At 47.4% G+C, this 69,868-nt stretch overlaps 7 protein-coding genes across 10 annotated transcripts; 4 read left to right on the top strand and 3 right to left on the bottom strand.

Moving 5' to 3' along the window:
• Nucleotides 1-32,677: 32,677 nt before the first annotated feature.
• LOC141043028 (probable L-type lectin-domain containing receptor kinase S.5) lies at nt 32,678-33,409 on the bottom strand. Its single transcript, XM_073511945.1, has one exon. It carries the CDS (start codon nt 33,407-33,409, stop codon nt 32,678-32,680), a length of 732 nt encoding a protein of 243 aa, XP_073368046.1.
• Nucleotides 33,410-33,433: 24 nt separating this feature from the next.
• LOC123497644 (uncharacterized) lies at nt 33,434-34,494 on the bottom strand. The gene is made up of 3 exons (XM_045234279.1): nt 34,470-34,494; nt 34,068-34,154; nt 33,434-33,696 (listed from the first exon to the last, which is right to left on the bottom strand). Exons 1-3 carry the CDS (start codon nt 34,492-34,494, stop codon nt 33,434-33,436), a joined length of 375 nt encoding a protein of 124 aa, XP_045090214.1.
• Nucleotides 34,495-39,955: 5,461 nt separating this feature from the next.
• On the top strand, nt 39,956-42,139 carry LOC109780308 (uncharacterized). Its single transcript, XM_020338899.4, has 2 exons — nt 39,956-40,854; nt 40,935-42,139. The coding sequence occupies exons 1-2, from the start codon at nt 40,206-40,208 to the stop codon at nt 42,017-42,019; spliced, it is 1,734 nt and encodes a 577-aa protein (XP_020194488.1). The 5' UTR covers nt 39,956-40,205; the 3' UTR covers nt 42,020-42,139.
• A 2,891-nt stretch (nt 42,140-45,030) lies between these two features.
• Nucleotides 45,031-47,032, bottom strand: LOC109780309 (GDSL esterase/lipase At2g40250). The gene is made up of 3 exons (XM_020338900.3): nt 46,327-47,032; nt 45,498-45,765; nt 45,031-45,360 (listed from the first exon to the last, which is right to left on the bottom strand). Exons 1-3 carry the CDS (start codon nt 46,972-46,974, stop codon nt 45,167-45,169), a joined length of 1,110 nt encoding a protein of 369 aa, XP_020194489.1. The 5' UTR covers nt 46,975-47,032; the 3' UTR covers nt 45,031-45,166.
• A 5,405-nt stretch (nt 47,033-52,437) lies between these two features.
• Nucleotides 52,438-56,124, top strand: LOC109780318 (probable phytol kinase 2, chloroplastic). The gene is made up of 6 exons (XM_020338911.4): nt 52,438-52,830; nt 54,923-54,990; nt 55,063-55,194; nt 55,341-55,456; nt 55,645-55,759; nt 55,848-56,124. The coding sequence occupies exons 1-6, from the start codon at nt 52,513-52,515 to the stop codon at nt 56,023-56,025; spliced, it is 927 nt and encodes a 308-aa protein (XP_020194500.1). The 5' UTR covers nt 52,438-52,512; the 3' UTR covers nt 56,026-56,124.
• Nucleotides 56,125-56,397: 273 nt separating this feature from the next.
• LOC109780312 (probable phytol kinase 2, chloroplastic) lies at nt 56,398-59,762 on the top strand. Of its 4 annotated transcripts, none has more exons than XM_073510855.1 (6): nt 56,398-57,261; nt 58,688-58,755; nt 58,834-58,995; nt 59,071-59,186; nt 59,299-59,413; nt 59,485-59,762. In XM_073510855.1, exons 1-6 carry the CDS (start codon nt 56,950-56,952, stop codon nt 59,660-59,662), a joined length of 951 nt encoding a protein of 316 aa, XP_073366956.1. In that variant the 5' UTR covers nt 56,398-56,949; the 3' UTR covers nt 59,663-59,762. The 4 variants fall into 4 exon arrangements, with proteins under 4 accessions (XP_073366956.1, XP_073366957.1, XP_073366959.1 ...); XM_073510856.1 differs by having other exon boundaries at nt 59,064-59,186; XM_073510858.1 differs by lacking the exon at nt 58,834-58,995 and having other exon boundaries at nt 59,064-59,186.
• Nucleotides 59,763-66,472: 6,710 nt separating this feature from the next.
• On the top strand, nt 66,473-67,413 carry LOC141043027 (uncharacterized). The gene is made up of 2 exons (XM_073511944.1): nt 66,473-67,130; nt 67,379-67,413. Exons 1-2 carry the CDS (start codon nt 66,473-66,475, stop codon nt 67,411-67,413), a joined length of 693 nt encoding a protein of 230 aa, XP_073368045.1.
• Nucleotides 67,414-69,868: the final 2,455 nt, after the last annotated feature.

The raw sequence follows: 69,868 nt of genomic DNA, 5'->3' as shown, positions 1-69,868 counted from the left end.
CTGGGTTACTATCGGTTGGGGTTGGGGTTAGATTGGGTGAAGCTGGTTCTCTGTCCATCGCAGTAGGAGTACAATCTGCGAGAGTTTGGGTTATGTGTGGTAGGGCTGGTTCTTGTGCATGTACAACCGGGGTGCTATCTCCACCAAGAGGTAGCACTGTTTTATTTGAAGACCGTGTTTTTAGTCCGCTAGATACTGGCATCACCCGCTCCAATTCAAATGGCTGATAAACAGGAAACATAGTTGAATGTACAGACATTGTATGAGAGACAGATGCAATAGATAGTGTGGAAAAAAGAGGGCATGAAATAGTTGACATGTATATTGTTTAACTAAAACGGATAGCATGACATAATTTTACATATATGATGTCTATCTAAACTGGATAGCATAGCATAACATAATTCAAAGATATGATGAATAACTAAACAGGATCGCATGACATAATTCACCTACATGTTATCTAAGTAATCAGGATCGCATCATTTAATTCACATATGTGATTTATATGCTAAACAGAGGGCATTCAATATGATGTCTGAACTAAGAACATGGTGTTGAATATTGTGTATATGATGTCTAAACTATACAATGCAAGACACCGTATGCATGATATGAGCATTATAACCGTGCCAAGTTAGAGCATACACCTCAGTGGGGGAATAGGACTGGTCATCTGTCTCTGAATCCATCTCTGAGGAGCTATCGGGACCCAATAAGAGATCTGCTTTGACAGGTAGCACTGTCTGCTCTGAAGGCCTTGTTTTCACTCCAGATTTTTCCATCTCCCACCCAAATGGCTGATTCACAGGAAGAGTAATTTAATGTACAAACATTGTCGACAAATGGAAATGTAATGAAGAAAAGGATGGGCAAGATATCATTCAAATATATGATGCCTGGTTAAACAGGATGGCATTGCACATTTCACATATATTATGGCTGGCTAAAAGACATGAGACTGCATAATTCCCATATATGATATAGAAACTAAACAGGTGGCATTACAGAACATGTCTAAACTAAGCAGATGACATATATGATGTCCAAAGTAGGCACTGCAAGGCAACATATGCATGATATGACTAACATCATCATGCCAAGGTAGAGCAAACACCTTGGGGGGTAAATAGGAGTGGTCAGCGGCGTCTGAATCCGCCTCAGAACAGATATCTTCCTCTGGATTACAATCTGGAGAGGGGTGGGGAGGGTTTGCCATTGAACCCACCATGGAGCGATGTCTGCATGACATTGTATTGCCGCGCAAAACTCTTCTCTTTTTCTCTACATGTTCAGCATGACTGTGTACAATATCTGACTTGCATACGAAAAAAATATGGTGAGATTATGTAAGGAGAGCATGCAGAAATTTAGAGTGATGGTAACAACCAGTGGATCGACATTTTTTCGTTGAACCAAAATAGCCCTAATGGATCGACGTGAATGTATAGTAATAAGTGATGCAACAAGTGTACAACCTCTTTGCCGTAGCCGTGTCGACCTCAGCATCATTGGGTTGGTCGCTGAAGCAGTTGAGGCAGAGGTGGCTGTCGGAGGTGTGGAGGAAGATCTGAGGAATCTGTAGACGGCGTCCAGGGCACTGCTCTGTTGTGATGGATCGTTCTGTCGTTGGAGCAGCTCCGGTGAGCCGTAAGACGTCAAGGCTGAAGCAGCACAAGACAGACATCGTCAATCTCAAGTGGGATTCTAATAGCATCTCCAATAGATGATGTAAAATGGATGTAAAAGTAACATCACCAAAAACCACCTGACTACAACAAATGAGGTAAAAACTATTGACTCTGAACTTAACTGTCGAAACTGAAATTTACTGTGGAATCTGAATGCTACTATCGAAACTGAACGCAATGGTAGCAGAGAGGCACTTGACATGTAGTTTAGGGAGGGCCTACAGTTCATCTTCAACCTGCACCCCCCTGAGCCGCCAGCCACCACCGGCCGAACCGCCGGCCCCAGCACCGCCTCGCCGCCCCGAAACAACTCGCCACCGTCGCCCCGGCCAGCCCTCTAGGCCCCCCGCCCCCCACCCTGAACCCTAAGATAGATAGTGGGGTACCTCTCCGGCGAGCCCCCGTCCCCGCTGTGGGTGGTTCTTCCTTAACTCCGGCGAGCCCCCCAACCCCTGAAAATCGACTGACCCAAAAGTCGATTCAGTCGACTGAAGTGTGGCTTAATCAGAGCAGAGCAGCAACACGAGCGAGGGGGAGAGCAGCAGCAGCAGCTGGGCGAGCGAGCGATCGAGCGAGAGCCGGAGCAGCAGCAGCAGCGCGAGCGAGCGAGCGAGAGCCGGAGCAGCAGCAGCAGATCCGGCTGGTATGGACGCCGCCGCCGAAGGGGCCTCGCACTGGGGGAGAGCCGCCGTGGAGATGTCGCCCGTGGCGCCGGCTTCAAGGTAGCCGCTCCATGGGGGTGCGGGATGGAGCACCGTCGGCGTCGAGAGGTCGAGTTAAGGAGAAGGTGCGATGCGATGAGTGTACAACCTCTTTGGTGGCGCCGAGTAGGCCTCGGCTTCGTCCGAGGAGTCGGTGAGGATGCTGCGGTTCCGGTGGAGCAGGTTAAGGCGGCGTTGTGGGGATGGAGCAGCCGCGATAGACGAGGCGATCGTCGGAGCAGCTCCTTGGAGGTGGAGGATGGGGCGGCTGAACCGGCGGGACGGCGAGATGGACGACGAATCCTCATCCGGGCAGGTGGACGAGGGACGTCGAGCTATTGCGGTGGACGACGTCGTCGGGGAAGAGGCTCCGGCTGGGCAGCGGTGACGTGGCGGACGGAGGAGGGTGGGGTTTCGCGGCTGGAGCGGAGAGGTTATGGCGGCCTGGGATTTTGAATGGCAAAAAGGGGGCGATGGGAGGGGGTGAAGCATGACTTAGGGACGCGCTTGTCCAAAATGTAGGGTGTGTTACAAAAGTACCCCCCACCGATTTGAACTAGCGGCCCTTTCGGCTCAGGGTTAGAAGGGGGATTTTGCGTGTCGGGATTTGGCAGCTGGAGGGAGTTTTCGCGCGCGTTGTAATTTCGGGATAGCAAGGCACGGGTTGTGAAGGTGCCAGTTTTGGGAGCACGATATCTGAATTTTCGGGATATAACAAGACGCGGGTTGAATTTTAGGGACAAGCCTAACATGTAGTAATATTGTACTTGTACGTACCAAATCAATTCGCACTTCCCTCAACCAAAAAGAAAACAAAAAAAATAAAACTATTCACACCACACAAAGAGAGAGTCTTGCCCCGTTTTACTATACAAATGCTATTCAAAGCTACTCCCTCCTTCCATCTATATAGGGCCTAATGCGTTTTTTGATGCTAACTTTGACCAAATATTAGAGCAATGATATATGACATGCAACTTACAGAAAGCACACCGTTAAATTCGTCTGTGAAAGGTTCTTTCAATGATATAATTTTCACATTGTGCATGTCATGTACTATTAATCTTGTCAATAGTCAAAGGCGGTCTTAAAAATCTCATTACGCCCTATATAGATGGAAGGAGGGAGTATGAATCCATGTTATGTCCGATTAAATTTTTTCGCTTGCTGTATAATGCATGTAACCTACTCATACCAACATTTTAGTGCATTCCAAATGTCTATACTACCGCTGCAATTCGAACTAAATTTGAATTCGTTTCTCTATTTCAATAAGAATCTACAATCATGATTGTTGCCAACTTCAACCATCATAGTTTCCTTGCTATCCGCCAGATATAAATCGGACGGCCTATAATGCAGGATGGCAGGCACACCATCATCAACAACTCCGTTTTTTTTATAAGAGTAGAGATAAAATAGATTAAATGTAGTATAACATGTTCATAACCACACCATGTGTATCACCGTTATATATATTCACACATGCGTCGGTTTGAAACACTATGATAAATTCTTCAAATATCCGAATTCGCTTTTTATAATGAAGTATATATGATCTCTATTCGTCTTTTACACCCACACAACCCTCTTATCTTTGTAGCTAGCGCTAACTTTCTCTTGTGCATGCACACGCCCGCATCCCTCTCACCCTCCCTCAGCATTCTCTACCTCCATCGCGCAAATTCGTCTTTTCACTTTAGGTCGTTCACCCACGGTGTGTGTAGGCCCCCAGCTCCTTCTTTACGGCACACATCGATCGATATGCCTCTCTAGCCAGGTGTGCCTAGCACAAACACAAGCTTCCCCTCTTCTCTTGTCACCGTCCATGCCTCACTCCCACCACTCTTTTCATCGTTCTCGTACTCGCACACTCCTCCCCCCTCGATATAGTATGCCTCTCGTACCACCTCCTACATGCATCCCTCTCTCTCTCTATCCTTCTCCTCGTGCCTCATTTGCTTCTAACACACACATGCATGTATACCGATCGATCTCCCAACATATACCTAGATAGACTTTAACTACCCCCCCATCGATCGACGTACCTCACAAGTTATGTCTCTCCTTTCTCTAACAAAGGGTGATTGATCTTCCTATGTAGTTACATCTGCTTACCACAGCCACATCGTCCCCCCTCATCATTCGTGCATGCCTCCTGACCCGTCTCTCACACGCACGTGCACAGACAACAAGCAGCCATCTCCTCTCTTATTGATATTGCTGGCGTGCCCTCCGTTTGTCTAGCAAGCCTATCCCACCATTTGTTAGAAGCAACTCCACTACCACCCCCTCCAACACTCTAGCTCTGTCTCTCTCCCAACCTTATTCCTCTCCTGCACGTATGCATGGATGCCGATCGATCTCCCTTAATACATGAGGCAGATCGATCTCCTTAATACATGAGGTAGGCCTCTCTCCTCCTCCACACATATACCAGCCATTGTACCTGTATAGTTAATTGGGCCTCCCTCTTCCCCCACCACACACCGATAGTCGAGCACTGCAGGTAGGTATCCATGCCACAGAGACAAACTGCACATGTCCCATCTCACGTTCCAGTAGGCCAGCCACTCTATATCTTTGACGTGGGCACACACAAATTCGACGGCACTCTTTATCGATCGCGCGCGCACACACACACACATCATCCCTCTCTTCGATTCTATGGACACCTCAAGCCGATGATACCTCCACTCTCTTCTCGTGGATCGCCCCCTCTATATATATGTTATATCCAAGACTCTATTTCACACACATTGCATATGTTACATTTTTTGATTGACCCCCCCCCCCCAAAACTCTCAAGAACCCACACACTATATCTCTCTAGGTTTGTATCTCTCTCACACAACCCCACGTAGGTGGTGTACATATACAAGAAGAGAATAGGTGCACCGTGCACGTACTCACGCTTCGTGCCCAGCCACACCCGCGCGGGTACACGGTGGAGCTCATTTCTTTACGAAATGGCAGCCCACGTGTTAATTTGAACGCCTGTAGCGGTTGTTTACCTAGGGAGGTCATGTACCACGCGTGCACGAAACAAAGTTCGACTTGACGCGTTGTCGCGTTATTTTTAAATAAAGTTATAGCGCTCAATGGCACGTACACAGAATATAAAATGATTTTTATGGAGAAAAAGGTAGTCCGCTCACTATATACAATGGAGCCTGCCTGCCTGGTTTGTCGCTCTTTAGAGTATCTCACACAAGGCTGCGGTGGCCTCTCTCTCTCTCACCGTTGGTCACTGATCCGGCCGCATCCCGTCCGCGGGGGGAAAGGGAGTGCGGTGGCCTCTCTCTCACACACCGTTGGTCACTGATCCGGCCGCATCCCGTCCGTCGGGGGAAAGGGAGGAAGTGCATCGTTTCTCCGTTTGACGGCGCCGAGGCAGCACGTCCCGATCTGCGGTACATGCCGTTCTCTCTGACCAAGCTCCGGCGCGGCAGGGCCTATGCCACCTGCTCGCAGATTCCGCCTGCCGCCGCTCACCTAGTTACATCCCGACAACCTCCAGGTATCCCCTCCGGCCTTGCTCCACTGCCCGTCTTCCCACGTCGCTGCATGTGGATCTTCCATAGTTCTTTGCCCAAAACGTAGCTCGTCCGGCGTACTTTCCATATTGCATTCTCGTCCTCACACCGTTTTAGACAAACACAACCGTGTTGTTTTCTTCCCTTAGGACAAGGAATATGCTTATTTTTTGTCGCCGCATGTGTCATCAACCGTTATTGGCCAGTAATTGTTTCCTTTCTACTCGTTGCTATTGCGACCTTTTGGTGAACTGCACAAATCACTTTTTCTTAAGAGTGTTTTGTGCAGTTGTACTAAAATGTCACACGGGCAACGTCTCTACATTTCAGTGCGACTGCACAAAGGGAGATTGGTTTTGCTCTATCCTCCTCATCCAACTCCGAGCCTAATCTTCTCCAACTAGTTAGTCTTAAGAGAGACTACAAAGGTGACCGGCTTCTATTTGTGTGTTTATTGTTTCATCAGCAGTCCTCTATTATCGTAATCACGCTTAATATCTTTGGAACAGGGATGCTCAGCTCTATTTTAGTGGAACTGGACAAAATGATTGGAATGTTGCATGCTCCAGACAGCTACTTTTTTTCCCAACATGCCTTGTTGATTTAGACAGAGCTGGGGGGACGTTGCTGCCAATGAAAGCATGGATCAGTTTTAATTTAACACCTTCTCACAACTCTGTCTTCAGTTGTGATGTAATTATTAGCTCTGATCTGCTAATAATTGACATGCATTAGCAAGGAAGTTAGTTTTTTATTGTTTCCGAAAGAGCATCGATGGCAAGACACGCGAAACAAAAGCTGAAAGCTCACACCATTGTACAATTTCATGTCGCTGGAAAATTATTTGTATAGTACGTCAATTATGTAAACAAATGATGGAAGCTTGATAGCATTGCCAGAAGCCTCTTCATCATCCGGGTCCATGTGCCATGCACAAAGTTATACCCCTTCGTTCCTAAATATTTGTCTTTTTACAAATTTCAAACGGGCATATTTTAGAGTGTAGATTCACTCATTTTGCTTCGTATGTGTACTCCCTCCGTTCCTAAATATTATATTCGTCTTTCTAGAGATTTCAACAAGTGACTACATATGGAGCAAAATGAGTGAATCTACACTCTAAAATATGTCTATATACATCTGTATGTGCCAGTCCATTTGAAATATCTAAAAAGACAAATATTTGAGTAGTCACTCGTTGAAATCTCTAGAAAGACAAATACTCCGGAGTATATTTAAGAACCGAGGGGGTAGTGCACAACCGCATGGGAGACTCAGCCCGGTCGTTGCGCCGCATTAATAGTGAGTAATGAGCAGTCAAATCATAAGCCCCACCTTTCCCACTGTAAGTTGCTCTGAAGAAGCAACCATCAATACGCTCTTCTTTGAATCCGCTCATACTACTCCATCTGTCACTGTTTATACAGCGCGCTTCAGAAAAAAGAAAAAAATATGTGGGACCAAGGCGACTAGCGGTCGGCCTGAAAAATAGCATTGGTAGTTATAGCACGGCGTCTATTACTAGAGGGAATAATGCGTACACACATGCATGCAGTGCTTCCACCCAGGGTACACACATGCATGCACTTACTCCACTCCGTAGTAGTACAGTACATGGAGAGAAAATTGTGGACTTGATTGCGGTTACCACGCCCTAATTAATCGAGCATTAAACCAAACGCGTCTAAAGTCTCTCTGGTGGTGGAAATGCATTGAGAGAAATGCATCATAATGAAGCGCGCCCTGTAAACTGTGACGGAGGGAGGAGTAGTATGAAGGTGCAAAACCAAGTACATGTATGGCCAGTCGGTCAACGCACCTCCTCTTGGCATATCACTGACATGTGGGGCAGGAGTGTGAGCAAACCGATCTCAATTGACGGCAAAGAGCCCACCCGCCGTTCCTTGAGAGAGACGAGGAGCGAGAACACACAGACGGGCTCGCACGGAGGCCAAGATATATTCGAGCATGGTTGGTTGATCAATATCATTCATTACATGTTGGGCTGCCGTTTTCCGCCCTTCTCCGGAATAAACGTGTACTTTATCAGAGATAAAAAAATAAGAGTACAGACGCTCCACCATGCGGTTCTAGTAGTAGTAGTACTACTCGTACTACTGCGCTTGGCTCTTCGCCTCTTCGTGAAGTCGAACAATGATGGTACTCCGCATGTTGGGTACTATAGTGTATGCCTCTGACAATCTGACACCGAATGGACTGATGCATGTCCACCAAGGGTAGGTTGCATTAGTCAAAAGGCATAAGCGAGCTTCACCTTGTCCTGCAAGCTTCTCCTCGTTCTGCGAGTTGACGGGACACACCAAAAAGTAGTGCTAGTCCATACTCCCTCCTTTCCGGTTAATATGGCTTAATCTTTTTGCGGGTAAATGAGAGAGCTTTATTCATATATAAGCATTCTTAGGACAATCAGCCAAGACACTGGTCACTAGGAAGCGAGGTACCCCGCAAAAGAAGAAGTAGGAAGCGAGGTGTTTCATCAAGCCAGCTCTCGGCCACATTCAAAGTGCAGCAAGCACGGTTCGCACGAAGATGCGCCGCAAGGTTTGCTGACCTGTTGCTGAATAACAAAAAAAGAGGAAATATTACCGAGCGCTACTATGTGTAACAGGATATGAGCCAGAATTAAGCGAGAATTGTGGCGAGTGTTCCATGCAATCAACTTCCATTATCACATGCAAGAACCCTCGAAGAGAACCAAATGTGTTGAAGATTTCTTTATCACATTTTAAAATTATAATAAGAGTGCGGACGCTCCTCCATCCGGTTCCTAGTACTAGTATAGTACGTACCTTTATAGACTATAGTAGTAGTACTAGTAAACTTTGCGCTTGGCTGTTCGCCTATTCGGGAAGTCGAACAATAATAGCACTAGTAGTATAGTGTATGCTTCTGGCAATCTGACACCGAATTAACTGTTGAACGTCCACCGCCTGAGCAAGGGAGAGCTTGCATTAGTCAAAAGTTTCTCCTTGTCCTGCGAGCCACCGCGCGCAAGTTCTCCCGTCCTGCAACCTTCTCCTCGTTTGGCAAGTTGACGGGACACAGCAAAGTAATGCTAGTCCATACTGCCTCCTCTCCGGTTAATATGGCTTAATTTCAAACGAGATAAATACACTGTCTATCACTGTATATTTGTAAAAATACGGTCAGTGGACTTCATAATACGCTCATTGCGCTCAATATATATATTTTCCAGTGTTTATACGGTCACTAGCTCACCCTGACTGAGTATGTGTGTGCATGCACGTGTAGGCTGAGCACTTGAGCGTGACCGTGTGTGTTCCGTCGTGTGCTCGGACATGCATGCATTAGGGCGTCGCGCGCATTTTTGCGTCCATGTGTACGTGTGACTGTTGCATACACGTAGGGGGAGTACGTGTAGGGGCCACTAAGGAGCAGTCAAATCACACAGTAAGTTAGTCGGAAGAAGCAACCATCATTTCACTCTTGAATGACACGTACGCAATATAAAATGGTTGATATGGAGAGAAAAAGAAAACAACTATATATACACTAGCAGGAGCCTAAGCTACAAGCCTGCTTGCTTACGTTGCTCTCTTCACAAGCATAGAACGACGGGCCTGATCCCGCAGCTGGGGAAGGGAACAATGTTCTGCGTAGACGCGGTCGACATCGGCGAGGGAGAAAACCCACAGTCGGTGCGTCCCAATCGGGGGTCACCGCGGTATGGGCCGATGCCGCGTCCCAACCGCCCTTCTAGCTACAGCCCGACGTCCCAGGTAGTCCATCTTCCTTTTGGAGCCGGCTTGCTCCACTGCCGTAGCTCCATCTCCATGTCGATCTTTCTCTACTTCTACTGGCTTCTACTTGTGATGAGTTTATGTCTCATGAACTAGTGCCAGTACTATTATTCTAATCACACTTCTTCAATATCTTTGCCATAAGGGATGCTCGGGTTGATTTTAGTGGAACTGCACAAAAGCATCATATGATCTGAGGGTGCCAGCCGTCTTTCCTACAACAGGTTCTACCTGGCTAGGAAACTAAATCATGTTTAGGGTTTAGGGTTTAAGTCGTAGTGACCCCATCAGTAGTTTTTCTTTCGTACACGCTCTCACAACTTTTTTCTTTAGTTGTGAAGTAGATATTGGCTATGATCTGTGAATCATTGAGATGCATCAGCATGCGTGTTAGTTTTCCTTTGTATTTGATGGAATGTTGTAACGGGGCAACCTTGGAATAGGAATGAAAATGGAGTGGAAAGTTTCCGTTTTTCCATAGAAAAAATGGAAACGGAGAGAAACCAACGTTTCGTTTCGTTGGATCGCGCCATCGAGCAAAACCAACGTTTAAATCACGTCTGTCGTGTTCGTGTCTCACCCTCCTCCACGGCTCGACCCCACACGGTCGCTCGGCATGCCACTCACCGCAAACCGAGTATACGATAACTTTCCCGCCTGCTTGTCGATGGATCGCGCCATGGAGTACTAGCACTACTGGAAGCGATTGACGAGTTGGGGGAGGACAGCTAGCTATAGCACGGACTCCCAAGAAATTTTTACATGCACGTTGTAGCCGGCTATTGCGACCTTTGAACGCGGAGCAGGCGCATGCACCCAGAAGCGGCGCGCGCGACGCTCTCTCGGCCGGCGTGCCGCTTCAATGTCGGCGCCAGTGAGAGGTCGCATCCGCTCTGGCCGGGCATGAATGCGGCACTGACCGTTTCGGGCGGGAAGCACGCGCGGGTGATGAAGAGGGTTCGGGTTGGTCAGGACCGGCCGTGGCAGCGGTCCGGACGTGCGCAAACAAGAGATGTTGTACGTTAATATTGCTGCGTATATAATTAACAACGTAAATAATGTGCCAGTTGGACAAATATGATTGGAGATGGAGATGGAAATGAAATTTTACGTAAACACGGATATGCATGTCTATGTCTATGTGTGTGTGCGCGACGACTCTCGCGACCTGGAAGCGGGGGCGTGTTTTTGATCGAGTTTTCTTTCTTGGTACGTTAGAAAATCAGTTTGTCTAATTCACATCTAGATGTTATTTAAGGATATCACATCTAAGCTCACACAAGTATATAATGTAGCAACAAGAAACAAAAAACTAGGAAAAAAATAGACCACAAACAGAGTGGACATCAACTTAGATGTGACATAACTATGTCACATCTAGATGTGTCCTAGACAGACCCTTAAAAAATTGTCCGCCAGTTTTCGTTTCTTTTTTCCGGGAACGCACGTATTCTATTTAAAACCACTGCTATGGAGAGATTTTTTTACTCCATTATAGCCTCTTGTTTGATAGAGTTTCTCGCATCTCGCTCTCTCACCCTCTCCATATATGTTACACGCTGGAGGCTCAGCGTTCATTTGCTAGGGTTTGCTATATTCACAGTCTCTCACCCTCTCTTCACCAAATCTAAACAAGACTGCGTTGGCCTCTTGTCTCTCTCTCCCCCCTCACAGCTGGTGAAGGAGGCGTCCGTATCCCATCGCACCGGGAAGGGGAGCAGGTGCAGCGTTCACTCTATCGCCTTCGGCGAGGGAGGCAATCCACTGCCGGCTGCGCTGTTCTCCTTCACCCAGCGCCTGTGCGGGAGGGCCACCGACCCCTTCTTCCTCGCTTCCGTACGTAGTGTGGGCAGATCCGGCCTCCCGCCGCACGCCTTGCCACATCCCGACGACCCTAAGGTATAAGTTTCTTTGAAACCGTCGTTGCTCTATCTGCATGTGGATCTTTTTCGATCTGTAGTCGAATCTAGGTCTTGGTTCAAAGGGGAAAGAAGGGTGTGGTGGGCTGGAGCAAGAATCTAGGATGTGGTTCAATGAGGAAAGGAGGGGCGGAAAGTAGTATAGACTGGCTATCCAGCCGCTTTGTAGGTCGAAAAGGGACAAAGGGGGTAACCCAGTACACACATCTGTAAGGAACCGATCTCTTTGTTGAAAAGGGAAAGAAACTGGGGGGTCGGGTAGTTTGTGCAGGACTAGATTTGCTGCCCTCACATAGGAAGAAGGTTCAAAGAGAACAAATATGGGACCAGCGCATATATGCTGCTTGGCTACATACTCTGCATCGCCCATTTATACGTGTGGACGCACATGGTGCTGGCATGTCCCATACAACTATTTTGCCGTTGTTAATCTAAGAATGCCGCCGGAAAATTGAAGCAATGCCACTGTTAAAAGTAAATTACATTTTTTAACGAATGTTGTTTCAAGAGAATGTCTCTGTTAATATGAATCAATGCAACCGTTTTAGAAATGCTACTGTCCTACTTTGTTTTCCATCCAAGATAAGTTAGATGGTTCTTTCTGTCACCGTTTGTTTCATCCTCCTTTATCGGCAAGTAATTGTTTCCTTTTTTGCCTCTATTAAAATGGGGCTCTCGATTTAACTTGTTGCTATTGCCACATTTTGCTTCGCTACTCGAAACACTTATGTTTTAAGAGTGTTTTGTGCAGTTCAACTTGAATGTCACACCGGTGACTTTGCTTAATTTTGGTGGAACTGCACAAAAGGAGATCGAGATTTGTTTCCAGTCTTCGTGGCGAGTTGTTTCAAATCTTGGTCTCAACCACATGATGTGCAGTGTGCTTTGAGATGTTGTGCTACTTGTTTTGGTACTGTTTTAAATAAATGTTGAATTGAAGCTATTGTATTGTTGTCTTTTCCCATTAAGTAGTGAACAAAAATGGGACCAACCCAGACATGATGCTTGTTGCTTTGTTACAACAAATTTAGCATCACCCCCTTTATAAGCCAGTAATTGATGCCACTCTCAGAATTAACTACTGAATCTTATTTCAAAACTGCAACACTTGTTAGGGATTGGCGGGATTACCATTTTTGTGGCCGCATGTTTCTTCCTCCTTTATTAGCCAGTAATTGATTCCTTTTTTGCCTCTGTTTAAACAGGGATATCTATTCAACTTGTTGCTATTGCGACATTTTTCTTCGCTACGCGAAACACTTTGCTTGATTTCAGTGCAACTGCACAAAACGAGATTGGATTTCCTATTCGTGTTGGCAGATTCGTATTTTATCTTGTCCGTCTCATGAAAGGTCAGTACATGCCTTCATCCACATGATTGTGCAGTGTGCTTTGAGATGTTGTGCTACTTGTATTGGTACTGTTTTAAATAAATGTTGAATTGAAGCTATTGTATTGCTGTCTTTTCCCATTAAGTAGTGAACAAAAATGGGACCAACCCAGACATGATGCTTGTTGCTTTGTTACAACAAACTCTGCATCACCCCCTTTATAAGTAGATGGAAGCACATACTGTTGTTGCGCCCACTCTCCCCTGGAACTGTTTATGCTTTTCGTTAATCTAATGCCGCTGGTAAAATTAAGCAATGCCACTCTCAGAATTAATTAACTACTGAATCTTAGTTCAAAACTGCAACACTTGTTAGGAATGGTACTATCCTGCTTTGTAGTTCTTTCTACATGTTTAACCAAGGTATTGTTAAGATAATGTCTCTGTTAAAATGAATCAGTTGCATTGTTTTAGGAATGGTACTTTTTTGCTTTGTCGTTCTTTATACATGTTGAAACAAGGCATTGTTAAGATAATGTCTCAGTCAATATGAATGAATCACACTGATGGAGAATTGCTACTCTCCTGCTTTGTTTCCCATTAAGATAAAGTAGATCAGTAGATGCTTTTCTTCTGGGAGTACAAGTCATCAACCGTTATTTCTCAGTAATTGTTTCCCTTATACCTATTGTTGCTTACAGGGATATCAAAATTAAAGCTCGGTTTTATTCCGACTTCGATTTTAGTTGAACTGCACAAAAGGAGCCAATGTGTCCAAGGCAAACTGCTGCATTACTGGGTCCAGTTGGTCATTCCACTTTGCAGAAAGAAGCAGTCACTATTTGCGCTACATTACAGAAGGAATGACCGAGAAGCTTTACAGAGCATTATTAGACATCGGTGACATGACTAGTCTGCAGAGACCATTGGCAATTTAACAACACGTGGAGTGCCCTGGGCAAAAAGTGCCCAAACAAGTACAAGAAGCTACGACAGGACTCCATGATCATAGGCATTACATATTTTGAATGGGAAAAGCTTGTCAAAGTTTAATCATTGATGTTAGCAAGAAGACGTTAGTTTAATATATTGGAATTGGAAAACCTTGTCAAAATTTGCTCATTGATGTTAGCCAGAAGACATGCATTTGATATTTTTGAGTGGGACGCCCTTGCTGTGAGTAGCGTCGAGTGTATTTTCCTATTCCTGTGTTCAGTTTAGAAGTAAATAGTTACTCTGCTGAGATATTCCTGTGTTAAGAGTTTGTTCTGAATATTGTCTATGTAATGCCAGGCCTTGTGTTTGATTGCACAGTTGAGCTTGGAATGTTGTGGCATGCGGCATCACGAGCTGTTCACCGTGCCTCCTGAGAATAATGCTTCGTATTGTTTTGCATGTCGATCTAACGCTAGTGCTTTGCTTGTTAAGAAGATCATCCTCTTCTGTTGTTTCTGTGCTTAAGAAGTTCATCGTCTGATGTTTCATTCATAGCCTATACGACAAGTCGGGTAGGTTAGACATGAAACCATATGATCTTCCGACCAACTCATGATATTAGGCCGTGATTGGATCATCGTTTTCCAACCAAAACCGCTTGTAAACTGACGCTTGTAAATTAAAGCAGATGGTCTCGGGCGAAGGCGCTTGGTTGGTCGATTTCGACTAGTAAAATATCGGAAGTACTTCACACACGATAAAAACGTTGAACGACACTCGGACGATTGCTAATTCAGCCATTAGCTGTTGTTTCAGCCTTGCCCATGGATGGTATGATACGCACGTCATGCATGTATTGTCTGGTAATGTCGTCCATATAGCAGTGCTCGTAAAATATACACTGGTCTCTCAAATTACACGCGTAACCCGCCGGTTTTACTTACAGACCTCGGGCCCTCGGTTTCATTACACCTGTATTTTATGCGTTGTTTCCGATGACGAGTAAATTACACTTGTATGTTAATACAGGTTTGAAATAAACCAGAGCTCCCAAGCGCGGCCTTACCGTTTCATGCCGTCTCAGTTTCTCGAAGGTGCTCATAGGTGTCCGATGATCCTGGCTTCCTGAATGAGCAGCGGGCGCTGTATCAGACCATCTGTAGGGCCAGTGAGGCCCTCTCCGTTGTCCTTTGAGTTGTTGCGCTCGCCGTGGCGCCGAGCATTGTTAACATCGTCAACGAACATGAGGATTCAGGAGATGACTTTATTTTGACTGGATGACACTAGGGACCCACTAGGGCCATAGCCGTACGTACGCAAGTGCCTCCTTATTATGTACAACTATTTTTTTTTTGCTTTCTCCTGGTTTCCTGACAAGGTGCAGCCGACAGCTGGGACCAAGCAGCTCGAGCAGTATTTGTGTTTTTGAGGCGTGAACACTGCAGAGTTTTTCTTGGCGATGATTTCGTTGTTGTTCAGAGGAGAGCAGGGTATTAACTGGGCGGGCTGTGGCCCGTCTAGCCCAGGCCAGATATCCAGCCCAGATACTAATTTTTTCAAGATGAAAATGGCTAGCCCAGCTATACGTCTTTTTGAGGTATACCCAGGCAAGGTCAACTTGTTATTATCCGCCCCGTTGGGCTGCAAATCTTTCCTAGGAGGGATGCATTAGGCTTAACAGGAAAATGGGCTTTAAAAAATAATAAATGGGATGTAATTATAAAAAGTGGGCAGTAACTATAAAAAATGCACCAAACACAAAATTAGTTTATAAAATATTATTTATGGATTTTGAAAATCTTAAATTTTCATTGTTGCGCGCGCAATGTTTCGTTGGATTTTTACGTAATACAAATTTATATTTAATCTGACTAGAAATTTCGGGATAAAAATATTTCGGATCCCATCAAAATGTGGGAAATTTTATTGAATTATGTCTTCAACGGTTGGTTGAAATTATTAATCGTTGTCCTAGCTAGAAAATGGGCTGTTCTTTTAACAAACTGTAAATGGGTTGTTGTAAATTCCATTAGAATTCTAAAATGGGTTGTACATTCTTCCAAAACGCAAATGGGCTATAAGTTCTCTGCCACACACTTGTGGGCCTACTAAGTGACGCGTCCCCTAAAAAAATAAGTTGACGCGTATGCAAGGCTTTGTCAACTTATTATAGTCAACACACGGTTCTAGTAGCAGTGGCCGTTGGATGTCTATCCAACGGATGTGGTGCTTCTTCTTCAATCTCGGATATTCTTAGCTTCGGCCGCCCAAAAAATGATTCCTCCCCTGACATCTGGGGCGCACCGTTTCGGAGGCTGACCTGTGGGCCTACTAAGTTGGAGTGTACCAAGGGCTTTGTCAACTTAGTCAATATAAATGATTCTAGCTTCAGTGACCGCACGATGTCCATCCAACGGCCGTAGTACTTCTTCAACCTCTGGTCTTCTTGGTCCACCCGCCCAAAGCAGCGCCGGTCGTGCCGCCTGCTCCTGCCTCCCGTGGCCGGCTGTGCTGCCGCGGAGGCCTCACCGCCCCCATACTACTCCCACCGCTGGCCAGGCCATCCCTCCACTCACCCACACCCCCTGTTATTCTGCGGCGACGGCAGCCTCACACCGCAGCCGAACCAGTGAACCCTCGTACTCCTCTCCGCGCGGGCTTCCACTGCTGCGTCTTCCCCTGCTCCGCGTCGTCCCCTTCCTAGGCCTCGCCGTCGTCCACCGCCCTGGTGCTCTCGGCGCGGCGTGGTCAACGTGGTCAAGGAACGACTTCCATCGGACGTGGACTGTACGTGGAGAGGCTGACAGCTGGGTCCACGGCGGCAGCAAGGAAGTGCCTCATATTACGCGGAAAATAATGATTCCTCCACCTGACAGCAGGGACCCACCGGACGGGCCACCGTATTTCACGAAAAAAACGTTTCCCCCCTGACTGCTGGGACCCACCAGCTACACCTTCGCACGCAAGGAAGTGCGCCCGGGCAAAAAAAATGATTCGCCCCCCTGACTGCTGGGACCCACCAGCTACATCTTCGCACGCAAGGAAGTGCGTCCGGGCATAAAAAACCAAACCGATTCGCCCCCCTGACTGCTGGGACCCACCAGCTACATCTTCGCAGGCAAGGAAGTGCCTGACAGTCGGGACCCACCTGGTCGAAGCGTACGTAGTGTTGTCATTCTAGTCGCAAACGTGTACGTACATATATGCTGGTCGATGTAGAGGCGCGCACGTGTCGTAGTAGAGGCGCTTACGTGTCATAGTAAAGGCGCACACGTAGCATGTACACGTACATACAGCGGCCAGGGTGCAAGAAAGAAAATACGGCGATGTACGTACATACGGACAGGGTCTCGAATGCCTACTCACGCATACATACGGCGAGGGCTCGTGTACATGGCTGGGTCGGAATGGAGAAACAACGTCGTCGTCGTGTTCATGGGGAGGCAACGGAATGCGTCGTGTTCATGGGGAGGCAACGGAATGCGTCGTGTTCATGGGGAGGCAACAGAATGCGTCGTGTTCATGGGGAGGGGTGTGGCGTGCCGCAAAACGAAGGAAACAGACCTCCTACGGTCAAAACGGGGGTCCTGTTGATCGGGAGGAGTGTGGCGTACCGCAAAACAGAGGAAATGGACCTCCTACGGTCGAAACGGGGGTCCTGTTGATCGGGAGGGGTGTGGCGTACCGCAAAACGGAGGAAACGGACCTCCTACGGTCGAAACGGGGGTCCTGTTGATCGGGAGGGGTGTGGCGTACCGCAAAACGGACGAAACGGACCTCCTACGGTCGAAACGGGGGTCCTGTTGATCGGGAGGGGTGTGGCGTACCGCAAAACGGAGGAAACGGACCTCCTACGGTCGAAACGGGGGTCCTATTCATCGGGAGGGGTGTGGCGTACCGCAAAACGGGACTCCACGGGATACTGTTCATCTCCACCGTCGACCTGCTCCAGCCTCCATGGGCTACCGTCGACCTCCTTCAGCCTCCACGGGCTCCTGTTCATCCAGCCTCCACCGCGCGCTACTCCACCGGCTACTGTTCAACCACCCCTCCACGGGCACCCCTCCACCGTCTACTGTTCATCCAGCCCTCCACACCACGGGGTCCTGTTCAACCACCCCTCCACGGGCACCCCTCCACCGTCTACTGTTCATCCAGCCCTCCACACCACAGGGTCCTGTTCATCCAGAGGCAACGCCACCGCTCACTGTTCATCCAACCCCCCCCCCCCCCCCCCGCAACGCTCACTGTTCATCCAATCGATCGGCTTCAGTTAGCAGCAGTAGCGAAGGAATCGCTCGACCGGGTTCAGTTAACAGCCATCGATCGATCGCTCGGGTTTAGTAACGTGCAGTGCAATCGCTCGGGTTCAGTTAGAGCCCAACGCCTCGCTCGGGTTCAGTTAGAGCCAACGCCTCGCACACACGCGCATACGTGTACGAGAGAAACGCGCATCGCTCGGCCCCCGACCTCCCACCGTAACCGGGAACTCCCCGAAATTTTCCTCCCCCTCGCTTCTACCACGGTTTTTTCCGTCATGGACGGCCCAAAGAATGTGATGCAGCTGCGTCTCCGGCCCGCCCAGGACGAAAAGCCCATTTTCTGTCATGATTTTTTGTCATAGAAGTAGGAGCCCACCACATCTATGATGATACCGAGTTTTGTCACAATTATCGTCATAGAAGTGTCATATGTATGACAGAATTTTTTTTCGTTCGGCCCAAAATGTCACGGATGTGTCTTTTTTTTTGTAGTGCTCGGAGGGGGCTGATTAGGGGCAAGGGTAAAATGGTCATTTCCAGTATGTCAGCCCATAGTGAGAATGGTACCAAAAGTTCGGGCTTGACGAGACAAAGAAGTGGGCTTTGGATTCACCTCATTCAGAGTTACGAGCAAAAAGATACGATCATTTAAAGCCCAGAGACTAACACCAGGGCACTGTTGATTGCCGGCAAAACATTGAGATACCTGGTTTTTAAATTCTAGTAAATCCAAAACTCGTCTGAAATTCATGAAACTTGGCATGCTACATGGAGCGGCATCAACATGCCGTGGTGAAAATTTTGTCCCATTAGGGGCAGGTTTGGGTATAAGCTTCTCACAAATCAGAGCTTCTCACAACAAGCATGATGGTTTCGATAGGGAACGTACCACCTTTGGGGACGAGACGATATCCTTTGCCTCTTATTGCTTTCAAAAAATTTCTAGTGTCAACATAGAACAACAGGAGTGTTGTGTTCAATCTTGGAATTTTCCGGGGTTCGTTTGGCCTTTTTATACATTAACTGGGTTTTCTAGACATTTTATGTGCATAATTCAAATTTGAACTACAAGCACATGCTCCAATGCACCAAAGTTGGTTGAAAAAACAGATGAGTGTCCTTGGGTGAATTTCTAGGTCCCATGCAAGAGATGGGAATGAAATTCAAACACCATGGCATTGTTGATTGTCGGCAAAACATTGAGATGCCTGGTTTTTAAATTCTAGTAAATCAAAAACTCGTCTGAAATTCATGAAACTTGGCATGCTATCATGGAGCGGCATCAACATGTCGTGGTGAAATTTTTGTCCCGTTTGGGGCAGGTTCGGGTATAAGCTTCTCACAAACCAAAGCTTCTCACAACAAGCATGATGGTTTCGATGGGGAACGTACCACCTTTGGTGACGGGACGATATCCGTTGCCTCTTATTGCTTTCAAAAAATTCTAGTGTCAACATAGAACAACAGGAGTGTTGTGTTCAATCTTGGAATTTTTTGGAGTTTGTTTCGCCTTTTTATACATTAACTGGGTTTTCTAGGCATTTTATGTGCATAATTCAAATTTGAACTACAAGCACATGCTCCAATGCACTAAAGTTGGTTGAAAAATCACATGTGTGTCCTTGGGTGAATTTCTTGGTCCCATGCAAGAGATGGGAATGAAATTGAAACACCAGGGCACTGATGATTGCCAGCAAAACATTGAGATGCCTGGTTTTTAAATTCTAGTAAATCCAAAACTTGTCTGAAATTCATGAAACTTGGCATGCTATCATGGAGTGGCATCAACATGCCATGGTAAAAAATTTGTCCCGTTTGGGGCAGGTTCGGGTATAAGCTTCTCACAACAAGCATGATGGTTTCGATCGGGAAAGTCCCACCTTTGGGGACGAAACGATATCCATTGCCTCTTATTGCTTTCAAAAATTTTCTCGTGACAACATAGAACAACAGGAGTGTTGTGTCAAATTTTGGGATTTTTCGGGGTTTGTTTGGACATTTTTATGCATTAACTGAGTTTTCAATGCATTTATGTGCATTATTCAAATTTTAACTACATGCACATGCTCCATTGCATATAAATTGGATGAAAAAACAAATCTGTGTCCTTGGGTGCATGCTTAGGTCCCATGCAAGAAATGGGAATTTCAAACACCAGGGCACCGTTCATTGCCGGCAAAACATTGAGATGCCTCGTTTTTAATTTCTAGTAAATCCAAAACTCATCTGAATTCATGAAACTTGGCATGCTTTCATGGAGCGGTATCAACATGCTGTGGTAAAAAATTTGTCCCGTTTGGGGCAGGTTTGGGTATATGCTTCTCACAAACCAGAGCTTTTCACAACAAACATCATGGTTTCGGTAGGGAACGTCCCACCTTTGGGGACGAAATGATATCGACTGCCTCTTATTGCTTCCAAAATTTCTCTCGTGTCAACATAGAACAACAGGAGTGTTGTGTCAATTTTTGTGATTTTTCGGGGTGCTTTTGGACATCTTTATGCATTAACTGAGTTTTCAATGCATTTATGTGCATAATTCAAATTTGAACTACATGCACATGCTCCAGTGCATATAGATTGGTTGGAAAATCTTATCTGTGTCCTTGGGTGCATGCTTAGGTCCCATGCAATAAATGGGAATGAATTTCAAACACCAGGGCACCGTTGATTGCCGACAAAACATTGAGATGCCTGGTTTTTTAATTCTAGTAAATCCAAAACTCGTCTGGAATTCATGAAACTTGGCATGCTATCATGGAATGGCGCTTGACATGATGTGGTATTTTTCGTGTCCATTTTGAGAGAAGACGCACTCGAATAATGACAGCCAACAAAGGCATTTTCAAAAAATAGCTGCCACTTAATATCTCAAACGTTTGTATAATTCAAAACGTGTGCCTTCTGTTAACCATTCATGTGACGCCATGTGTCTTGGTTTTAATGGCTGTAGGAGGTGCCATGCGGACAGCTGCTTGACCTTGACTGAACGGGAGGCGTGCGAGCGCAGTCCGGTGCGCAGGCTGACCGAGAGGCGTGCGAGCAGTCCTCCAATGCGCAGGCTCACCGGGAAGCATGCGAGCTTTACGCTGTGCAGGATCACTGGGAAGCAAGCCCTTTGACTTCCATGGCCGCCCGCCTTCCTCTCCATTAATGGTGCCCGAGCCGCTGTTTAATACGGGCGGCCTTACTGTTCGCCTCCCATTCCCCTCCCCCCCGCAGACATCCACCGCCATGGCTCAGAATGATCATCTACCACTAGTCTTCAAGTTTGGTGAAGTCGACTCCGAGCCGGAGGAGATAGAAAATAAGGAGGAATGAGGCCTCATGGACATTTCCCAGAACGAGTTGGCCGCGGCGGTTGCTGCCCCCGCTCCCATCCCAGCTCCCATCCACGCGCCCGCGCCAGCGACCATCCCCGTAGCATTGACGGGCTGGTCGCCGAGCACTATCGCAGAGCTGGAAGCCACGGGCGTCAGTGAGGTCTCCGCGGACCCGCGCGAGCTCGTGTACATGCCAGCACCGGTGCCCGTGCCCGTGCGCGCCCCTCCACCCACCGTGCCAGCGGCCCCCGTGCGTTTGGCTGCATCCATCGCGCCAGTGCGCGCCCCTCCACCCACCGCGGCGCCGGTCCCCGTGCGTTTGGCTGCACCCGCCGCGCCCGTGCCCGTGCCTGTGCACCCCCCCCCCCAGCGGCATGGGACGCTGCCGTCGACCGCTACCTCTCAGCGGCGCCAGTTTCCGTCCTCCCGCGCCCCGCCCGTCGATCGCGCGACGACATGATGTTTGATTTACAAGTGAAGAACATTTTGTGCTGCCTTGAAGACTTCAACAACGGCGTCCCGGAGGACGACAACGACAACGACGGTGCGGCACGCCGCCTCGGCCACCGCCGGAAATAGTTTTTTGGGGGTTTAATAATGTATCTCGAATTCTCGATCATATGAATATAAATTCGCAGTGTGACTGAATGAAAGATATGGTTTGAACGAACTTACGTTTTTCTCTCTTAATGTACAGACTTATCAAACGATTTTCTTTTGAAAAAAATGTCAACGGTTTTTAAATATAAAACACTCATTGCAAACGTTTTAGTTAGAACACCTGTATGCAAACCGACAGCTTCCCTAGGAAGCCAAGGGGAAATGTGCCGAGCAGGATTTCTGCATCCCTTCAACACAAACGGTTGTTTTGCATGACCCGTGTGCAACCACGTACAAACAATTGGGTAAGATTTGCATATCTGTCATTTTGGGTATGTTTCCATTTCTCAAACTGGAAAGATTGACATTTGTTTATCTAGTAACATTGCCATTTGTCAACCTTGTAACATTGCGATTTGTCTAAATATGCTGCTACAAATCACTAGCACTATCTAATTTTTGCAACTAGAATCACTAGCACTGTTCATATGGACACCACTAGCAGGCGTGAGTTCATGGACGCATATGCAAATGTGCCATTGATTACATACAACAAGTCATCAACCCACAACGACAAAGAGGATACACGTTGGATTATAGATCATTTCCAACAAAACATTCTAGTAAAGTTTTTCTCACACAACAAATAATAAAGCGATGAAATGAACTTCAGCTCAACCACTCGTTGGCGTTGGAAACGCTTGCTTTGAACCAGAAGTGATTCTCTGGGAAGGGCCAGCTACTGTCAATATCGAGACCAACGCAGGACTGGTCATCCAGGCTGAAGCGGCCTATTTCAATACCCATATTGGGACGGTAGGGAAGCATAGTAATGTCCGAGGTATAGATACAGTTTCTTCTCATAAATGGTAGTAACATTGTGTCAATAGCAGCCGGATCGCCTTCCACCATCATTCGATAGTTTTGTCCAAGGAAGAGCGAGTTTCCTCCAAGACTTTCAATACTGAACCGGGGAGAAGGTGTTGGCGCTAGTACACCAGTATCCATCCCGAATACCCTGCAACGGATGTTGGAATAGGTCCGGAGAGTGCGACCATACGAGACAACACCTGCTTCCTTAGTAACATCAGCAGTGCCCCGTATACAGACAAGAAGAGGTGATCCATCAGAATAAGTTGCCAGGCGCCACTGAGTATATGGGTCCTGCTCGTCCTCATGCTCGTGAATAAAATTTTCAAGTATAGTTGGTGGAATGTTCACAGGACCTTGGAAACACAAGAAGGTTAATTAGTAAAGGGAAACTAGCTAACCCGCATGCATGTGGATGAAACAATTATAATTACAGTGGAAGACAAACGTACCGAAATCATGAGGATTCCATGCAAAAATAGTGCCACGAGTGGTGGCAGCAAACACAAGACCCTCGTATTGAATTGCATCACAGTACTCATCCGTGTATAGAAACTGATTTTTGAGCAATATCCATCGAGTCGAACCATGAAGGGCGGCAACAAGCTTGTCGAAGATAGCGAAAACATAAGCATTCCTATAACCCCAAGAGCGGTTGGGAACTCGACAAATTGCTATCTTCCGTAGACGACAGTCAGCATGATCATATTTGAACTCACATAGAATACCGGTGTACTCAACCTCTGGGCAGTCGTCTGAGATTTTTCGAAGTGGAACCCGGTGACGAGTGTACACATTCACAAGTTCCCACTCGCAGTTGTACCCAATATAAACAACCCAATCTCCATTTGTGCCTGCCCAAGCCTTGCCCTCAAGCGATGGCATCTTAACATCATACGTATCATTATCAAGCGGCATCAACTTACACAAGGCGAGGCTTCCCTCGTCCCTGCGCCAGTCAGCAGGGTCACGGCAAAGAACATAGGGGAGATCAAACCGCTCCTGAACCCTTGGGTTCCTTGTAATGATGTTATTAGTTGAGTCGAGAATGGTCTTGAACGGACCTGCCATGCTAGCCGACGTGATGACGTCGCACCGATCAATGAGTTCCTCCACCGCGTCATCATTTAGATCAGGGCAAGAATAACGGAGTCGTTTCCGGATTGTTCCCTCCATGGAGAAGACGATCAAACAATGGCAGAAGGAAGGGTGAAGGCAAATGGAGGAGGGAGGAAGAGCTAGCGTGCGATAGCAGTTCCAAATCGAGAGGGAAAGGCGAAGAGTCAATGGACGGTTGCCATGGTACACGAAGAGGCGCCTGGGGAGTGAATGGTTGCCACAGAGGTCACACACTGACGACAAGGGTCGAGTGAACCGCATGCAATCCCATCACACAACACACACGTCTTGTTAAGTTGAACCGTTTCTGTACTCTTGTGTCAACGCAAACAGTTCATCCGAGTGAACCACATGCCGTATATCCCAAACACCTTGATCTGGCTGACCGTTTCTTTTGTGTTGCCTAATCACAAATAGTTCATCCGAGTGAACCGTATGCTGTATATCGCACACACCTTCATCTGGCTGCCCGTTTCTTTTGTGTTGCCTAATCACAAACAGTTCATCCGAGTGAACCGTATGTTGTGTATCGCACACGCCTTCATCTGGCTGCCCGTTTCTTTTGTTCCTCCTCATCGCAAACAGTTAATTAAACTGAACCATATGCCCTTCATCGCACACGCAACTAAAACTTGAACCGTGTTTGATGCATCCGTCATGGCAAACGCTTTATACATTTCTGACGGTTTTCATACAGCACCGTTTGCAATTATGGCATCGCACACAGTTTCTTGAAGGGTCTCTGATTGTAGTATCCGGTTAGCAGCATCCTGCAGTAGTGTATCATCAATAAAGATAGGTGAAGTAGCAAACTTAGGATCACATTTCATTCTAGCGTTCAAAGATTTTTCTTTATACTTGTGTAGTAATTTCTCTAGATCATCTCTATCATTGCAAGCAAGAACATCTCTAGTTGTTTCTTCACTCATAACATAACCTTCCAGTACCTTAGGCAATTCATATCTAGGAAGGCTAGTTCTAGCAGGTGTTTCAGGAGTTTCAGTTTCAAGTTCATCATCAGATTCAACAACATCATGTTGTATTACTCTAGCAATTTGTTTATCAAGAAATTCACCAAGTGGCACATCATCATTATCAAGCAAGGTACTAGCATCAGTCATAGTAGAAGTAGCATCATCAATAACTTGCGACATATCAGAATTAATAGCATGTGGTGGTGTTGCAAGTTTACACATAACAGAAGGTGAATCTAAAGCAGAACTGGATGGAAGTTCCTTACCTCCCCTCGTCCTTGAGGGAAATATCTTAGTCTTAGGATCCTTCGGATTCTTCATAGTGATAATATGATAATAATCCCAAGTGACTCACAAATATAGCTATGCTCCCCGGCAACGGCGCCAGAAAAAGGTCTTGATAACCCACAAGTATAGGGGATCGCAACAGTTTTCGAGGGTAGAGTATTCAACCCAAATTTATAGATTTGACACAAGGGGAGCCAAAGAATATTTGAAGGTATTAGCAGCTGAGTTGTCAATTCAACCACATCTGGAGATTAATTATCTGCAGCAAGTAATCAGTAGAAAAGTAGTTTGATAGTTTTGATAATAGTGACAGCAGCAACGGTAACAGTAACAGTGATAGCAGTAATTCTGTAGCAAGTGTAACAGTGATGATAATAGTAGTAACTTAGTAGAAACAATATAAGATAAATTCGTAGGCATTGGATCGGTGACCTGTTGGATGATACTCATCATGTGACAGTTATAACCTAGGGCGATACGGCACTAGCTCCAGTTCATCGATATAATGTAGGCATGTATTCCGTAAATAGTTATACGTGCTTTATTAAAAGAACTTGCATGACATCTTTTGTCCTACCCTCCCGTGGCAACGGGGTCCATATTGGAAACTAAGGGATATTAAGGCCTCCTTTTAATAGAGAACCGGAACAAACCATTAACACATAGTGAATACATGAACTCCTCAAACTACGGTCATCACTAGGAGTGGGCCCGGTTGTTGTCACTTTGGGGTTGCCGGATCATGACACGTAGTAGGTGACTATAACTTGCAAGATCGAATCTAAAACATGGATATAATGATGATAACATAAACGGTTCAGATCTGAAATCATGGCACCCGGGCCCAAAGTGACAAGCATTAAGCATGGCAAAGTCATAGCAACATCAATCTAAGAACATAGTGGATACTAGGGATCAACCCCTAACAAAACTAACTCGATTACATGATGAATCTCATCCAACTCCTCACCGAACAGTGAGCCTACGAAGGAATTACTCACTCCCGGTGGGGAGCATCATGGAATTGGCGATGGAGAAGGGTTGGCGATGACGAAGAACGAAGATCCCCCTCTCCGGAGCCCCAAACGGACTCCAGATCTGCCCTCCCAAGGAAGAACAGGGCTTGGCGGCGGCTCGGTCTCGTGGATCGTGATAATTCTTTCTTCCTGATTTTTTCTAGAAAAATAGGATTTTATAGCGTCGGTTTCAGGGTTTGCGGGGCCACCGGGTGGGGACAACCCACCTGGGCGCGCCAGGAGCGGGGGGCGCCCTGGTGGGTTGTGCCCACCTAGGTGCCCCTCTCCGGCAGGTCTTGGCTCCAGAAATTCTTTTTATTGATATAAAAAATCCTCACAAAGTTTCGTTCCATTCCAAGAACTTTTATTTCTGCACAAAAACAACACCATGGTAGTTCTGCTGAAAAAAGCGTCAGTCCGGGGTTAGTTTCATTCAAATCATGCAAATTAGAGTCCAAAACAAGAGGAAAAGCGTTAGGAAAAGTAGATACGTTGGAGACGTATCAATCTGCAGCAAAATATTTAGTAGCAAAGTAGTATGGAAGTAATGGTAACACTGGCAAAAGTAATAGTAGCAGTTTTGTAGCAATCGTAACAGTGGCAACGGAAAAGTAACTTAGCAAAGATCAATATGAGACGAGCTCATAGGAAATGGATCAATGATGTGTAATTATGTCAGATAGCATTCATCATGCAACAGTTATAACATAGGGTGACACAGAACTAGCTCCAATTCATCAATATAATGTATGCATGTATTCCGAATATATTCATACGTGCTTATGGAAAAGAACTTGCATGACATCTTTTGTCCTACCCTCCCGTGGTAGCGGGGTCCTAATGGAAACTAAGGGATATTAAAGCCTCCTTCTAATAGAGAAGCGGACCAAAGCATTAGCACTTAGTGAATACATGAACTCCTCAAACTATGGTCATCACCGGGAAGTGTCCTGACTATTGTCACTCTGGGGTTGCCGGATCATAACACGTAGTAGGTGACTAGGACTTGCAAGATAGGATCAAGAACACAAATATATTCATGAAAACATAATAGGTTCAGATCTGAAATCATGGCACTCGGGCCCTAGTGACAAGCATTAGGCGTAGCAAAGTTATAACAACATCAATCTTAGAACATAGTGGATACTAGGGATCAAACCCTGACAAAACTAACTCGATTACATGGTAAATCTCATCCAACCCATCACCGTCCAGCAAGCCTACGATGGGATTACTCACGCACAGCGGTGAGCATCATGAAAATGGTGATGGAGGATGGTTGATGATGACGATGGCGATGATTTCCCCTCTCCAAAGCCCAAAACTGACTCCAGATCTGCCCTCCCGAGAAAGAACAGGAGGTGGTGTCGTCTCCGTATCATAAAACGCGATGAATCCTTCTCTCTATTTTTTTTCTCCCCGAACGTGAATATATGGAGTTAGAGTTGAGGTCGGTGGATGTCTGTGGGACCGACAAGGACAAAGGGCACGCCAAAGGGGGGTGGGCGCGCCCTCCACCCTTGTGGATAGGGTGTGGGTCCCCTTCGGTTGATTATTTCGCCAATATTTTTTATTTATTCCAAAAAATGATCTCCGTGAAGTTTCAGGTCATTCCGAGAACTTTTATTTCTGCACAAAAATAACACCATGGCAATTCTGCTGAAAACAGCGTCAGTCCAGGTTAGTTCCATTCAAATCATGCAAATTAGAGTCCAAAACAAGGGCAAAAGAGTTTGGAAAAGTAGATATGATGGAGACTTATCAGAATGCAGCAAGGAAGACACTTGATCTTACATAGAATGGAGTTTGTAAACAATAGGATGGTCTGGCAAAGGTTCTAACTCCACCACCTCCTCCCCCGCACATATCCCCATGGTAAAAGAAAGAAACTAATGAAAGCGGCATCAGTGAGTAATGAAGAAAACTTGGCGACATCGGTGACCTCCCTCGGGAGGACTACCATGCCTAACCGTTATCCTCTGTTGGAACTGTCGTGAGATGGGTGGCCCGTGACTGTTCAGGAACTGCACGATCTTGCACAAGAGAGTGCACTGATGATTATTTTTGTGGTGGAAATGCAAATTGCAAATTTTCACATGGAAGGTTTGGCTGGAACTTTGGGTTTTGATGGAGGTTATGGTGTCAGTAGTGGTGGTCTAAGCGAGGGCCTTTGCGTCTATCGGAAGAGGCCTTTTGATTTGCAGCTGAGAAATTATTCGAAGCACCACATTGATATAATCGGCTAAGAGTTAGGGAAAGAGCCATGGAGGCTAACATGTTGATATGGAGAAGCAAATAGAAGCTTGTGGTACAAAACATGGGACATTATGGGATTTTTGAAGGTTTCTACTTGTGAGTTGCGTTGGGATTTCCCCGAAGAGGAGGGGAGATGAGGTGAAATAGAGATAAGTATTTCCCTTAGTGAGAACCAAGGTTTATCGAACCAATAGGAGAATCATGCAAAGCCTCGTGAACAACACATGCACACACAAAAGCAAATAATTACATCCAACGCGGGCAAGAGGGTTGTCAATCCCCTTGAACTCGTTACTTGCAAGGATCAAATCTTGTAGTGGTAGATATATAAATTCCAAAACTAAATAAAAGAAATAAAATTGCAACAAAGGTATTTTGGTTTTTAGAATACGATAAAAGTAGACCCGGGGGCCATAGTTTTCACTAGAGGCTTATCTCTCAAACACATAACACACGGTGGGCGAACAAATTATTGTTGGGCAATTGATAGAAATGCAAATAATCATGACGATATCCAAGGCAATGATCATGTATATAGGCATCATGTCCGAGACAAGTAGAGCGACTCCCGCCTGCATCTACTACTATTACTCCACCAATCGACCGCTATCCAGCATGCATCTATGGTATTTAGTTTATAAAAAATGGAGTAACACCTTAAACAAGATGACATGATGTAGACAAAGTAAACCCAATCAATATGAATAAACCCCATTGTTTTACCCTTAATGGCAACAATACAAATACGTGTCTTGTCCCCTTCTGTCACTCAGATATAGAGCACTGCAAGATTGAACCCATTACAAAGCACCTCTCCTACTTAAGATAAATCAATCTAGTTGGTCAAACCAAACCGATAGATCAGAGAGAAATACAAAGCTATAATAATCATGCATAATAAAGTTCAGAAAAGACTCAGTTACTTCTCATGAATATTTAGATCATAAAACCATAATTCATTGGATCCCAACAAACACACCGCAAAAGAAGATTACATCAGATAGAACTCCAAGAACAATGAGGAGAATATTGTACTGAAGATCAAAGAGAGAGAAGAATCCATCTAGCTAGCTACTAGCTATGGACCCGTAGGTCTGTGGTGAACTACTCACGGATCATCGGAAGCAGCAAGGATGGTGTAGAAGCCCTCCGTGATCGGTTCCCTCTCCGATAGAGTACCAAAAAATGCCTCTAGATGGAATCACGGAAGAACAAAAGCTAGCGGCAAAGGAAAAAGTGTTTCAGATAGCTCTCTATTGGTTTGGGAATATTTCTGAATTTATAGAGGTGGAATTAGGTCAAGGGGTCCTACAGGGGACCCAAAAGCTCGGGGGGCGCGCCTCGTGAGCTTGTGGCTCTCCCGTAGCTCTTCTGGCCTCCTCCGAAACCTTCTAGGGTCCCTTCTGGTCCAGAAAAAATCATCATAAAGTTACATCACATTTGGACTTCATTTGGTATTGATTTTATGAAAAGCCAAAAACAAGCAAGAAAAAATATCTGGCACTTGGCACTGGGTTAATAGGTTAGTCCCCAAAAATGATATAAATAGCATATAAAGCATCCAAGATTGATAATATAATAGCATGGAAGAATAAAAAATTATATATACGTTGGAGACATATCAAAGGTCATTTGCGACCTTCCATGGTGCTGCTCCCACATGAGTTGTTGGTTTCCCCGAAGAGGAATGGTGATGTAGCACAGGAGCAGAAAGTATTTCCCTCAGTTAAAAACCAAGGTCTATCGAACTAGTAGGATAATTGCTTGCACCCAACAAAAGCAAGGGGTCATCACTCCCCTTGTTCTTCCTAGCTACAAGGTTAAAAGCGAATAATAGTAAAGGTAACAAAGGATGATAGTAACCAGGATAATGATAGTAAACTGTTAGCAATTGTAAGAACTTGTAAATATATGGAGAATGGACCCTACTACTTGTGATATTTGTTGGATTTACCAGAAGAGGGAGGGTGATGTGGTAATAGTAGCAGATAGTATTTCCCTCTATTAAGAACCAAGGTTATCGAACCAGAAGCAGACGTCACACAGACAACATTAACAGTACATGTGCACACACAAAGCAATGCTTGCACCCAACAAAGACGGGATCGTCACTCCCCTTGTCCTTGCGAGTTGCAAGTATCAAATCTGGTAGTGATAGTTATAATAACAGAAGTAAAGTAAAACAACAAGTAGTTCTAGGATCGTTTGATGATAATTGAGAATGGACCTGGGGCCATAGGTTCACTAGAGGCATCTCTCTCATAAATAGCATCAGTGGGTAAACAAATTACAGTTGGGCAATTGACAGAATAACGCATAGTGATGATGATCATCCAAGGCATATTCAATATATAGGCATTATGTCCGTGACAACTAGACCATTAAACTTACTGACGTCTACTACTATTACTCCACCCCAAGACTGCTATCTAGCATGCATCTCAAGGTATTAAGTTCATACAAACAAAGCAGCGCATTAAGCATGATGACATAATGTAGACAGAATAAGACCAAATAATATGACCAAACCGCGTCGTTTTATCCTTAGTAGCAACAATACAATATGGTCCTTATCAACCCTCCTGTCACAAAGCAAGGTCGCCACAAGATTGAACCTACTACCAAGCACCTCTCCCGCTGAAGATAAATCAATCTACTTGGCCAAAGAAGACGGATAGATCGGAGAGAAATAGAAGGATAAAATTACACACTCAAAGAGATCTCAAATAATATAATTGAATAATCTGATCATAAACCAAAAATTCATCGGATCCCAACAAACACACCGCAAAGATTACATCGAATTGATCTCAGAGGAGATAATTGTATTGAAGATCAAAACAGAAAGAGAGAGCGAGCGAGAGAGAGCAAGAGAGAGAGAGAGAGATAGAGAGAGAGAGAGCCATCTAGCTTCTACTACAATGGACCCATAGATCCTGAAGGAAATACTCACACATCAACATGAAGGCATCAAGGTTGATGAAGATTGCCTCCCCAATGGTTCCCCCCTCTGGCAGAGTACCGGAAAAGGCCTCCAGATGGGATCGCAGAAGAACAAAGGCTTGCGGAGGCGGAAGAATTGTTTCGGGTCTAGCTTCAGGATGTGTAAAAAATGTGTAATTTTTGGCACTCTTTAAGGCAGACACACTCGTGAGTTCTCTCCCTCGTGAGGCATCCAACAGGAAGACCCCACCTCCCCCTATCTTTTCTCCTAGCGGTCGAAGGCCTTTCATGCTTACTGAAGAAGGCGAGCGAATATGAGACTTTTGAGGGCATACATATAGCACCCTCGGCGCCTAAAGTGAACCACCTGTTGTTTGCCGATGAATTTATTTTGTTTAGCAAAGCAACCCAAGAGCAACCTAAAAAGAAAGTTGATCTTTAATGCTTTATTAAGCATCTGCGCAATGTGTGAATCATGAAAAACCTTCTGTTTATTTTGGCAAGGGTGTCTCAGATTCTTGCAAGGTCATAGTAATGGGCATTCTTGATATCTAGAAGTACTCATTGTGTGCGAGGTACCTTAGACTCCCTTTAGATGTGGGGCACATGAAGAAGTTTTTTTTTTTGCATACTTAAAAGAAAGAGTGTGGAAAAAAATTCAAGGCTAGATGGAGATGACCTTGGATCGCAGTACGCATTTTTTTGTTGATAAATTTGATTGTGCAAGCAATTCCAACTTACTTCTGGACAATTTTCAAACCTCCGAGGGGCCTCTGACAACATATTGCGTCACTTGTCCGAAAAAATTGGTGGGGCAACCGGGGAAAGAATACGTCATGGGTCTCATGGGACACCATGACCATAACGAAAAATAAGGAAGAGGTAATAGCACCGCAGGTACCTGTACTTGCATAGCATGTGATGATTTAGTCCTTATACTTGCAAAAGTGAATTGAACAGTCCTTGAACTTGCAGCACATGAGCAAGTTTAGTCCTGGTCCTATCACGTGCAGCCAAGTGGATGAGCGGGTCAGCGCGACACATTTTGCACTTAAGCCCCTACCGTTTTCCCCTATCTACCCGCAGTGCCTCGTCTCTGTCGAAATATTCCAGCGCATGTGGACGTGGCCGTTACGACCGTGCTCGACGTCGATCCCGCCGTTGTGGACATGGTGTCGAACCCTCTGTCCGTCGCCACACGAATGAGGGCTTGAACGGCGGCACCGCCGGCCTCGGCATGGACCGGAGCAGGATCTGCGAGATGGCCTGCGCCTTGGGCCGCTCGGCGGGCGTCGGGTGGCTGCAGGCCAGGCTCAGCATGAGCAGGCGCTCGGCGTCGTCCTCGTCGAGGCTGGGGTCGACGGCCTCGAGCGCGCGGCCGTCGCGGTGGAGGCGCCGCACCCAGTCCACCAGGAAGTGGAAGCCGTCGATGTCGCAGCGCGGGCGGCGGCCGCAGACCACCTCGAGGAGGACGGCGCCGAAGGCGTAGACGTCGGACTCACGCGTGGCCTTCTCGGTGTGGTAGCACTCGGGGGTGATGTAGCCGACGGTGCCGTGCACGCCGCCGCCGGCCTCCTCCATGTAGGAGGTCTTGTCCGTCTCGATGGTGCGGGCCAGGCCGAAGTCGCCGAGGCGCGCGGTGAAGGCGGCGTCCAGCATGATGTTGGAGGCCTTGAGGTCGCGGTGCACCACCCGCTGGTCGTGCAGGTAGTGCAGCGCCGACGCCACGCCCTGGACGATGCTGTACCGGAGCTCCCACCCGAGCGGCTGCCCCGGCCGCGACCCCGGCGCCGAGCTGAACAGGTGCTGGTCCAGGCTGCCGGCGAAGATATTGGTACGAGCTGCGATGGATCGGTCCATCATCTCCGTCGATGGCGACCGAACGGATCACAAAAAGATTTGGGCCGAGGCGGTGGTTGCAATGCATGTGCGAGTTAACATTCGGAAACTGGGAGATGCATGCGAACGCACCTTTGCGAGCGACCGGTCTGATTCCTCGCGCACGACGCCGGCGCCGGCGCCGGCGCCGCCGCTGCCACGCCGGCGCCTAGGCTTGGCCGGCTTCGTCGCCGGCACCTCCTCGTCCTTGACCTTGACCATGACGCGGCTGAGCTTGACGTGCCGCTTCGTCGCGAACTCCTTCAGCACCTCTGCTTGATCGGGGCGCAACACCAATCAATCGAGAAGATCTCGTAAATTACTCCTCGGTGGGAATAGAATAGGAAACAAGATACTAGCAAATAATGGAGTACGGTGACACCTAGAACGCCAGCTCGGCCCAGAAAGTTATTACGGGTAAAGCTCCACTTAATCCGCCGCTCTAGTAGTCAAAAAACGGCATTTAAGCGGACGGCGAGAAGCGGGAATAGCAGATTAATCCCTCGCCCGTCGCCATCGAAGGTACTCCAGTACGTACGTACACCCGCAACAAGTTAACGCCGGAAAACATTTTCGGTGCGGCGTCTCAACGCAAGCGATCGGAGGGGGCGGCGGGAGCTTGGAGGCGGTAGACGCGACGTACCTTCGAAGCTGACGAGGCGGTAGACGCGGCCGAGCAGGAGCGTGTCGTCGGGGCGGAGCAGCTTGAGGTGCTTCACGGGAGCGGCTCCTTTGGATTCTCCTCAGCGTCACGGGAGCGGCTGGAATATTCCGACAGAGAGGAGGCACTGCGGGTAGATAGAGGAAAACAGTAGGGGCCTAAGTGTAAAATATGCCGCGCTGACCAGCTCGTCCACTTGGCGTCCACTTGGCTGCACGTGATTGGCTTAGGACTAAACTTGCTCGTGTGCTGCAAGTTCAAGGACCGTACAATCCACTTTTGCAAGTATAAGGACTAAACCATCACATGTTATGCAAGTACAGGGACTTGGGGTGCTATTACCTCAATAAGGAAGGCCTCTGTTTCCGTGACATGATTTTTTACTTATCTCTTCTAGATCGACAGTCATGGCGCCTTCTTCAGGACCCAGAAAGTCTGAGCGCTCGCATACTCAAAGCGACACTAGTGCAGAAACTCCTTAGGGAATCTCCAACACCGGCCCTCAAACCGTCTGCATATGTCTAGAGTACGGGGTCTGGACCCCGGAAGCTATCCAACGCATGCCTGTATCGGTTCGCTCGGCGATCCAGACTCACTTTTTCTCGCAAACCAGAGACAAAGTTTGTGTGTGTGTGTGTGTGTGTGTGTGTGTGTGTGTGTGTGTGCACGCGCGCTTTTCTGACTGATCCGGCCCACCCAAAAATCCCACCACCCTCTCCCGCGCTTTCCATTGAACGCCCTTGCTGCTTGCCGCGCCACATTCATGCAGGCCCAGAGCATGCAACGGCCGGCGTTGAGGTCCGCGATTTGACTGGAAAGGAAGGCGGTGTTGAAGGACGTGACCTCTTGGGCGTCGTCGCTTCAATGCGGACGCTGCGTTTCGAGAAACCAACTCTGGGCGCTTCCTCGCATTAAAGCGGGTTGACCGCCCCTTCGCCTGGCCTGGACGCAGCTATATAAGTCGTGCACCCATGACGCACAGAGCCGCACGCCCCTCCACGAGCACCATCCCCCTCCCCCTCCTAGTCACCGACCTCGAGCTCTTCCTCCTCCTCGAGCCTAGCGGCGATGCCAAAGTCTTGGTTCTCCGCACCGGCAGGTGGAGGCAGTGGAAGTTCCTCCTCAAGCGGATCCTGGCGCCGCCGCCCACACGTGTGAAGGAAGAGCCACCCTCCCCCATGTGCGTCCGCGCGGCATCCCCACTCTAGCGGGTCAAGGACAAGCCCACGTCCCTGTCACGCAACCGTGGCCTCGACATCGCAGGCCGCGTGAAGGAGAAGCCGACGTCCCCCAGCGTCTCCGCCGCGTCCAGGATGACGGGCCCTCATCACCGCAATGCCGCCACCGCCGGCCGATAAAAGAGGTGCTGCGGCCCGCGATCACGAAGGCGTGTGGCGGCATCCTCTCCTACCTCGGACGAGGTGGTTATGGCGGTGCCTCAGGCTCGATGGCCGTTAATTCAAGGCAGAGTGTGCAGCGAGGCAGTAGGCGCGACACGATCGTTGCAATGCCTCTCGCCACTCCGCGTTCGCCAAGATGGACGTGGCGCCGGCATGGGTCCGCAACAACCCGGACCTCGCTGCCGCTTGGGCACTCGACCGTCCCGTCACCACCGTGCAGACAGCCGCCAGGCGTCGCCGCCGTCTTGACGGCGAGCTCGCCAAGATCGGCAAGGAGTGTTTACTTAGCAACTAATCCGCCAACGCCAGTAGGGGCAAGGCCTCCGCCAGGACTCCGTCGGCGTCGTCGGCAATGACCAACGCGGCCCTTCGCACTGCGCAACAGGAGGCAGAGCGGCTCCTCCGCGAGCGACGGGCAACCGCCGGACAGGGCTACCGCTGCCCACCGACGCCCTTCCGCCGCTGGAGGGACGACGGCAGCGGTGGCAGAGGTGTTGTAGGACAGGGCGGCCACGCCTACGAAGTGGTCGTCTGGTATAGGGTTTATGTTTTTTTTAGAGTTTTTAGTTAAACGGTCGAAATATCATTCGTTTTATGTAAATTATATCCAAACTTTAATGTAATCCGACGTGTTAGCATGAATTTCGTCTGTTTAGTTCAAACAGTGATTAAAATGTATGCGGACAGTATTGAATGGCCGGCTCCCACGTCCGTGTCCACCGACTCATACCCCTGTCCGCGGACGGATGCGGGAGCAAATTTGTAAGTCAACATTGAAGATGCCGACATAGGAATTTGCTATTAGCGGCGTGCAGCCATAAACGCACGTGACAGCTATTTTGCCTAAATACCAGCATCGTTCACCTGAAAAACAAACGTAGCTGATGACATTCTACTAGCAGCCTGCAGCAGCAGCAAACGCTGCCAGTGAGGTGAACCGAGCACGCCCAACGGCCCGAAAACTAGCAGCATGTGGCCAACCCTCTTTTGTTCTTTAAAAACTACTCTCTCCATCTTATGCTAAACTAGTTTGCAAAAGCATCTTACATTATTGAACCGAGTAGTTCTTGAGGGGTGTGCACTGAAGTAACAGACGCCAGAAGTTAAAAGTGTGGACCCCATGAACTGAAACGCGTCGGGGTCCATTTGTTTCCAGCGTATAAGGTTGCATGTAGTGGCATGTCAATTTATACATGTGTGGCGTAGTGCTAGCATGTATATGTAACTCATTTAAAATTCAAAAATCATTTACAAAGAGTTGTTGTGTTTTAATTTTCTAATTACTTCCATGAAAAACACATGTACACTATAAAAAGTGGAGCAGAAAACCTCCATAAAATGTGCTTGAAATTCTAAAATGCTGAAAATGACACTAGCAGCGTGCATGATAATGCGAACACGGCTATAAACTTTTTACATTATATTCCCTTTGAATATCAAAGCAACTCTAAACAAATCCATAATTAGATATGTAAATGTAAAATCGAGTGATGCACACAGCCAGAGTGGTATAACAAATACAACTCATTTTTAATATGCAAGCGTATGTGCTGTGTATTACAACCATTCTTTCAAATGTTCATGCACATGAAGACTGAAAACAAAGAAATTCCCTTTGTTCTTAATACTCTTGTCAAGCAAGCTGGCTTCTTTCTCCTCTATTTAACAAAACTCCTCGCCTTCCACTTGTCCTTAAGCATGTAGCTTGATTAGTTTGGTAAAGTCTGTATAGTTGACACAGGTCTCTGACTTGGATTTCCTGGTCAAAGTTGCTGCAGTATTATTGTGTGGAATTTGTTTTGTGTTCTTCCTTGATGATGAGGGGGGAGGATGCTCTAAACTTAAATCAGTAACTGCATTCACATGTACTTCCTCCGTCCCAAAATTCTTGTCTTAGTTTAGTCTAGATACGGATGAATCTAATCTAAAATGTGACTTGATACATCCGTATTTAGACAAATTTAAGACAAGAATTTTGGGACGAAGGGAGTATCAATATTAAGCAAAAGCTCGTATCTACATTTGCTCGTTTATGAGTTAATTCCCCATTATTCTTCCCTTTTCTGAGGATTCTTTCTCTTGTAAACCGTTGAATCTTTTTCATGCATCTATACAGGTTTGCTCGTTTCTGAGTTAATTTGCATTTTTATGTAGTTACCAATATTAAGCAAAAGCTCATTTTATTCTTACTGACGTTTGTACCATGCTTGGTTGAGCCACCTACGTTGTCCTTCAATCCTGGCCTCGTGCCGTGACCATTGCAACAAAGAATAAGACGGTATTGGAGGAACGGATCTAGATACTACTCCCTCCGTCCCATAATATAAGGACGTTTAGTGTTAAGAACGTTCTTATATTATGGGACGGAGGGAGTAGTATCTAGCTCCAGCTAATTAATGTGGCAGTGCAGTTCCTTCTCCAGCGATCGCCCCGGGTATGAGACCGGCGACGCAGATTTGGCTGCTGGATTCAGAAAGAAGCAGGGCACATGTTGACATGTAGAACGACTTTGGCACGGAGCTTTACATAACTTTACAGGCTCATTCCTGGACTAAGGGTGAGGGCAGGCCCCACACGGGTGAAATTCAGGGTGAGGCTGAATAGAATTTATGGAAGGGTTTATAGCAGTATCGTAAAAGGTTGTACGTGTAGCATTTTTGCATGTAGAACATATTTTCATGAGCAATGCTACACCTACAAACAAGTTACGTTAAGTTTTAAGCAATGATCCAGTTGGCAAATTGTGATTGGGGGTGGAGGAGGAGGGGCCCACCCACCCTGAAAATCAGGGGCCCGAAGAAAATTGGTGAAGGAAAGTTACCCAAACTTTGGTAACTTCTTTCATAGGTGTAGGATTATTGTATTTACATAGTAAAAATTGACAATCATTTCTTATATGAATGTCAGTCAATCCACATTTAAAAAATAGTACATATTTATGATTTTTCCATGAAGAATCAGATAATGTTTTTTTTATTTGACCTATCTCAGTAAATTTTCTATCAGTCTTGCTAAGTCTTAAAGTCTCAGTCATGCTATATCCGTGAGTTCCTAGCCACACCCATTTTCTATATAGTTGTAGTTAGAATTAGATAAGTTTAACCATATGCTTTTAGGCTGCCTGTAGGTGGGAACGATTCAAAGAAAATTTAGAGGATAAAACCCTTCCCTCTCGCGTCGCCTCCCCCTAGGCAACGCCAAGGGCCCCCAAACCCTAGCGCCGCAGGCCTCCACTCGCGCCCCCTCTGCCACCACTGCCGTCGGCGAGGGCCGCGGTGGCGGCGGGCCGGCGCCGAAGGCACCTGGGTGGGTGGATGCGGCGAGATCTCATCTGAGGCGGCAGGGGCGGCCCGTCTTGTGAGATCCGAAGACGGCGGCTGGGGCGGCGATCCCTTGCCATGCGGCGGTGGCCGAAGTGCCATAAGCCGGCGGAGCGGCAGCTCTGAGATGGATGGCGGCGGTGGCAGCGCCCCATCCGACGGGGTACCTGATCTGCGAGGAGATGGTGGCGGCGGCGACTGCGGATCCAACGCCCCGACCGGATCCGCCGCGGGGTGGCCTTCCTCCGACCGGCGGCGCGTGGAGGGACCGGTGAGGAGATGTCAGATCTCCGCCGGTTTACCGACGACGGCGTTCGTCTTCGTGGCGAGACTCCGCTCGGTTCCAGCCAACCACGAGACCGGGACGACGTGGCTTCCAGTGAAAATCGTGCCTGACTGCAGTTATGGCGGACGATGGCGGCGTCTCGGACGTCGTTCCCTTCTCGAGGCATCGTCGTTGCAGATCACGTCAACCTGATCGGAAGGTTCCGCGGGAAACCCTAGATCTGGGTCTACCGGATCGGACGATGGCGATGTTTCGATGTCGTTCTCCCTCCTGGGGGCGTCGTTTTGGAGCAAGTGTTGGCTGAAGGGGACAAGAGGAGGAGCGGCGTGGTATCTGACACGTCGACAACGGCGAGTCTCAGCGGCATGGAGCAGCGGGGTCTCGCCGGTGGGCGTGTGATGATGGACGAGCGCAGATGGTGGCGTTGTCTGGCGTCTTGGTGGCGTCGACGGCAGCTAGACCGGGCAAGGCACATGCAACAGTACAGCACTAAAGATGGATTGGTGGCAGGTGGTTGTGGCGGCCTCATACCCGGCAGGTGTCCTGGTTGAGGAGTGCACCGGACTGGTGGGTGCCCTTACCCGGCAGGCGTCCTGGTTGGGACCTCAGGTCTTAGATGTTAGGTTTGGCTGCAAGGTCTGTTTGGTATTAGGCCCAGACTATCAACATCCCTTCATCAGCTGGATAAGAGTAGCGGCAGATGTTGTCTAGAAGGTGGCTTTAGTTTTATTTTTGTATGACTTTGTAAGGTCTTGTGTGAATAATTAATAAAGTGGTTGTATGCATGGTTCAGAGGCCGGGGTCCTCCATTTCTAAAAGAAAAGGCTGTCCGTAGGTGGCACCAAAACGCTGAATTCTCCTCTGTGTTTCTCTTCCTCACTTCAGGTGATGCATCAGAGGCATATACCAACGTTGGATTGCCAAGCAAAGCACCCCCAACTCACACGTAACCGCAGCACAAGTTCAAAAATACAGGGAGGAGGCAAGGAATCCAGCGGCAACTTATCTTAAAGCTTCTTCATCCACATGATCAATCAACTCTGTCGCTCTCTGTCTCCACAATCGAGGTCCAAGAGGGTGAAGAGTAGAAGAAGCTACTGTAGGTAGGAATAGGATGGACCCAGCGTTGCACAAGGCGGCGGTGCAGGGGAGCGTGGCAAGCCTGAAGAAGCTGGTGGCCGAGAACCCCAACATCCTTGGTTCCAAGACGCCCCAGCAGAACACCGCGCTGCACATCGCCGCCGAGCTCGGCCACGCCGGCTTCGCCGAGGCGGCCCTTGGTGTGGACGACAAGCTGCTCGTCAGCAAGAACGCTGACGGGGACACGCCGCTGCACCTGGCGGCCAGGGCGGGGAAGGTGGACGTGGCGGACCTGCTCATCGGCCGAGCCAGCGCATGGCCCGCGGAGCATCCGCGCCACTCCCCCGCCGCGCAGAATGGAAAGGCCGGGGAACCTCCCCGGAGCTCCCCTGGCACCGCGCAGGGGCCTCTGTTCATGGCCAACAAGGTCGGCGACACCCCGCTGCACGAGGCGGTGAAGCACGGCAGGAGCGCCGTCGCGCTCAGGCTGCTGGATGCCGAGCCCGGCCGCGGCCACGCGCTCAACGTGAAGCAGCAGACGCCGCTGCACATCGCTGCACGGGAGGGCCTCGCCGACGTCGTCGCCAAGATCGTCAGCCAACCCTGGGTCCACGAGAAGTTCGTCCCCTCCGACTCCGTCAGCGGCACCGCCCTTCACCAGGCCGTCCTCGGCGGCCACGCACGTAAGTGACCTGCCCGTCGCCTTCTTTTCGTTGCCCTGCCATGTATATCGTGTGATTACAAATGGCGGCGATGCAAGCAGGCGTGGTGGAGATCCTGCTTGACGCGACACCGCCGGACCAGATCGGGCTGACGGACTCGAGCGAGAACAACGCGCTGCACTACGCGGCGCAGAAGAACAACGCCCGCGTGGTGAAGCTGCTGCTCAACCGGAAGGTGGACCTGGCCTACAAGCGCAACCGCGACCTGCAGTCGCCGCTGCACGTGGCCGCCTACTACGGCTCGACGGATGCCATGGTGGAGCTGCTCAAGCAGTGCCCCGACGTGGCGGAGATGGTGGACAGCAACGGCCGGAACGCCTTCCACGTCGCCATCACCAGCGGCAAGGTGGACGCCCTCAAGCGCCTGCTCAAGCACGTCCGCCCCGAGGAGATCGTCAACCGCGTCGACCGCGCCGGCAACACGCCGCTGCACCTCGCCGCCTCCCTATCGCGCATCCAGTCGGCGCTGCTCCTGCTCAAGGACCGCCGCGTCAACCCCTGCGTCCTCAACCGGGAGGGCCAGTCCGCGCGCAGCCTCATCGAGAAGCGCGCCGCCACGGAGGAGATGGACACCTACGAGATGTACCTGTGGAAGACGCTCAAGAAGCACGAGGCCTCCAGGTGCAAGAAGGAGCAGCTGCCTCCGATCGCCACTTACCAGTCGCTGCGCAGCCGGAGGGCTGGCCACGACGAGTACTACGAGCTCAGCGTCGGGACCTACACGCTGGTGGCCACGCTGATCGCCACCGTCAGCTTTGCGGCCACCTTCACCATGCCAGGGGGGTACAGCCAGACCGATGGCACGGCCCTCCACGGCCACAAGGCGGCGTTCAAGATCTTCGTTATCTCCAACACTGTGGCCATGTGCAGCTCCATCGTCGTCGTCTTCTGCTTCATCTGGGCATGGCGGGACCCCGTCAAGTTCAAGCTCGATCAGCTCATGTGGGGCCACAGGCTCACCATCCTCGCCTGCCTCGCCATGGTCGTCTCGCTCATGACCGCCGTCTACATCACCGTTGCGCCCACGGCGAGGTGGCCTGCGTACGTTGTGATCGCCATCGGAGTCAGCACTCCCGCCGTGGTGTTCCTCATCCTTGGGAAAGAGGCGTTGTACGTCCCAATGTAAGTGCAGGATTTTGGTGCTCGAGCTCCATGGAGCTGGTTCGTTTGAAAGTTAAGAAAAAACACATTTCAAAGTTTCAAACAATTCTAAAGAAATTACACAGTGAGATATGAGAGTATACTAGTACATGTGTGAATTTTTTTATGAGGAAATACATTGACACGTCAACTACACAAAAGTGACAAATCAGTCAACGGCGAAATTTGCTTGGTCCCGACCTTGTGTCCCCAGCTCTGAAATGCGATTTTCGAATTTGGAGTCGGTAAACCCAACGCAAGGCCGGGAGCCCGGGACAAATGCCACTAATATTTCACACATAGTAGAGTGTTTTACGATCGATTCGATGTAGTGAAACTAAGGAGCATGACTGGATGCATGGACGAGCAGGGGCTTAAAACGGACATCCAAGGTACAGACAAGGCGCGTCCATAGACATTTAGGGGGCGGATTTGCTAAGTTAGATTGTAGATGCTCTTGTCTACCTGTTACTTGTGTACCATTGACTTCGTTAATTGTCTAATCTACAATGAATAGAACATTGTCCGCTGCTTTACGGTGGTGTGTCGTGATTGGAGCAGGTGACCAGGGATGATGGATTGTGGCATAATTTAGGGTCTCCCACCTTTCTTGCCTTATGTATGGTTTTGGTCTACTACGACTTTCCTAGTGTGGATTTTTATTTTATTTTATTTTGTTCTCATGTGTGTTAGTTGATGTTTGTGATGTGCATCTTAATAATGCAAAGGCATGTTATATGATTGATATGTTTTGTATTCATGATGCTACACTAAGACCTAATAAAATTAACTTTTTGGAAGGAAGAAAAAAATATCTATGGACATTTTTCTTTTTTTTAAAGGCCGGTGCTACGCACTTGCTGACTGATTTTGTAGGAGAAATTAGTCGGCCAGCGAGCCGACAGATCCCCCTCTTGTAGTCGTTTGATCATTCAAAGCATCTAACGATGGGCGCCCGTTTGCTTCATCTCCTTTGGGTCGCAGCACCCCCTGCATCTCCGCTAAGCCCACTTGGAGCACGACACCTATTGCAACCCCTTGCAACGTCTCTGGCGAATAGTTTGCAACGACGTCGGCTAGCCTTGTCATCGGCGATGCTACGCCTGCAACAACAACACCGACTATGTGGCAATCATGGTGAGCTCGTAGCTCCAGACTCCTACAGGAGCAATGTAGCAAGTTGCCTCAACAACACCGCCACCATTGCATAAACGAGCCACGCACACCTATAGCAACGGCGTGCGATGTAGCACCTTGCACCCCGACTCGCTTAGATTTCCCCGAGGATGGAGCGCGTGGGCTATGGCGGTGATCCGCCTACCTCACCCCATCGGATGCTTCGAAGAAACTGGAGACCGCTATTGCAGGAGCTTCAAAGAGAGGAGAGAGCACCATGGGGATAAGAGCATCTCTAGTAGATCCCCTAAATTTTAGAGGAGTAAACATCGGAGTAAAGCTTATTGGAGTAATTTTTTTACTCCTCTAGTTTTGATCGTTTCTTCGCTAAGAGAACTGATTCGAAGAAAACTTTAAGAATAATTAGACACTTTAATAGAAACCCAAGTGCCATAACTACTCCCACTAGTTCGTTTAATACTTCTTCTATATCTTCATTGCCCACATTGTTGCTTTTCTCTATCGTCTTCTTGAGCTTGCACACTTCGTTTTTCTCCGCCTCAACACAAGTGGACATTGCGCCGTCTCTACTCTCAACTCTAGCAAGTAGTGCACGAACATCTAACAAATTTCCCCCTAGCAATAGATTGATGTACTCTTCTTCGCAATACAAAAACTTGCATCCGTCCTACATACAATTTTAAACAAACAATAAGTCCTAAATTGCGATGAATCCGAAGAACAACCACAAAATAGCCACTCATCCCGTCCTTTTCGCTGTTGAAGAACACTCATCCGGGATATTTCGGCATGCTCGAAACTTGACACATCACCAGCCGCAGGCAGTGGCCATACTTGATGACCGGCATCGGAGAGCCGACAAGCCACTGGGCAAGTGCTAACCCCGGCTGACGGCCAGACGTGGTTGTGGTATGTCAATGAGTGAGATCCGAGTGCCGAGAGGAGGAGGACATATCGAGATGCGGTGTGGAGTGGTTGAGGGGGCTGCATGGTTCAGTCCCCATCGGATCCATTGAAAACATGCTTGTGCCGGCGGCCTAAATGCGTTGAATCTGTCGCCGCCGACGGCAGAGGCGGCGAGGGTCATAGATCTGCTGATTTAGGTGCCGCCGCTGGCGAAAGAGGACTAAATCCGGGTGGTGGAGGAGTGCAAACGTGCAGGTCCTCCAGGGGTCGTCGGTGGCTCCTGATGGCTAGCGGAGGCTACGTAGGAAGAGCCGAAGTAGATGCGACGGGGGAGGGGGTGGGTGAGGCCGAGTCGAGAGGGGGCTGCTTTTGCTCGAGCGGGTGAGTGACCGAGTAAAAGTAGGAAACCGCGGTGCCGAGGAGTAAATTTTTACTTCTCTAACAGTTATAGGACTTTGGCTAGGTACGGATTAGAGGAGTAAATTGAAAACTTTACTCCTCTAACCAGTTTTAAGGGATCGGCTGGAGATGCCCGCCCTAAGGTCTGGCGTGTGGAAGAAGGATAAGACGAGGGGCTTTTCTGGAAGAGGAGGGTGGCGTGCAACGCGGTGCGTCGGGCCGTGGGGCATGCATCGCCGACGCATGACGACTGATGCCGGCTGTTTCCAAGCGTTTTCCTTGAGAAAAAAGTGCACCGCGCCCGGCGCCGCCCCGATTCGATCTAGAACATCTACCCGGCCGGCCCTGCCTCCTCCGGATCAGTGGACGCCTAAAACAGCCGCCCGTATGGATACACGTCTCTCTCGTCGCCACCGCCATCTAAAAGGCCTCGCCGACATCCGTCGTTCAGAACGAAACGCACGAAGATAGACAGTGGAAGCAAAGCAACTACAGCTAGGAGCTGGCTGTCCCCGGCCACCGGGGGGCGGAACGGAGCGACACAAGACACAGCGGTTGCGTGTAGGTGACCGAATCGTAAGCATATCTCACAAATACAGTTTCATTTCCACCCTGAACTTCAACACGTGTCAAGCCATTATTTGCTCTGACACACACTCTCTTTAGACCGTCTCACCAAATCTGCATCACATCAATTGTCGAACCGGATGATGTTGGTCCGCTCGAAGTGCTCGGCGACGGCCCTGTAGGTGGCCTGCGTGGGGTGGACGGAGTCCCAGAACATGAACTCGGACGGCTTCGCGCAGGTCGGGACCATGTCGGTGCACAGCGGCCCCATCTCCAGGAGCCCGGTGCCGCAGCAGCCCTTGCTCGCCTCCACGAAACCTGCACCAGATCGGGCGTACAGCAAGCAGTTAATAGCAACAGTAGACGCCGTCTCGTATCGTATGCATGCCATGGGATCCCTGCACGGCTAGCAGTGCATGCGATCATGTGTGGGTGGTCGGACGGCCCCTACTCACCGTACTTGTCGGGGTGGTCGACCATGTCCTTGAGCGGGCTGTAGATGTCGGCGTACACGGCCCTCGCCCCGGGCGAGCGGGCCTGGAACTCGGCGAGCATCCGCTGCAGCTTGGCGTTGTAGCTCTCCGCCGCCGCGTTCTGCTCCGCGATGCACCCCTGCGGCCTCGGCGGCTGCCGCAGCTCCGCCATCGTCAGCTGCAGCGGGAGGCACCCCACCGGCGGCAGCCCCGCCACCAGCATCCTCCGGGCGCCCAGCTCGTACATGGCCTGCATGCATCAGTAGGTACGTGCATTGAGCGCCGGGGCCCGTTCACATTCGATGCATGACGACGCATGCTTTAAACCACGTACGGTAACAGAATTCATGCTCTCGACTGGTTTCCAGCTAGTGGTGGCGCACAGCGGCACATGATGCATCTGCATTCTACTGTAGGGACGATTAAGACGCTTGCTTGCTGGAGCAGAGCGCCCGGCCTAGCTGCAAGTGGTTCTTTCATGCGTGCGTGATAGCACCACTGTCACTAGCTCAGTGCCTCACCGCCTTTCTTTCATGCGATGAGACAAGCGCGATTCTAGCGTGATTGCGCGTGTCCTCTTCCCACAAATGCAAGTGAAGATTTGCGGCCACTATCTACACGTCCCGGAATAAGCACGCCCACACGTGACAGCTGTTCGTTTGTCAACGCCTACTGTGGTTATAGGAGTGCTATTTTAGCTAATCTCTCCACAAAGTGCTCAACTAATTAAGCTCAAAGGTCTTTAGTGGGGGCAGTCAAGCTCGATCTTGCCGATATTTTGGAGAAAAGGAGCAAGAAAAGAGATACGTACCTGAATGTAAGTTCGAAGGTTGCCGATGAGGAGGTCATGGTACTGCTCGAGCGTGTACTTGCTCCTCCCCGACGGCAGCATGTAGTAGTTCATCATCATGTCGTTGGTCGCGGCGGACACGAGGAACACCGACTTCTTCACCACCTTGCCGGCCTTCCGGCCGCCTATCTTGCCAAGGAGCTGCTTGAAGTCCGCGAGCTGCGAGCCGAACGTCGCCACGCCGGCGTTGGTGGCCGTGGCGTCGTCGAGGCCGGAGCCGGCGGACGCGAAGCAGACGCCAGTGGCTAGGTCCGCGACCGTGAGGTTGGCGGCGCCGGAGCGGTACGCCGGGAGGAGCTCCTTGATGCCAAGCACCTCCACGAGGTAGTCGGTGAGGAGCTTCCCGTCGGAGAAGCGGCCCGTGGGCGCGCCCCCGGGGAACTCGCGGCCGTAGGGCGCGTGGTCGGCGCGGACCATGGTGGGGAGGACGTTGTTGTTGCCCGTGTCGAGCGTGGAGTCGCCGAACGCGAACACGGCCGGGATGTCCTGATGCGGGAGCCTCGGCAGCGGGGCGTCGTCCACGGCGGTCGCCGCGACGGCAAGGTGGACGGCGGCCAGGACGGCGAGAAAGGACGCGGCGGTGGCGGCGAGCGTTGGCTTAGGCCCCATTTTTGGCAAACGAAACGCGCGAGTAACTGGGCCGACCACAGTAGTGCAGCTGTCCGCGCTCGTGTTTATATAGCGAGCGTTGCCATTGGCGCGCGCCATTAATTGCTACCTGCCACGACTGTTTTTTTAGAAAGATTATTATGTCAAGAATGCCATGGCGCGAACCACTTACAATCTCATTTCTGCAGAACGAGGGACGATCAAGATGCCATTTGCGGCGACAGCAAGGACACACGTCGAGTTACGTAGCCCCAATTCTGGGCAAAGAAAGGTTGGAAATGGTCCAAGTCATCACTGCATGTCACTGTGTCGCATCATAATTCATAACACATGTACTTAATCATGAGGAGCTGTCGACCTCCTCCTTTGTCGAACTGCCAACCAAATCACTGTATATAGATGTAGAAATGAGTAGACGTATCTCTAAAACAACCGTCCGGTTATAAATGGCGGGGGATGGGCTGCTTTTTCGGTTCGCTGATTAATGGTCTTCGGCCTACGGTTGGTTCCCATACAAGACAGGCCCACGCGAGTGTATATATATAACGCAAAATCGGCCCAGGGTCTCACACACCACGTGGCCGCACCGCGATGTTTCATTTTTCTTTTTCTTTTTTTGCGAATTGGACTTTCAATTATGGTTCGGTTCTTTTGGCCAATTCTTCCAGAATCTTGAAGCTAGGATTGCCAAAATAATATAGGTTCAAATTCTTAGAGAATCTAGGGGAGGTCTGATTCTAAAGATTCTGAGAGAATGGACCAACAGAACTGGGTCGAGCATAAGAATCTCGGCTGATGCATGATGCAACAGTTTGCAAGGAAAATGGCCCATCTGGGCAAGCTTATGAGGTATGACTAACATGATTAACCTTCCTTCTCACATGTGATATCACATACCATGCCCTTGCGCAAGAAGGCATCTTGTTTCCTCGACAATGGAAGCCACCAGGGATCTGTCGATTGCATCGTCAGTGATCTTGTGCATAGCGATCGTACACTCCGTTTCCAAGATGAATGGTTGAATGCTCCATTAGAGTCCGAGTGTTGCGTTATTCATGTAGGCCGCTAGTTCATCTTCGAGCGCACAGAAGCATCTTGTGAAGAACCGGCATGATGCAAAGATCACCTCGCCGCACTGATTCCAAACCATCATGCCCTCACCTCTTGTTCCATCAACTTCAATGAAGGCACCATTGGCGTCTAGTTTACACCAGCCATTAGGGGGTCGAGACCAATTCTCCGTTGGCCTAGGATTCCCCGCTCACAAGGAGTTTGAACTCTTCTGTCTGAGCATATGATCATAGTCCAATACAGCTTTTCCATTCACAAGGTCTGTTCGTGGGTGTTGCATGGTGGATGCACATGAGCAGCTCAATATAGCTAGTGAGAAATTGCCGTGAAGCTTCTGTGGGTGGCGTCTTCGAGTGCGTGAGCGCATTATGAACATGCCATATGCGCCACATGGTCATTAGTACCGATTGGCGTTCATCATTGCTGCAGCAGTGTATCAGCTGGAGAAGCCAATCCGGCCCAGTGTTGATGATGGTTTTAAGCTGGGGCACGCGCCAAGTCTCCTCCATAGCTTGCCAGAGGTCCCTTGATCTCGGACACCTATAGAAGACATGTAATGTATCCTCGTCACATAAAGGACATATATCATTTTTGACGATATTTCTTTTTTGCTTTGTTTTCCATGGCTGCTGAAGCATTGCTCACCACTCTTCAAGCTAAGACTCGTACCTTTGGGGGAGTATGACACCCCCATACTGTGTTCTAGATGGCTTGCCTGTCGTTCGATTCCCTGCTCGTGGTGCACACAGAAGTGTGACGTTGCTCCTCAAGAGCCAGCTTTGTAAGCACTTTGGACGCTAAAGATGCCCATTGGCTCAGGGGACCAAGCGGTCAAATAATCGAACCATCACAGAGAAGGCTTGATCTTAAAATTTTATTCAACATCAATGGGAATGAAAGGCCACGGAGGAGATCCCTGTTCTAGTGTCCTTGCTTGTTGACCAGCTCCGCGACCTAATGGAACTTGCAATTTGCATGGTTGGTGCCGACACGATAGGAAGGCGGTTGGGACAACCACGGGTCCCTCGATACCCTCACTTGCTTGCCCACTACCAATGCTCCATATGAGGCCCTTCTTCGAAAGGTCTAGTCCATGGTGTATGGCATGCCAAGTCGATGACACATTACTTACAAAAACCGTGTCCTTGAGTGAACCTTTAGTGTAATACTTAGCTTTTAGCACCCTTGCACAAAGGGAGTAAAGGCTTGTTAACATCTCCAGTCCGATCTCGCAAGCAGGACTTGATTAAACATGTGGAAGTCATGGAAGCCAATGCCCCCTTTGCACTTAGGTTAAACAATTTTATACCATGCCAACCAATGCGTCTCTCTTTTTTCTTGTTTCGATCCCCACTAAAAGTTCTTGACTAAATTGGTTAGGTCATCATATATAGAGAATCATGATATGTAATACTTGATGTAATACTAAAAGTATTTTGCTTCAAAGTCCATATTCTGCAAATGTAATACTTGATGTACCTCATGCTCGGTCTCATTGGTGCAACATGCACCAAACTGGATTGAGCATTTTTGTGGATTGAGTAGTTGATGAGTCTTTGTTGCACACATGCCAATGACCTCCTTTATATGTATAGCTCGACCTTGGTTCTCTTTAAAAAAAGGGTGACATCTGCATAAATAAGGTGGGAAACTCCCAATGCATTAGGGAACACTCCCACCAAATCTATGGCATTTTTCACTATGCCCTACCTCAAAAGTGCAAAGAGACTATGGGGTTGTTTGGTTCGTGTCCTGAGCAGTGTGCCTGATAAATTTTGCTGCCTGAGAATAGCCGGAGGTTCTAGTGATTTTTTTCTGACAGGGATGCATAGAAAGGAGTTGCTTGGTTGGCAACCAAAGCCTGAGAAAAGACCAGTCAAATCATATAATATAATACTATGCACAAGGACATGATACAACCTAGAAGAGAGTGTACTAATGTGTTATTCTTAGTTAGCCGGATTCAGGCCTAGGATTCTGGTGGCCCGAGCCAGGCTAATGGTGGCATGTGGTTCTCAGGCTAGGCTAGCATTGTAAGCTTCAGGTATCCAACCAAACAACCATCAGGCAACTCTCAGGTAGACGTCCGGTCAGGCATAAATTTGTCAGGGTGGCATCCAAACAGCCCCTATTAGCCATAGAAAGGAATAGGAACAAAGAGAGGGGGTCACCTTACCGAAGCCCGCACGACGGTACAAACAAATCCAAGATAGCCCTGTTACTACAAGAAATCTATTAATCCATGACAGATTTCTAGTGGCGTTCCCAAAAACCATCACATATTGGCTTAAATCCGTGACATTTTGGAATTCCCATCACAGATCAAAAGAGGGCTCATGTGTCCCAATAAGGTGACACATTCTATGATGAAATCATGAAATTGTCATGGATTACAAACCGTCACATACTACCACTGACTCGGCCATGGCCCAATAAGGCCATTGAGGATACCCCAACAAAGCATTTTCCACTTTTTATATAAAAAAAATACTAAAACCAACATAGTCTTGTAATAACATCGTATATAATTCATACGATCTCGTAACAATATGAATAATTTATGGGAATGATCATAATGTTTGCATCTATCTATTAATGTCATTATCATCCATGTTAAAGGTAGTTTTCGTTTTGTTTTTAAGTGTAACTCGAGATTCCAATTAGAATTCAAGTAAGCCTTCCATCCATTTGAATTGTTTATATATTTCCTAGATAGAAGCTAATAAATATATTTCCTGGATAGATTCCAATTAGAATTCAAGTAAGCCTTCCATCCATTTTTATTTTAGAACATGACAAATCCTTATGAATCAACATGACAAATTCGTTTGTTTTCGCACGACAATTATGAAGGGTTCACTGGGAGTGGTTTTGTGAGCCAACAAAAACGTTCGTTTGTTCCTTTATGACTGGGGAATAATAGTTCACTCGGATGACCTCCCTGATTACTGGATATAAATAATAAGTATTAGTGGAGTCGGTGAGTGCTTTCTTTTTGCGAATGGCCTATAAGATACTCCACCGTACCACATGAACTACGTAGAACATTTCAACAAATGATGCTCTACTGCACCACATGAAGTTTACAAAACATTCAACACAAGTTCGCCCAACACAAGTCGAGTAGATTAGAAGTTGTGTCAACCCAAGCATAGATTGTGTTGAAGATCAAGTACATTCGTACATACTCGGGGTTTTCATACTTTCAATTAACTCGGGTGGGGGCAGACAGATGGAGGGGCAGCAGCTTGGGTGGGGGAAGACGCATGCTAGCCATCTACGATATCACTGAGCTCACTTGAGGATTGGCATACTGAGGATACTTGACCAAGTTAAAATTGAATGGAAGACGCACGCAATACCGATAGCTTTCCATTCAATGAAGGATATTGGTTTTGAATTGGGTTCTCAATTTTAACTTGGTCATAATTTTTTAAGGAGCTCTCTCATCTAAGTAAGTTGTCCAATTTTAAGTCCGGTTCATGATTTAGACTGGTCAATGATTTCTTAAAGCAATCGGCAACAACCAGTTTATAAAAATATATCAACATTGTGCACGCACTCATCACCTCACAAAAAAAAAAACCCAAGATACAACACTGTAGCACCGATATGATTTTGGATTGAGCTCTCTTATTCAGGTGAGGTGTTTAATTTTGAATTTAGTTCACTGGTCAATGATTTCTCAAATCAATCCGCAACAACTTTATAAAATACATCAGTCTCGCACCCTCTCATCACCTGACAAAAGGTAAATGCCAAAATCAAACAATGTAGCACCAATATAATACATATGTCATCACTGTAAAAGTAGCCTCCCTACATATGTGTGGATTGATTTGCAGATAACACACCATCAAAAGACCACATTATAAAAACGAGTTTGCTCACTCTCGTGCCATTCGATTTTACGCGGAGATTCATGCTGATTTTTTCCTTTTCTTTTTTCTTTTTTTTCCATACTAATGTCATTAAGATGAGACATAGTTAATTCTCATCTAGATGAGAGCTGGACATACCGAAAAAGAAACGCACTTCATCATCTGTTTGCAAAAAGATAAATAAACAATGCCAACCATACAACGAAGCACGCCGAATCCTTCTGGGTTAGATTTCAATCCTGAAAATTGACTGATCCAATATTTCTTAACACAACTTACAAAATGTCAAGTCCCTATTTTTCGGCGGGAGTATGACATAATTTTATTTATGGCCTTGAACTTAACGTTTTTTATCTTTTTCTCTTTTGAGGGAGAGAACTTAACGTTGAGCGTGTGAAAGCCGGTATCCTATCTTCTTCTTTTCCCTCTGAGGAACCGATAGTCTCCGCATTTTGTTGATCTCGGCTACCGATTTGTCTGATTAGTAGGCAAAACAGTTTACACTTCCATTGAAAATAGGCAATTTTCCCCTCCCTCGTCTCTAAGCCAGCCGCCTCGCTGTCGCCGTCGGCTGTGGGCACGCGAAATGCTCAGCCTCGGCGCCCATCCCTTCTTGCTTCCTTCCTCCTCCCCACTCCACACTCGCCCCCGATCGAGACCCCTCTGCTCACCCACCAGCTCCGCGCCGATCGCCTCCTCCTCCTCACCGCCGCCCTCCCTCCGCTTCCTCCGCCGCGGCTGCGCCGCCGACCGGAGCCGGAGAGCGACGACGATGGCCGCGGTAGTCTCCCCGGGGGACGGCGGCCTGGTCCACGACCTCATGTCCTCAGGCGTCACCGCGGCCATCGCCCTCGGCCTCCTCCGCTTCTTCGAGGAGCTCGCCAAGCGCGGCGTCTGCGACCAGGTCAGTCAGTCAGTCAACGGCCTGCGCCCCTCACTTGCCCCCCAAATGTTACCGTTTATCTAGCGCGTCAGTCTCCGCATCAAGTCACTGGTTTCGTAAAGCCCCGCTCCGTCTTATCCTGTATACTAGTAAGTTCTACTAGTACGATGTAACAGTAACATGACAACAGCAACGAGGTCATCCCTAAAGAAAACAGTAACGAGACCAGGGCAATACCGAATTACATCGATTTCCCAATAATGGGTTATATGACAGATAGTCAGCGGTGGAGTCGTCTCACGTTTTGTTGGTGATAGAGTTTGTGTGCACCAGAGGTCGAATCCTTTGAATTGTTACTCTGAAAATGAACAAGCTAAGTATTAGGATTGAAATTTATAGAGTTATCTGTTGCACGATATGATTTGATAGAAATCATATTTCAGCTGAGATTAATGGTAAATAGGTAGCGAACTTGCATACAAAGTAACACTGTAGGAAAGAGAAACCTAATTCGGCATGCTGAGTTGAAATCTAGCTGCTATTGTCAGTTATAAATAGAATTGATGGTGAACTCTGTCATTTATTAAGGTTCGATTAAATCGGCATGCTGAGTTGAAATCTAGCTGTCACTGCATGAATTGCTCTATTTTGTATAATTTGTAAGTAGCATGCATATGTGATTTTTTTTTAGTATTTATGATCTGGGTATAGGCTGCTACTTTTAGATACTTTAGAAACTCAAATGTTTCAGATGAGAGACTAAAATTTGTTGAGATATCCACAAATCCTGCTAATCTCGCCCATGAACTGGCAGTGGAATCTGGTGATCAGAGACTGTTCGGAAAGGTCCCTGATAACCTCGCTCATGTGTATGAACGTGACTGTAACAACACCAATGAGTAGCCTACTCTTTGGTTCTCAAAAAAAATCCTGCTATTATAATATAGTTCTACAGCCGCTTATGGTCAGAGTACTAAATAATGCGCACTAGTGTTCTAGTCAACTGCATTTGTTTAGTTGCTCTAGAGCCCTTTGAGGCATCATTCCTGCGACAGTCCATCTTTTCGAGTGAAAGATGAATTCTATTCTGTAGCATGCATATGTGATTTTTTTTCAGTACTTATGAGTTATGATCCGGGTATAGGCTGCTACTTTTAGATACTTTAGAAACTCAAATATTTCGGATGAGAGACTGAAAGTTGTTGAGATATCCACAAATCCTGCTATTGTTCAAAATGTAGTTCTACAGCTGATTATGGTCAGAGTACTAAATAACTGTGCACTAGTTTTGTAGTCAACTGTATTTGTTTAGTTGCTCTAGAGCCCTTTGATGCATCATTCCCGCGACAGTCCATCTTTTGGAGTGGAAGATGAATTCTATTCTGTAGCACTGGCAGAGGACCCCATAGGGCAACATATCTTGTTCCATATAATCCAACAATTGGGCCCTATTATCCTTCAGAGAAGACACTTGAATCTCGTCATGTGCTATTGACCCTGTTGAACATAAGTGCGGATATAAAGTACTACTCTGCCTATACTCCTTGCTACATGCTAGCTATAGGCTAAAGAGGAAAGGCAATTAAAACGATCATGTGCTCATTTTAGCCTGTGCCTTCGACTTCACCTTACCAATTTTTTTGACGGTCCTCCGCTACTGTTCTTTTTTTTTTGGATTATGTACTTTCCTTAAGTAGAGCTAACAAGCTAAATCAGCATAACTTAATTTCCATTCAGAAATTGCTTACCACACATACCATGTGGTCCTCCGCCACTGTTCTGTAGCCTAACAAAAACCCATTCCATGAACCCTTGGGTTGTGCACACCCCACCCTGTTTACAATTTATTCTTGACTGATCTCAGATAGCTTGTCAATACATCATGAACTCAGAACCTCCAGATGATATTTAGGGTTGTTCTACTCAATTAATTCAAGCACAAGTGAACTTGCTCACAAAAGTTAACACAATGTGCCATGGCGTACATTTGGCAACTAAATATGCTAACCAGTGTAACATAGCCAATTAGCCATGTACGGGTGTCTTTTTCTTATTAAAATGTGCAACTTCATATAGACACTTTGTATTGATCAATGTCCTTTTTTGGATGCAGAAACTGAATAGGAAACTTGTGCACATAACTATTGGGATGGTATTCTTGCTCTTTTGGCCTCTTTTCAGGTAATTGATATCTGAAATGATACTGGCAATGTAAATCAGCATCTCGGTGTTCAGTACTAATGCTTTATACAGCTCTGGAAGGTATGCTCCTTTCTTTGCTGCACTTGCACCAGGGATTAATATTATAAGGATGCTTCTATTGGGGCTAGGAATAATGAAAAATGAAGCTATGGTCAAATCAATGAGCCGATCTGGAGACCACAGGTGCCACAGTCAATGCCAACCCTTTGTTATTAAATACAGATCTTTTGTCTTGAGATTCTCCGTTTCATTTTCTATGGCATTATCGAGTCTTGCTTTGACCGGTTCAGGTTATGATTCCTTTCTACCTGTTTTTCTTTTCAACTTAGGGAACTTCTCAAGGGACCACTGTATTATGCTACTACTATAACTTTGGCCACGTCTGTATTATGGAGAACATCTCCAATTGCTATAGCACTTGTCTGCAACTTGTGCGCTGGAGATGGTACGTGCATATATCTGCATTTTGCACTATATGTCCTAGAACAAACTTTTATCTTGCGCAACATAATCTGCTGCCTATCTTCACACTGTGGCTGTAAACAGCATGCCAAAAGATTTAGCTGCTTCGCCCTTCCTGGACGAAAGCAGATATAGTTAGGCTGTTCACCCTCCGTCGCTGTATGCTTCCAGGTATAGCAGACGTAGTTGGGAGACGCTTTGGAAAAGAAAAGCTTCCATACAACCCCAACAAGTCATATGCAGGAAGCATAGCGATGGCTGTGGCTGGTTTCTTGGCTTCAATCGGGTAATTACTTAATGGGACCATGTTACCCATGTTACCTGCGTTTCCCCATTCAGTGTGCTTTGTTCAATCGTTTGGTCATATTGTTCAGGTACATGCATTACTTCCACAGTTTCGGTCTCATGGAGGAGAGCTGGTACATGACCTTGGGCTTCCTTGTGGTTTCTGTAGCCGCGGCACTTGTAGAGTCACACCCCATCAGCACTGACCTGGATGACAATTTAACCGTTCCTTTGACATCATTCCTAGTCGGTAGCCTCGTTCTCTGATGTTTAGCGCTAAGAATGCGGTGACTTTCTTTTCTCCACCTGAACTTCCGACATGTAACAAGATTATCGACAAGCATGCGATATTTTTGTTGTTGTAAATGCTGCTGAACCATAGGAACAATTTTCTACTCCCTCCGTTCCTAAATATTTGTCTTTCTAGAGATTTCAACAAGTGACTACATACGGAGCAAAATAAGTGAATCTACATTCTAAAATATGTCTATATACATCCGTATGTGGTAATCCATTTGAAACCTCTAAAAAGACAAATATTTAGGAACGGAGGTAGTAGTAACTGTTTACATGCTGAGATTGGCCCCAAGGTTGACGCTGTGTGCCGTATACCTTGCTCTCTGGAGAAAAGAAAAATTAGGATGGCAAAACTTGAGCGTTTATACTGATCTCCTGTGATTTTCTTTGCTCGCCATGGTGTGCTTCCGCATGTTGTCTTGCCTGCGTGAGCTAGGATACTCGGGTTTTCAAGGTAACGCTCCTCAGGCCGTGGTTTCTGCTTTGAAGCAAGACTGTGCCGAACTTTCTACTGTTTGAAGAACACTGAACACGTGTGCATAACAAAAAGTACTAGTACCATTCACATGACACATGCCCCTCCGTGATCACCATCATTTTGTTGCATTTGTGCATTTTCCTAACTGACTTGTTCACGTCATCACGTGCACCTCACGACATGCAAAGCGCAAAAAGACTAACGAGTAACGTCCACATATCACGACATGCAAAGGCTAACGTTATCACAGCATAAAGATACGATTAGCATGCATTGTACGTACTTCGGTTGGCGTGAAACCATTGACGCTGCCGTTTCCAATCTGCCGCGCGAGGCTTGCTAGTTTTTGTTGGATTCAAGCAGCTTGCATCTCCCATTTCTCCTACCTTCGTCGTCAGCTGTGCACACACACAAAAATGCTCCGCCTCAGCGTCCATCCCTTCTCCCCGGCTTCCTCCTCCCCGCTCCACACCTGCCTCCCATCGAGACCGCTCCGCTCACCCACCAGCGCCGCGCTGACTGCCTCCTCCTCCTTAGTGCCGCCATCCCTCCGCCGCGGCTGCACGGCTGGCCGGAGCCGGCGTGCAACGACGATGGCCGCGGTGATCTCGCCGGTGGGCAGCAGCGGCCTGGTCCAGGACCTCGTGTCCTCGGCCCTCACCGCAGGCGTCGCCCACGGCCTCTTCCATTTCATCCAGGGGCTTGTCGAGCGCGGCTTCTGCGATCTGGTCACTAAATGATAGTACTTCAAGTGTAATAACTAATGATGAATAGGTAGTACGTAACAAACTCGCGTACCAATAACTCTATATAGGGGGGAAAACAGAAAACATCTTAAGTCGGGCGTCGGCATGCTAAGTTGAAGTCTACGTAGCTGCTATTGTCAGATATATATGAACACAAATGTTTAATGAGATGATTTACACAAATGTGATGGGTGAATTATGTGCATGAATTGCTCTATTTTGTAATTGCAAGTAGAATACGTCTGTGATCTTTTTCCAGCTATCATTCAAAATATAGTTCTACTCTCTCCGTTTCTAAATATAAGTCTTTGTAGAGATTTCACAATAAACTACATACGGAGCAAAATAAATGAATCTACACTCTAAAATAAGTCTATATACATTTGTATGTGGTCATAGTGGGATCTCTACAAAAACTTATATTTAGGAATGGTGGGAGTTTATCTGATCATGGTAAGAGTACTACTAAATAACTGTGCACTAGTTTTCTAGTGAACTGCATTTGTTCGGTTGCTCTAGCCCTTTGGTGTGTGTTATTCCTACGGCAGATCAACCATTGGAGTGAAAGATAAATTCTATTATACACCCTTCGTTCTTAAAAGAGTGTACTTCCAACTTTATTGAAATGTCAAACTTTTTATGTTTGCCGTATTTATATAATAATACACCAACATTTATGACATCAAATTAGTAGCATTGCATTCATGATAAAATATATATTTTCATCATATACCTATTTGGTTTCATAAACGTTGATATATTATTGCACAAACTCGGTCAAACTTTGAGATAGTTTGACCCTCCAACAAAGTTGGAAATACACTCTTTCAAGAATGGAGCGAGTATAGCTTAATTAACAGAAGCTCAGTTCCTTGTTCAAAAAGGAAAAACAGAAGCCCAGTTCATGACCCATTGGGTTTTGTACAGCCCATCCTATTTGCAATTTATTCTATGACTGATGTCACTATGCCAATTGGCCTGTCAACATGTCATGAATTTAGAGCCTCCAGATGACATTTAGGGTTGCCTACTCAGTTAATTCAAGCATAAAGAGGACTTGCTCACAAAAGTTAACTATATGCCGTGGCCTACATTTGGCACTAAATATGCTACTAATATGTTACATAGTCTCTCCATCCACGTATATAGGATCTAATACGTTTTTTGAGGTAGCCCTTGACTAATAATAAAATTATTAGTATATGAGATGTATGATATACAAATTATATCATTATAAACTCCTTTCACATACGCATTCAATGGTATGCTTTGTGTAATAACCTCGAAAAATGTATTAGCCCTATATTTGTGGATGAAGGGTGTAGCTATGTATGAGTGTCTCTGCCTTAATGAAATGTGCAACTTCATAGGCACTTTGTATTGATAAAATGTCCTTTTTTGGATGCAGAAACTCAATAGGAAACTTATGCACATAACTATTGGGATGGTACCCTTGCTCTTTTGGCCCCTTTTCAGGTGATTAAATTCTGAATTGATCATGTCAATGTAAATCAGCATCTTGGTGTTGAATACTATTTTTTATAATTTATACAGCTCGGGAAGGTATGCTCGTTTCCTTGCTGCACTTCCGTCTGTGATTAATATTATAAGGACTCTTCTATTGGGGCTAGGAGTAAGGAAAAATGAAGTTGTAGTCAAAATATTGAGCCGATCTAGAGACCAAAGGTTTTTTTTTGCGGGGACTAGAGAGCAAAGGTTGAACACTTACATATGCCAACTTTTGGTTATTCAATATATTTCCATTTTACCTATTTTTGCTATAGAACACAGGGAATTCCTCAAGGCACCACTGTACTATGTTACTGCTATAGCTTTGGCCACTTCTGTACTTTGGAGAACATCTCCGATTGCTATAGCACTTATCTGCAACTTATGCGCTGGAGATGGTATGGGCATATATCTGCACTTGTCACCAATTTGTTGCATTCCTCATGCTGTGGCTCGAAATGGAAGTAGATAAAAAAATCACCCATTGTTGATGTTGTTCTATGCTTCCAGGTGTAGCAGACATAGTGGGGAGACGTTTAGGGAAAGAAAAGCTTCCATACAACCCCAAAAAGTCATATGCTGGAAGCATAGCGATGGCTATAGCTGGTTTCTTGGCTTCAATTGGGTAATTACTTAATGAGACATATTACCATGCTTTCACGTACTTTGCTTAATCTTCATTCTCATATTGTTCAGGTGCATGCATTACTTTCACACTTTTGGTTTCATTGAGGAAAGTTGGCGCATGACCTTCGGCTTCCCTGTGGTCTCCGTAGCCGCGTCACTTGTACAGTCACACCCCAACAACACTGAATTGGATGACAATTTAACTGTACCTCTCGCATCATTCCTGGTTGGTAGCCTCATTCTATGATGTGTAGCACCAAAGGAAGAATGATGTGATGTTTCTTTTCATCATGTAACAAGATTATCGACAAGTATGTGAGATAAAAGGGAGCAACTGTTTGACCATTTCTCAGTGAGGCAACCCAGCACAAATTTGCATTTATGTGATACCGCGGGAGGAGGTGTGCGGGGGAGGGGGGAGGGGGTATCATCAGTCGATAATCCGTGTGTCGATGCCTTCGGTGAGGCAACCCAACGTTGCTGCCCAGTGCCCCAGCTGTCGGTATATCCCCATGAGCTAGGCCAGTTTTTGTTGCCTTGTGAGCCAAGCCCGGGAGCGATTGTGTAAGGTTTCCCTGTGTGCTTGAATGAGTGGAGAGATGCAAATGGAGTTAAACCGGTAGATAAGGGGATATTTATCTTAGACTAGAGATACAACCAAAATCAACGAAATTCAGTGAATGTTAGTAATTTTAATAGACATTTAAATATTTAGGTTATTAAGGGGTTAGTGCTAAAATAACGATGGGCACAAGCAAAGTTAACACGACTAGCTTGCTAGACAGTTAACACAAGCTGAAGTTCTTTGAAACAGAGATAAGATGTTTCATGCCGGGAGACCCCGTGCATGACTAGATGACTAGACAGTCAACATGGTAAAAAAGACGAGAAAATCGATGACGTGGCAAAAAACCCGGAGTCAAACTAGATCGACTTGTGCGAGGGTTGCATTGTGAACTTCTTTTACAGTTTCGAGATGCAATATGAACCAAAGAAAAGTTAAGGGTTGCAAAGTCAACCCTAAGACAAGTTTAGGGTGGGTAATTGATGGAAATATGCCCTAGAGGCAATAATAAAGGTGTTATTTATATTTCCTTATCATGATAAATGTTTATTATTCATGGTAGAATTGTATTAACCGGAAACTTAGTACATGTGTGAATACATAGACAAACAGAGTGTCACTAGTATGCCTCTACTTGACTAGCTCGTTGAATCAAAGATGGTTAAGTTTCCTAGCCATAGACATGAGTTGTCATTTGATTAATGGGATCACATCATTAGAGAATGATGTGATTGACTTGACCCATTCCGTTATCTTAGCATTTGATCGTTTAGTACATTGCTATTGCTTTCTTCATGACTTATACATGTTCCTATGACTATGAGATTATGCAACTCCCGAATACCGGAGGAACACTTTGTGTGCTACCAAACGTCACAACGTAACTGGGTGATTATAAAGGTGCTCTACATGTGTCTCCGATGGTACTTGTTGAGTTGGCATAGATCAAGATTAGGATTTGTCACTCCGATTGTCGGAGAGGTATCTCTGGGCCCTCTCGGTAATGCACATCAATATAATCCTTGCAAGCAATGTGACTAATGAGTTAGTTGCGGGATGATGCATTACGGAACGAGTAGAGAGACTTGCCGGTAACGAGATTGAACTAGGTATTGAGATACCGACGATCGAATCTCGGGCAAGTAACATACCGATGACAAAGGGAACAACGTATGTTGTTATGCGGTTTGATCGATAAAGATATTCGTAGAATATGTAGGAGCCAATATGAGCATCTAGGTTCCGCTATTGGTTATTGACCGGAGACGTGTCTCGGTCATGTCTACATAGTTCTCGAACCCGTAGGGTCCGCACGCTTAACGTTCGGTGACGATCGTATTATGAGTTTATGTGTTTTGATGTACCGAAGGTAGTTCCGAGTCCCGGATATGATCACAGACATGACGAGGAGTCCCGAAATGGTCGAGACATAAAGATCGATATATTGGACGACTATATTTGGACATCGGAATGGATCCGGGTGAGATCGAGCATTTACCGATGTACCGGGAGGTTACCGGAACCCCCCGGGGGGTATATGGGCCTTATTGGGCCATAGTGGGAGAGAGAGGAGAAGGGAGCAAAGGAGGGGGGCGCCCCCCCAAGCCCAATCCGAATTGGGAAGGGGCTGCCCCCCCTTTCCTTCCTCCTTCCTCCCCCTTCCTTCTCTCCTAATCCAACTAGGGAAGGGCCGGGAGTAGGACTCCCCTTGGGGCGCGCCTAGGAGGCCGGCCCCCTCCCCCTCCTACACTCCTTTATATACGGGGGAGGGGGGCACCCCATAGACACACAAGTTGATCATTGATCTTTTAGCCGTGTGCGGTGCCTTCCTCCACCATAATCCACCTCGGTCATATCGTCGTAGTGCTTAGGCGAAGCCCTGCGCCGGTAGCTTCATCATCACTATCATCACGCCGTCGTGCTGACGAAGCTCTTCCTCGACACTCTACTGGATCGTGAGTTCGTGGGACGTCACCGAGCCGAACGTGTGCAAATCACGGAGGTGCCGTACCTTCGGTGCTAGGATCGGTCGATCGTGAAGACGTACGACTACATCAACCGCGTTGTCATAACGCTTCCGCTTACGGTCTATGAGGGTACGTGGACAATACTCTCCCCTCTCGTTGCTATGCATCACCATGATCTTGCGTGTGCGTAGGATTTTTTTTGAAATTACTACGTTCCCCAACAGTGGCATCTGAGCCAGGTTTATGCGTAGATGTTATATGCACGAGTAGAACACAAGTGAGTTGTGGGCGATACGAGTCATACTGCTTACCAGCATGTCATACTTTGATTCGGCGGTATTGTTGGATGAAGCGGCCCGGACCGACATTACGCGTACGCTTACGCGAGACTGCTTCTACCGACGTCTTCGCACACAGGTGGCTGGCGGGTGTCCGTTTCTCCAACTTTAGTTGAATCGAGTGTGGCTACGCCCAGTCCTTGTTGAAGGTTAAAACAACACATACTTGAGGAAATATCGTTGTGGTTTTGATGCGTTGGTAAGAACTGTCGGTGTCAAAACCGGCGGATCTCGGGTAGGGGGTCCCGAACTATGCGTCTAGGATCGATGGTAACAGGAGGCGGGGGACACGATGTTTACCCAGGTTCGGGCCCTCTTGAGGGAGTCCTGGATTAGGGGGTCCTCGGGCAGTCGGACTATATCCTTTGGCCGGACTGTTGGACTATGAAGATACAAGATTGAAGACTTCGACCCGTGTCCGGATGGGACTCTCCTTGGCGTGGAAGGCAAGCTTGGCAATACGGATATGTAGATCTCCTCCCTTGTAACCGACTCTGTGTAACCCTAGCCCCCTCCGGTGTCTATATAAACCGGAGGGTTTAGTCCGTAGGACAAGAACAATCATACCATAGGCTAGCTTCTAGGGTTTAGCCTCTACGATCTCGTGGTAGATCAACTCTTCTAATACTCATATCATCAAGATCAATCAAGCAGGAAGTAGGGTATTACCTCCTGTAGGAGATATGCCCTCGAGGCAGTAATAACAGTTATTTTGTATCTCCAAGTTTGTAATGAATGTTTATGATCCATGCTATAACTGCAATGATTCTCGAGTCTGCAATATCCACGAGGCTCGGAGGGAACTCATATGCACGTGTGGTATAATAAACAGTAAAATCTATTCCTAGTCTTGCCTCTAAAACTAGCTCAAGTATTGCATGATGATCCTTTTTTCCTGATCATGGGCATGACTATGCCGGCAATTTTGAGGGCACAATGTTGGTAGAACGCTTGTGTTGAATCAACCCGGATTGGTGTTATGCTATGAGATACCTTCGTCACAAGTTTATGGTTAATATCATTGAGATAGTTAATGTTTGCATAATTCCTTAGACCATGAGAGTATCAAGTTCCTTCGTGCTTGCTTCGTGAACTTTGGGGTTTGTTAAACGTCATCCGTAACTGGGTGGCTATTACGGCAGCTTACGGGTTCACGGAAAAGTATAGGAAGTAACAAGATAGCTCAAGATTGGGATTTGCTCCTCCGATGATGGAGAGATATACTCGGGCCCTCTCGGTGTAACGGTATCCATCATCGTCCGGCCAGACACGTTGTGATTTGATCACTGGGATGCCAGAACACGGAAACGAGAAAAGAGAACAAAACCGGTAATGAGGTAACTTGCATGCTGGACAAATTGTTGATCCACAGGAATGCAATAAATCTCACCTCGGTTTGGGACATATCGCGAAGCAAAAGGAATAGCTCACTGCAACTGGAGGTTCACTCGAATATTTATTCGTGTGGGTATAGGGGTCAATATGGGTGTCCACGGCTCCGATGTTGATCATTGATCGGAAGGGGTTCCGGGTCATGTCTATACTTCACCGAACCTATAGGGTCACACGCTAAAGGGTCATCTATCTGCTGAATACTAGACAGGGAGTCTGAGACAAAATCACCGAAAAAAGTTTCGGACACCGGAATGGTTTCGAACAGCGGAATCGTACCGCACAGAGAGGTCATCGGATAAGTTTTGATGATACCGAAAAGTTGTTTCGGGATATACCATTAAGTCAAATTGGTTTCGGCACATGTCTGATAATTCTTGGAGGGTGCCAGAATCATTCTGGAAGCTTTTTGGAATTTTCTGAGATAAAAACCGGAAATGTTCCGGAGCTGCCGGAGCCACTTCAGATGCGTTTCGCAGATGAAAATCACTAAAACCGGAATTGTTTCGGAACGCGTTGAAAATCATTTTAGTGGGTACTGGAAATGTTCTTAGCCCACATAAATATTTTCAGTTCGATCAGACGCTGAAAAATATCGTCGTGAATAGTGAAAGTGCTTTTTGGGATATTTATGTAGAGCCACCTTTTTAGACTTGGTCAAAGTTCTAGAAGGTAGTGGCTTACAAGGGAAGGAACCCCATTTGGGGGGGGGGCTAGGGGTGGCCGACCATGGGTGGTGGAGCTCCTTGGAGCTCCACATGGGATCCCATTTTACCTTAACACCCTCATATGTGACCTAATGCATGGGTTTTTTGGTAAAAATATGGAGGCACACTACCCCTTGGCTTTCCTATAAATAGAGGAGGTGAGGGCTGCCATCTCTTCATCCCTTGCTCTCATACACATGCCATGCATTATATGGCTTCTTCTCTCCCTCCCACGAAAAGAGTTTCGTAGAGCCGTAAGGCTGTCTGGGTTCCGGCAGGAACTAGTTCTGGACGGCGAAGCCCTACCGGATAGCTGACACCGTATGTGTGCAACCCCGTAGAGAGATTGTAGTTTCGATCTTTTGCCCGAGGGGCTGTTCGAGTGTCCTCCCGAAGGGCTGTCCGAGTCTCCGTCCAAGTTTCGAGGGTCCTCCCGAAGGGCTGTCCGCGACATCGTCCGGGGGACTGTCCGACCGCCTCCCGAAGGGCTGTCTGGAGAGGGAGTACATCCTCGCGGTTGGGAGGTTGTAAATCCTAGCTGCAGGGATCTGCACCGACGATCTACACCGACTCTTCTTCCGCTGCGTTTCGAGTCGGTACGGATCAGATCAAACCTTGTATGCAGTCTCCATAGTGGTCCTGGGCGTGCTTGCTATATCGAAAATTTTCGTTTTCCGTTGCGTTCCCCAACAGTGGTATCAAAGCCAGGTTATGCGTAGATGCAGGTTACGATCTAGAATACATAGAGATGTATGGGTATTGCATAATATAATTTTGGAGTAGATGAGATCTATTGCTGAAAATTATTTATGCAGGTGACAGATGAAATCTGTTACCCGACGTTCTTATTGCTTCCCTGGAATTTGCGTTTGCTCAATCTCGAGACAGCATAGTGGAATTTGACAAAGTTCTGGCAATCCATGATCCTGATTGATCATGGAAGTGCTATCAGTTCTTTGGGTTCTACCATAGTCAAAAGAAAGATGAAATTCGCAGATAAAAGGGCATTGCAGATATGATCTGCACGGGGGTCATGCGTATGACGAAGTTTAGTATGGGGCTCGAGATTTAATTATCTCGTGTTTCATACCCCCGAGAAGTTAATCTAGCAACTTGAATAATCATACTTGATGATAAAACGTTGGTAGCTGCGGTTTAAGTCAAAACCTTAGAAGCCATGAAAAATAAAATTTTGCATAAACCGATTAGAGGCGTCTAACTTGGTTTTGCAGGATGTGCATGTGATGTGGTATAGCAATGCTCATATTCAATTTGATTATGTATGAGATGACTATATGATGTAACTAACATGACCTGCGTGTCATGATTCTGCATGATGGCTGGAGCCATATGATTGCACTTTAATGACCTGCGTGTCAAACTTAAGTAATGCACTTATTTTATTAGCTATAGAGATAGCAATATTATCTGGTGCATCGACAAGGTGGTGGCAATCTTCACGAAGGTGAACACCGACGCAAATGCCGAAGACGAAGAATTGAAAGACTTCTCCATCAGAAAGGGCTATACCATATCATGCTAATTATGAATTGCCTGAGATGTTTATCCCCTATGATGCACCCTTCTTGATTGCGCGGTAGTCGCTTTTATTAGGGTGATCTCTCACTTAAAGATATCAAGTAGATAGTGTTCTCCCAAGTGTAGCACCGTCACGGCACCTATCTTTTCGGGGTGCGCCGTGTCACATGGGTACGAACGATTAGAGAAGTGTGAGGCGGGTGAGTTGAGACCTCGCAGCGAGATCACTTGGTTGTCTTGACGTTCAGGCATGACCGTCATGAGCTCGGATCGAAAGATGAACAAGAGTCACATAGTGATGTGACTGGGAAGTTGGCCTACCGGTTAAGATTTTCGTCATCAGTGGTGTTACACCAATGGCGAACAATCAAGACACGGATCTTGAATCACTCATAATCAATTTTGAGAGATATTGATTTGAGTGGGAGTGCATTTTAGAATAAAATGTTTACTCACTAGTGCAAATTTCATTATAAACAAAGTCTAAGTGAAACTTGTGTTTTCGTTGTAGATCAAATGGCTCGCAACACCGCGTTCAACTTAGGCCCGATGTTAGAGAAAGAGAAGTTAGCTGCAACTGGAAACAACTATGCGGACTGGGTCCGCAACCTAAGGATTGTCCTCAGGAGCGCTAAGAAATTGTATGTGCTAGAGTATGATCTTCCAGCTAAACCCGCGGCAGAGGCCCGGGAAGATGTACAAAATGTCTGGGCCACTAAGGATGATGATCACAACTTAGTGCAGTGCCTCATGCTAGCTTGCATGAGTCCAGAGCTTCAAAAACGTTTTGAATTCCATAAACCCCTTGGTATGATCCGGGAATTGGATGCTCTGTACAGGGAAACCGCAAAGTCTGAACGATATGATATCATGAAGGCTTTGATGGATTGCAAGATGGCTGAGGGTAGTTCAGTTGGCGAACACGTGGTCAAAATGATTGGCTATGCTGAAAGGCTTAAAACCCTGGAATTTCCACTTCCACCTGGCCATATGATGGACATGTTGCTTTCTTCACTCCCCCCGTCTTACGACGGTTTTGTCATGAACTACAACATGACAGAGATGGAGAAGACACCGGAAGAGGTGCTCGCCATGCTGAAAACTATAGAAGGAGGACTGCGGAAAAATCGCAAGCAAGTGTTGCTTGTGAATAAAACCGCCAGTTTCAAAAAGAAGAAAGGCAAGCCAAAGAAGGGCAAGGGCACCGGTAAGACCGGCTCCCAAAGCAACTCTAAGGGCGGAGCCAAGAATGAAACTGAGTGCTTCTACTGCAAGGGCACGGGACACTGGAAGAGAAACTGCAAGAAGTATCTGGAAGATAAGAAGACCAGGAAAACCGGAAAAGGTATAATTGTTATACAAGTTAATGTCATTGACGTTTTGCTTGCTAGCGAAAACTCTAAGTCTTGGGTATTTGATACCGGATCGGTTGCTCACATTTGCAACTCGATGCAGGGACTTCAGAAGGTGCACAAGCTAGCAAAGAATGAAGTCGTGATGCGCGTCGGGAACGGCGCTGGGATCGCCGCTCAAGCCATCGGCATTATGCCTCTACGTCTCCCTTCAGGATTTATCTTAGAACTAAGTAACTGTTATTTTGTTCCACTCTTGTGTAGAAACATTATCTCCGGATCATGTTTGGTACACGATGGGTATTCGTACAAGTCTGAGAACAATGGTTCTTCACTTTATTGTAAGGATATGTTTTATGGATTTGCACCCATTGTTGGGGGCCTTTTCATACTAAATCTTGAATGTGGAAATGATGTCTTTAACTTGAATGCTAAACGCCTTAAGAAGGCTGATACCACCACCACTTTCATGTGGCACTGTCGGCTTGGCCACATCGGTAAGAAACGCATGCAAAGACTCCATAAAGAGATCTGCACCGCCGATTTACACCGACCGCCTCCCGAAGGGCTGTCCGGAGAGGGAGTACATCCTCGCGGTTGGGAGGTTGTAAATCCTAGCTGCGGAGATCTGCACCGACGATCTACACCGACTCTTCTTCCGCTGCGTTTCGAGTCGGTACGGATCAGATCAAACCTTGTATGCAGTCTCCATAGTGGTCCTGGGCGTGCTTGCTATACCGAAAATTTTCGTTTTCCATTGCGTTCCCCAACACCTCCATCGAGAGGGCCCGAACCTGGGTAAACATCGTGTCCCCCGCCTCCTGTTACCATCCGCCTTAGACGCACAGTTCGAGACCCCCTACCCGAGATCCGCCGGTTTTGACACCGACATTGGTGCTTTCATTGAGAGTTCCACTATGCTGTCACCGTAAGGCTTGATGGCTCCTTCGATCATCGGCAATGATGCGATCCAGGGTGAGGTTTTCCTCCCCGGACAGATCTTCGTATTCGGCGGCTTCGCACTGCGGGCCAACTCGCTTGGCCATCTGGAGCAGATCGAGAGCTACGGCCCTGGCCATCAGGTCAGGTTCGGAAACTTGAACTATACTGCCGACATCCGCGGAGACTTGATCTTCGACGGATTCGAACCCATGTCGGGTGCGCCGCACAATCACGACGAGCATGACGTAACTCTGCCGTCGGACAGTGTTCGGGAGATCACACCTGCAACTACTCCGGCCCTCAATCTGGAACAAATTGCGCCATCCAAGGACGGGTGGATAGACCCCGCCATGGAGGCCGCACTCTCAGTGGCGATAGAGCCGAATACTGACTTCACCCCTTACGAGAGCCGTGTTGCCGAACCATTGGATTTGTCCTCAGCCACGGGCTCCGAGCCGCCTGCGTCCGTGCCTATCGAATCCGATTGGGCACCGATCATGGAGTTTACCTCCGCGGATATCTTTCAGCACTCGCCTTTTAGCGATGTGCTAAAATCATTAAGATCTCTCTCCTTGTCAGGAGAACCTTCGCCGAACTATGTCCGGCTAGAATGGGATGCGGACGACGAAGAAATTTGCTCCCCACCACCCACTTAATAGCCACTGTTGACGATTTAACCGACATGCTCGACTTCGACTCCGAAGACATCGACGGTATGGACAACGATGCAGGAGACGAACAGGAACCACCGCCCACACGACGCTAGACCGCCACCTCATCATATGATATATACATGGTGGATACCCCCAAAGAAGGCGATGGCGATAAGACAGCGGAGGATGACCCCTCCAAGAAGCAACCCAAGCATCGACGTCAGCGGCGCCGCTCTAAGTCCCGCCTTAGCAAAAGTAGTGATACTGGCACAAGAGACAATAACACTCCGAATAGTGCCGAAGACGACGACAATCCCCTCCAGCCAGATTTAGAGCGGGAGGATGAACAAGCTAGCCCTCCAGAACAGGCAGCAGATGGAGAAACGGAGGATGACAATTACATGCCTCTCTCCGAAGACGAGGTGAGCCTCGGCGACGAAGAATTTATCGTGCCTGAGGATCCCGTCGAGTAGGAGCGCTTCAAGCGCCGGCTTATAGCCACGGCAAATAGCCTGAAGAAAAAGCAACAACAGCTTCGAGCTGATCAAGATTTGCTAGCAGACAGATGGACCGAAGTCCTTGCGGCCGAGGAATACGAACTCGAACGCCCAACCAAGAGTTATCCAAAGCGCAGGTTGCTACCTCAACTAGAGGAGGAAGCATTGAAACCTACATCACCAGCGTATGATGCGGCTGATCGGCCACCTCGTGGCCGAGACAGAGAGGCATTTCAGCCCGAAGTCCAGCCCGCACCCCACCGCCAATCAAACAAAAATACCAAGGCCCGGGGCAACACGCAGGACCTGCGAGACGTATTGGAAAACAAGGCAAAACATGCAAGATCGATCTACGGATCACGGGGGCGCGCACCAACGCGGGACGATGACCGTCACGCCAGATACACTAAAAGCAAATCCGGCCGGGCCGAATACAGCAGACAAGACTCATATGAACTGCGTCACGACATAGCCCGGCACAGAGGCGCCGCACACCCCCTA

Source organism: Aegilops tauschii, chromosome 3, assembly GCF_002575655.3.
Source record: "Aegilops tauschii subsp. strangulata cultivar AL8/78 chromosome 3, Aet v6.0, whole genome shotgun sequence".
Taxonomy (NCBI): domain Eukaryota; kingdom Viridiplantae; phylum Streptophyta; class Magnoliopsida; order Poales; family Poaceae; genus Aegilops; species Aegilops tauschii.
This window is presented reverse-complemented; position numbering and strand designations above follow the sequence as displayed.

What these genes read in the sequence shown, in the direction of transcription:
- LOC141043028 (XM_073511945.1), bottom strand. Translation starts at nt 33,409, where the DNA reads ATGATGGACCGATCCATCGCAGCTCGTACCAATATCTTCGCCGGCAGC.
- LOC123497644 (XM_045234279.1), bottom strand. Translation starts at nt 34,494, where the DNA reads ATGACTGTCGATCTAGAAGAGATAA. An exon ending in TGTCGATCTAGAAGAGATAA is followed by an intron (nt 34,155 to 34,469) that starts GTAAAAAATCAT and finishes GAGAATCCAAAG; the next exon opens with GAGCCGCTCCCGTGAAGCAC. An exon ending in CCGCCTCGTCAGCTTCGAAG is followed by an intron (nt 33,697 to 34,067) that starts GTACGTCGCGTC and finishes CCGATCAAGCAG; the next exon opens with AGGTGCTGAAGGAGTTCGCG.
- LOC109780308 (XM_020338899.4), top strand. Translation starts at nt 40,206, where the DNA reads ATGGACCCAGCGTTGCACAAGGCGGCGGTGCAGGGGAGCGTGGCAAGC. An exon ending in CGTCCTCGGCGGCCACGCAC is followed by an intron (nt 40,855 to 40,934) that starts GTAAGTGACCTG and finishes CGATGCAAGCAG; the next exon opens with GCGTGGTGGAGATCCTGCTT.
- LOC109780309 (XM_020338900.3), bottom strand. Translation starts at nt 46,974, where the DNA reads ATGGGGCCTAAGCCAACGCTCGCCGCCACCGCCGCGTCCTTTCTCGCC. An exon ending in ACCTTCGAACTTACATTCAG is followed by an intron (nt 45,766 to 46,326) that starts GTACGTATCTCT and finishes TGATGCATGCAG; the next exon opens with GCCATGTACGAGCTGGGCGC. An exon ending in CGACCACCCCGACAAGTACG is followed by an intron (nt 45,361 to 45,497) that starts GTGAGTAGGGGC and finishes GATCTGGTGCAG; the next exon opens with GTTTCGTGGAGGCGAGCAAG.
- LOC109780318 (XM_020338911.4), top strand. Translation starts at nt 52,513, where the DNA reads ATGCTCAGCCTCGGCGCCCATCCCTTCTTGCTTCCTTCCTCCTCCCCA. An exon ending in CTCTTTTGGCCTCTTTTCAG is followed by an intron (nt 54,991 to 55,062) that starts GTAATTGATATC and finishes TGCTTTATACAG; the next exon opens with CTCTGGAAGGTATGCTCCTT. An exon ending in AGCCGATCTGGAGACCACAG is followed by an intron (nt 55,195 to 55,340) that starts GTGCCACAGTCA and finishes TTTTCAACTTAG; the next exon opens with GGAACTTCTCAAGGGACCAC.
- LOC109780312 (XM_073510855.1), top strand. Translation starts at nt 56,950, where the DNA reads ATGCTCCGCCTCAGCGTCCATCCCTTCTCCCCGGCTTCCTCCTCCCCG. An exon ending in AGCGCGGCTTCTGCGATCTG is followed by an intron (nt 57,262 to 58,687) that starts GTCACTAAATGA and finishes TTTTGGATGCAG; the next exon opens with AAACTCAATAGGAAACTTAT. An exon ending in CAACTTATGCGCTGGAGATG is followed by an intron (nt 59,187 to 59,298) that starts GTATGGGCATAT and finishes CTATGCTTCCAG; the next exon opens with GTGTAGCAGACATAGTGGGG.
- LOC141043027 (XM_073511944.1), top strand. Translation starts at nt 66,473, where the DNA reads ATGTTAGAGAAAGAGAAGTTAGCTGCAACTGGAAACAACTATGCGGAC. An exon ending in AAAGAAGGGCAAGGGCACCG is followed by an intron (nt 67,131 to 67,378) that starts GTAAGACCGGCT and finishes AACTCGATGCAG; the next exon opens with GGACTTCAGAAGGTGCACAA.